The sequence below is a fragment of the Vitis vinifera genome, chromosome 9 (genome assembly GCF_030704535.1).
Source record: "Vitis vinifera cultivar Pinot Noir 40024 chromosome 9, ASM3070453v1".
Lineage (NCBI taxonomy): Eukaryota > Viridiplantae > Streptophyta > Magnoliopsida > Vitales > Vitaceae > Vitis > Vitis vinifera.
In genome coordinates this window covers 14,239,114-14,303,263 of record NC_081813.1, presented here as the reverse complement: position 1 = coordinate 14,303,263, position 64,150 = coordinate 14,239,114, and the positions used below count along the sequence as shown (strand labels likewise).

The window sequence follows — 64,150 nt, the reverse complement described above, 5'->3', positions numbered from 1 at the left end:
GTTTATTTTAACTCCAAAAATTCTCATTTTTTTTACAAATTTTTATAGAAAGTTTGTTTTAATAATTTGAAATAAGATTAAAATTAAATTTTTCAATATATAGTTTTAAGATAATACAGTTTTAGCTTGTTGTCATTGACATTTCAGATAAAAAATTACTTATCTTGGGTTCTAAATGTTGAAATTTACTTAAAGGCAATGAACTTTAGACAAACCATTAAGAAAGAAAATGATGCATCTTAGTAGGATCGTGTCAAAGCTTTAATATTTCTTTGTCATTAAAAGGTGAATATCTCATAGTCAAGACCCATTGTTCTACTGAACACGATATGATTGGATGCACTTGAAATTACAAGATTTTTAATTTATTAGTGCACAACTCAATAGTATTTAAAATTGGTTCACAATTGAAGCTATGAGGAGAAAGAGTCAATAAAGAATATATGCTTGTTATTACATTTACTACTTTTCATATCTTAAGACCATGTTTGGTATATGAGAATGGGAATGAAAATGAATATTTTATTTTCATTCTCATTTCTTTTTAAATAGAAATGCATTTGGTGATTTCAATTCTTATATTTGGATGCACCTAAAAATATAATATTGAAATGATTATTTGTTTTATTTCAATATTAGGTAAGAATGAAAATGGAAAAAAAAAATAATTGACAATAATATTCGTACACATAATTTAAAATAATTTTTTTATATATAAATATCAAATTATATAGTTTAAAATGATTTTTTATTTTCATTAAAAAAAAAAACATTTTTGAGACTTTCTTTAACTAAATAATAAAAGTGTCTTTGGCTGTGAGATTTAAAAACAATGTTCTATTGGTAAAAATAATAAATTATTTTGAAAGATTTATAGCAATGTTTGATTGTTGTTCTCTAGAAATGATTCTTTAAAAATTATTTTTTAAATAATAAGTAAAAATTGTTTTCACAGTTTTAAAAATAAAAGAAAAACATAGAGAAATAAGAAAAAAAATGTTAAAAATAATTAAGTGAGACATAATTAATACTTTAAATTATTTGATAAATCTTCTAATTTTTAAGAATAATTTTGAATTCAAAAAATTGATTAATTGATTACATATTATATTTTTTTTAAAAAAAAAAATCAGAATACTCTCTCCATAATTGAATATAAATGTATGTATTTAAAGAAAAACTCAACTCATTTATACCTTAGAAAACTAAAGTTTATTTATTTTTAAATTCATTTATAATGAAATAGTATCCACAATTATTAATTTTAAATTATTATTATTTATTTTTAATAAAATGAATCAATTATGCTATTTTGAGGATATTAATATGCATATTTTTATAATATTTATATGCAAAAAAATATATATAATTTATGATTTTATTATAATATAACTATTCATATTTTATTAAAAAATTATTTTTTAAATTTATTTGTAATTAAAAAATTATTTTTATTTTTAATAAAACTTGAATTAAATTATATAAATTGAATTTATAAATTTTTTGGACATCAAAATAATGTTTTTTTTATTAAAAAAAAAAAAAAAGAAGGTAACCTATCCAAGTTTTTGGTTTTTTACTTTTTGAAAAGTGACTTTAAAAATAACTTGTGACACGGGAATAAAAATAACTTTTATTAGAGATGAATCAAATCCCATTTATAAATGAGATTTTATTTATGTTAGAATCATTTTTTATTATATTTCTAGAGTTATCTAAATATGGAAATCGATGAGAAAAGGAATGAGATATTCATTCTTACTCCTCATTCTAACATACCAAATATAACCTAAATGTGTTGCAACAAAAACCATATTGAGTGTGTCAATTTACCTAATATCTTGAATTAATATCATGTGAGAAAAATAGTAAACTTTTGCTAAAAAGTCATCAATCATGTCCTATTATGTTTGTGTCTACCTAAAGTAAATGTCACATCCTTACAAACTCATGGATATGGAGATAAATGAAGTTGAGGATTAGATCGCTATTGTGATAGACACAATTCCTTACATTGCAATAGGTATTGTAATAGCCCTAATTTATTAAAGTTTAGCATTGATTTTACTTAAATGATCTTAATATAGAATCAATGTTCTTAAAGAATTTTAAAGGAAATAGAAGAAAAAAATGCGAAAATAGAATAATTAATTAATTAATGATTTAATTAGTGACAAGATTCAATGGTAAAATAACTTTAATTGTGGGCCATGGTATTTAGATTTAATCTAATCCAATATAAGGTAAACACCTAAGAGAGGGAATGAATTGGGTGTCAGTCATTTTTTTTTTAAGATTTGAACAAATTTTAACTTAGATGAATGCAAGTGACAATTCAAGCAAATACCGTAAAAAATTTAGACAACAAAATAAAAGGAGAAAGGAAGAGAAATTGCAAATAATGAAATATATTTGTTTGGCCTAATCCTAACCTATATTCATTTTCCACTTGCTTTGATTCCACCTTGAGGTTTCACTATATCAACACTTTCAAATTAAGCTTTCAAACTTTACACTTGAATTCTTGGTTTTAAGGGACCTTCAATTCCACAAAAGATGTCTCACTTTTGAACAACTACTCAAGTGGCACCACTCTTGAAAATCCCTAAATGATACCTCATACTTAGATTCTTTCCTCACAAGGATATAATAAATTTGTACAAATTCCTATTTTACAATTTGGCTTAAGGAATAAAAATGAAACTATAGGATTGAAGTGCACCAAATGGACATGTAAGTTCATTAATTAAGGTGCACTAAAGGTACTCTCACAATAAATGATTATTAATGTAGGGTTGTTAGAGAGTTAAAAATGAGAGTTAAGGAGTCTTTTTGTAAGAAATGAAAGCCTAACTAACAATTTCTCAAAGTCCCAACCAATTGCCTACTTGATCACTTCACTAGTTATTAGTATTAAATACACTATGGGCGACCATTGGGAAATAAAACTACACATTCGATTAACTCCTGGTTAAAGCATTTTACTATCCATAACTCACTTCTAATTGAAGCCAAATGAAAGACACAAGGGGACACCACCATGACACTCCGGTCAACTGGTTGGTTAAGTCGTTTGCTCAATTGCTTTATAGATGGGCCTTCAAATGCCTTCTATTTTGCAAGTCTTGACACTTTACACAATTTTATAAGTTTTAATATTAAGACACTTGATATTACATATATTTAAAAACCATTTTAAGTTGAAGAACACTTAAATTATATGGTTTTCAAATATTTTTATGATGGATACTTTGAAATGATATTTTCTATGAAAAGTGCAATTATGTCCATCTAAAATAATATCAAGAGTGTTTAAGAGATTTAAATGCATTCATGTCATTCTAATTTAGTGTACCCATAATCTTACATATATATCTTAAATATAAATCTTGAAAGACTTTGAAATGCACTTTGATCTCCTTTAATCTTGATGATATTCTTTTTGATTACTTAAAGAAAATATTCTTTACCTATCACACTTGAGATAAATCTTTAAATTTGAACCTCATTTTGTTATCATCAAAACATGGAATTACTCAATTTTTGTCTAGCACATGATGATAAAAAATGGGGTAACATCTTTAATGTAAGTTGTTGATTCAACAACATGCGAGGCATGTGGCAACCCGCACTTATTGATGCCATCCATGTGAGACAATGTCTCCTCTCTAATTCAAAGATTGAGGTGGAGATACTATCCTATGAAAGAAAAATTAGAGTGTAACAAGATATAATATGTCAAAACAACACAAGGAAGTATATTAACGGAGTTACATATTCATTACCCTTCTAAGGTAAAAAAAAATTTAGTACACAAAAGTAGCCTTAGGGCCCACTTACAAACCTAGTACAAACATAACAATGGCTACATTCCTTATGGTCTGTCCTCCAAAACTTGCTCATTATCTAGTTCAACTAGATCCTCATCTAAACAATTCAAAGAACTATAAAGTGAGTATAACTCTGTGAACAGAAAGAGAGTTTCATCATGCATTTAGTACTGATTATAAATAATATATATGATTAGGCTGATGGTGCCAAGAGTTGGAGAGTTGCTCTCACATGCGATGGTGCCTTTTTTTCGCAAAAGTCTGATGTACATTTGTTAGGCTGGATTGAATTTTATTTGAATGACATTTAGTTTGGGGCTAGGTTGTCTTATTAGGCTTGATGGTTTTGGGTTAGGTAAGTTGTTAGGTTATATTAGGGTTAGGATTGGGCTAGACTTTATTAGATTGTTTAGGCTCTATTGAATTGTCCAATTGATTAAGAGCAATTTTTGAAAAAAATGTTGATGAACACTTCGTCAACTTCCAACTTCCCTATATCACCATTTGATGAGAATGTGAACTCCGGTTATAAATTCTACAAAGAACACCTCTTTGCAAGAAACTCTAGTTTTTAGTTTTACAAAAACACGCCATTGCAAGGTGAGAAACTCTATCTCTTTGTGCCAAAGGAAGGAAAGACAAAAGATTGATCTTATATGTCCACATTTCCAAAAATATAAATATACTATATGATTTATATGATGTGGGATGATTTGATATGATTAAAAGTCCTCATATATTAAATTTAAAAATTTGGTAAAATCCAATCATCGTCATGTAACACTTAACAAAATAGTGAGAATTATAATAAAAGTAATTATATGACTAGCATTTTTCTTCCAAGAACAAAATAACTTGATTTCCTTAATTAATAATTAATAATTATTTAATTAATTATTTTTTTTGAAGAGCTTTAGATGTTAGTATGTTACATGGATCCCTCACTTTCACATATACCATGGTGGCCTTTGCCCATACCCATTGTAATATTAAATATAGTGACAGCAAATTTCTCATAATTTCCATCTAATAAAATGATTAAAAGGAGTTATAAATTGGTGGTTGAGTCACCAATTTTGATTGGAAAGGCTATGGCGTGTGGACCTGGAACTTGTCAACGTCACCGGCTGCAGTCACAAACGACGGAAGTTTCAAGGAATGAGCTTGGCAGGGAAGAGAAAGAAGGTCGGTTCGTTGGTGGAGCCCACAGGGAATTGTTCCACTCTGCCGCCATCTCTATATGACTATGTCAACTAAAACCCTTCTTTTGTCCTTCAATTCTTTTCCTGCAATAGAAAATTACAATCCGCGTTCCCTTAATTGATTGCTGGCTTTGATCGTCGTCTACTCTTTGTTATTGATTATAAGTTCTTCCAGAGTTCATACTGAGGAAAATCTGTATTTCGTTTATTATTTTGAATTTTAGGGTGGTTGTCCCTGACAGTTTCCATCTTGGGTGTGTATGTATTTTCTCTTTTTCTTCGCTTGATATCTGAAGTAAGAAGTCTGAAGAAGAGGAGAAAGCAGAGTTTGTTGTTTATGTTTGAGATATGGATAAGAAGACCAGTTTCCTTAACAAGATCAAGGTGTTTTATTTTTGCAAACGACTGCTCGCTTGTTTCTTTCTAATTTTTATGCCTAGTTTATGTATGAGTTCTATGATTTGGAATTGTTTGAAAAGAATATTTGAATGTTTTTGGATTTTTATCATGATGATTTCTTCTTATTTTTGTGTTTGTTGGTATTACAGAAGGCCACATGCCTAGACTCATCTACTCCAGACTCTGGAAAAGGGAAATGTAAATCATGTAGTAACATTGTTGCTCACGGATTCCACTTGGTAGAAGGGAAATCAGGTCATGATATGGAGGACTACCATGTTGCAGAATACAGAAATAAGAAGAGCCATGTACTTGGATTATTTGCCATCTTTGATGGCCATCTTGGTAACAGTGTGCCAAGTTATTTGAAAGATAACCTTTTCAATAATATACTTGAGGAGGTACCCTTACCCCACCTTATTTTTCTTCCTTTTATTTTTTCTATTATTTATTTATTTATAATGGTTGGTTTTTCCTACTTCGTTGTTGAATATTATTTATCTTTCATTCACATTTTTAGTTACTACATTGTGAAGACAGGCACACACGAGAGGTATAACATCTACTAAGTTGATCAGCGTGTAAAATCAAGTTCATCAATAAGTCTAAGTGATTCTCAGATTTGCTATTCCTCTTGCACATATGAAACACCAATTTGGATGCACCCACTTTTCAGTAAATGGTTTAGCTTTTAAAATCAAGTTCATCAATAAGTCTAAGAGCCCATTTGATAGTGATTCTAGGAAGCATTTCTAACCTTTTTAATACTTAAAATTTTTTATCATTCAAGTGTTAAACAGGTTTGAAACATTTCGTAAAATCACTACCAAACACACTCTAAGTGATTCTCTGATTTGTCATTCCTCTTGCACATATGAAACACCATTTTGGCTGCACCCACTTTTTAGTAAATGGTTTAGCTTTAGGTATTTATCTCTCATTACTGTTCACATTGAGAACATACAGAGATCCATAGAGCCCCACATATTCTTGGAACAATATAGGCAAACAAAATAGGATTTATTTAGAACCTCTCAATTGAATTTTCCACACTTGTGCCATCTAAAAAAAAATCTTTCATTGCTCAATACAATTTATCAAAAAAGAATTTGACTGCTTCCTGATTTTGGAAACTCCTAAAAGCTACAAATCCCATGCTTCTCCTTACATTCAAAATCCTTAAACTATCTAGACCCTTATTAGATAGAATACTAAAAACTTAGGGATATCTGCCTATAGGGGCACTCCAATCCAAGACATCTTTCTTCAAAACCTCACTCCATTTCAAAAACCCGCTATAAATCAACTCCCTTTAGATAACTTAGCTAAACCTTGCATTGAACATCTTAATAGCCTTAAAGATTCTAAAGGCTCTTGGAAGAACTTGTCCTCCCAGTAAACTCATGCACTAATTATTTATATAACTAATCAATAGATTCGTAGACTCAACAAACATCCAAATATTTTTTAAGCTTAACCTCAATTGACCTTTGAGGCTTCTAAAAAAATAGCTAATTTAATATTTTTAACTTATTCAAAAGTACTAAAATTAATAACAAGACTTAAAAGTACCTAACTACTTAATAATGTCTTAATGGATGTAATCTAGACTTCACAACTTGTTGTTTTTAACTTTCAAATTAAACCAAAATTTCCCAAATTCCAATTTCAAGCAGGTACTCTTTGTCAATCTTTTGGAAATCATGTACTTGGGCTTATATCTCCTTCTCAACTCAATGTCAAGTTGCAAAAAATCATCCATGTTCGTTAACTTGGTCTTATAAATCCTTAGGGGAGGTGGCTTGTCTTTTGTTTGGAAGGGGATATAAAGTTAGCTTGGCTTAACAACTGAGAAATAAAGATTTTGATTGCTTGTAGTTGGCCTTGTGTTGTCTTTCCTATCTTGACTTTTGTGCTTTTCTTTTCTTGCTTATTAAGCTTCACCGTGTATGCTTTTCTTGTGCTAGGATTTACTTCTTGTGTGGTGCTTATGCAAGAACCATCATTTGTATATGAAAAAAATCAAGAACAAAAAAAAAAAAAAAAAAAAATGAAAAAGAAAAAGAAAGTTATTAAAAGATCTCTATTTACCTTGTTTCTTATTAATGACAAATTGCTACCTATCATTGCATGAATGTTTTAATTTCTTATTCTATTATTTCTTGTTTCCACATTCATCTTTCATAACATCCTCATTTTGGTAATTTTTTTTTTCAAAAAATTAAATAAATAAAATTGTTGCTTCTTAACTACCTAACATTTTGGTGTTGCCTTACCAAGGGAATATAATTCTCAACATAAAATAAGTGAATCAACTAAGTTGAATTAGAAAATAAAAACAAACTCAAAAATACAACTCCTAGCTAGATTTGTTCTTGGTTTTAGAAATAATAGGAAAATGGTTCTTTTGATTAATTGTCTTCATTACTAGAGATAAGTATGAAAGTAAAATATGATGATGATGATAATAATAATAATAACAATAATAAAATGTAGTAATGGTGGTGGTGTTGGTAGTAGTAGAGTAGTGGTGGTGGTGGTGGTGGTTGTAGTAGTAGTAGTAGTAGAATTTGTGGAAGGAGTATTCCTCTCAAGTTTGAAAATATGTGGTTGAAGGTGAAAGGAAATGAGTATCCCTTTCAAGTTTGAAAATATGTGGTTGAAGGGGGAGGGATTCAAAGATTTGCTTAAGGGATGGTGAACGAGTTATAATTTTAGTGGTTCTTACAACTTCATTTTGGCCTCCAAATTAAAAGTGTAGAAGTCAGACTTGAAAGTTTGGAACAAAGAGGTTTTTGGTAATGTATCAATTAGTAAAGAAGGAGATGACTCTTTTTTAGTTGAGCCTTTGGGATTCCAAGGAAAGAGAAGCTTTCTTTCCAAAGAAGATGCATAAGCTAGAAGGATAGCAAGGAAGAGTATTGCAAGTGGGCCTCCTTGGAAGAAGTCTCTTAGAGATAGAGGTTGAGAGAGATTCGGTTGAGGGACATTAAATTTTTTCATGAAATGGCTAATGCGTATAAGAGAAGGAATTATTTGGCCAAAATCAAAATCAATGGGGCATGACTTGTTGAGGAGTAGGAGATTAAGGATGGGGTAGGCTAGGCTTTTAATTTTTTGTTGGTTGACCCAGGGGAATAGATGCCTAACATTAGTTGGATGTCCTTCAAATCCTTTAACAATCTAGAAGTTGAAGGATTGAATGCACTTTTCTATGAGGAGGAGGTGTTTAGGGCCTTGTCAAACTTGAATAAGGACAAGGCTGTAGGCCTAGATGGTTTTCCCATGGCTTTTTGACAATTTAGTTGGGATTTTTTAAAATATGACGTGTTAGGACCTTTTAGGGAGTTTTATCACCAACAGAAGTTTCAAAAATGTTTGAATGCTATGTTTTTATGTTAATTCCAAGGAAGGGGGCGCTGAATATCAGAAAGACTTTAAGCTTATGAGTTTGGTGGGAGGTTTGTACAAGCTTGTTGTTGAAGTCTTGGTTAATAGGTTGAAGAGGCTGGTGGGAAGGGTGGTGTTCGAGTTCCAAAATTAGTTTGTGGAGGGAAGATAGTTCCTTGATGCGACACTTAATAGCCAATGAAGCTATTGATTCTTTTTTGAAGACTGGATCAAGTGGCATTATTTGTAAGCTTAACATCAAGAATGTGTATTGTTATGTTAATTGGGACTTCTTGATTGCTTTTCTTAGAAAGATGGGGTTTGGTAAGAAATAGTCGGAGTAGATTAAATGATGCCATAGTTTTAAAAGGTGCAAGGCACCTCTAAGCATATAAACTAAGCATCATTTCTATCATCACATGTGTTGCCTTCTCTATCTTCCTTCTCTGTTGATTAAGCCATTTCTTCATCTTCATCTATTAATGAAAGAATAGACATGGTTTTAGAGCTTGAAGCTCTTCCTTTTGGTGTTGATATTGTGCTTGAGCTTGCTCTAGCTCTAATATCAAACCTACCCTCCTTAGTTCTAGTAGCTCTAGCAACATCATCCCATGTCAAATTGTCATCATTAAATACAATATCATCTTGTGTACTGCCATGAGGATCTCCATCTTCCATTCTTCATATTGACCATTCATTGCTATCGTCAATATCTTTCAAGAAAATTGGGTCAATGGTATCATGTTAATTGTATCTTCTCTTCAAGGCTTGGTTATACTTAATGTACATCAAATCATTCAAACGTTGATGAACTAATCTATTTATCCTCTTGCTATGAATATACAAAAATTTATAAGTGCATAAATATATTTTAAAGTTTTAAGTTACATTCAAGGCTTTATTACTTGTTATTATTTTAGTCACTTACATTTTCATAGATACTCCAATTCCGTTCACAAGCTAATGCACTACATGTTAGGTTGAGGACTTTTATCGCAAACCTTTGCAAATTTGGAGTTGAGGTTCCATATGCAGCCCACCATTCAGTTGTAGTGTAGATATTAATAATTTAGTGAAACAGTTTGCCTAGTTTAGAAAAAAAATACAATATAATCATTTAAATAAATAAAACTATCACTCTTCCTTGTCTTAATAGTTAATTCATTACTGAATAGTTCTTGGGCGTTTGTGTGCAAACTAAAGTCTCCTACTATTTTTTTCTTGCTTAAGAGGGTCTTTTGCTAGCCTTAAGATGCATTTATATAAATCACTAATAATATTTGCATCATGCTACATTTTTGGTTTATCACCGAAGAATTTTGGGTTCAAAAAGTTCCTACCACTTGCAAAGGCTGATGAATTTTGAGTAGCTTTGAGTGGTTATTAATATAGTCATTTATTGTTATAGCCCTCTCCAATGTCCTCTTGATGTTTGGTAGTTTTCTAATATCCTCCAACATCAAGTCAAGGTAATGTGAGGCACATGGTTTCTAATACAAATGTGGCTGCTTTAATTCCAACAACTTCCTTATGTGACATTGCACATAACAAATTCATATATGTTCTAAGATAAATAATTTAAAATTTTAAAAATTAAATGAAAGTTTCAAGAAGTAGGATTTCTTACTTACCATCACATAACTTGAGTGATTATCTATTGTAACTTGAATTACATTTTCTTTACCGATTCACTCTACTTATTTGTCAAATAATTCAAACATTTTTTTCTCATCTTAATCATCGAAGAAGCATCAATAGATTCTATAAACATGGTTCCCCATGAACAATTAATCAAAAAGTTCCCCAAAGTTCTTTCTTTCATGTCAGTCCATCCATTTGACATAATTGAACATCTATTTTTTTTCCATCCCACCATATAGATTCATCAAATCCTTTGTAAGAACTAAGTCTTTCTTGAGGTTAGTAACTCTTACCTCATGAAGATTTGGTCCCTTCATTCCTCCATCATATTGGTCAATAGCCTCAATCATTGGTTCAAATCTCGGATAAGTTACTACATTAAATAAAATAACAACCTTGTACATCCACCTTGTGATAAGCATATGAGCTTTTTCTCTTCATTGAATGGTAGTTTGATTCATCCTTCCACTCTTTTGATTTTGAACAACCACCTCTACATTAGAAGTGAAAAAAATGATCCATGGGACCTTTTTGTCTTGGTCTTTTCAATGAAGATTGCATTGTCCTACCACTATTTCCCCCTTGGTTACTACCTCCACTAGAAATATTAGTGACACCCATTATACTATTAATTTTCTTATCAAAATCTTCATCTTGAAAACCAAACAAATCTTCATTCACATTTTGGCACTCCATATTCATACGTTCTTTTTGACTTTTTTTTGCACTTATATAATCTTCAATTTCTTATTTAACATGTTCTAAACATTTTGTACAATTTTTAGCATTTCTAAATCTACCAACAAGATGTTTGTAGATATGCCTCCTTTTGTTACTTTGTCATAGAAAACACACATGAGTGTTTAATTCATTTTCATTTTGATAAACGAGCATATTTTCATCTAGGATCTTTCCTTCCACTTGCATTAAAGTCTACTAGAATTTCACTTTTAGTATTCATCCTTGCAAACAAATTATCTATACTAAAATAAAATAATTATAATTAAGAAAAGAAAAAATTGAAAAGTAAAAAAAAAAAACTAAATAAACAAGCCATATTATATTTGGCAAAAAAATGCATATAAGAGTGTTTTAAAATTTTTTTCCTATTAAACAAAGTCTTCATACCAATATTTATTTGTAAGAAAAATGCAAATGAGAAAACCAGGAGGCTGGATAAGGAAAAAAAGAAAAAAAAAAAAGAAAAATACCAAAGAGCTGTCAAAGAAATTCAGACTCCTCCTCATTTTCTTCTTCTTCAGTTCTTCTTTTTCTCAATTCTCCTCTTCGGCCTCATGATCTAGTTGTAGCTCAAATTAGGGATTTATTTATTTATTTTATTTTAGTCCAAAATGTTGTGTTTTGGACTAGTTTGGTTTTAAAGAAAAAACAAGGCAAAATGATGCCATTTTGACCCTTGTTTTTTCTTATAAACCCAACGAATCCAAGATACAACATTTTGGGGTGAAGCAAAATAAAAAAAAGGCCCTAATCTAGGTTGCAACTCGATTGTGAGGCCAAAGAATAAGAAGGAGTGCACCTTTGCAAAGCTTTGTGCTTAGCCAAAGGCGAGCATTAAGAAAAAGGGAGAGAAAAAATGGTGAGCGTGAAGGAGAAGAAGGGAGAAAAAAATGGAAGAATTCATCTTTGCAGAGTGTTAAGCTTAGTTGAAGGCGAGTGCAAAGAAAAAGGGAGAAAAAAAAAATTGGAATAAGCGCACCTCTGCGAAGCTTTGCACTTGGTCAAAAGCGAGTGCCTATCAAGTCTAAACAATGCTTTCTTCAATAGGTTGTGCCTGGAGTAAGGTGAGGCGCCAAAACTTCGCGGCGTTTGGCACGCCCAAATCACACCTTTTAAAAGTATGAATGATGCATCTTGATAGCAAAGTTTTCTATTCTTGTTAACGAAGCCCCTTCATGGTTTTTTTTTAAGTTCAAGAGGATTAAGGCAAGGAGATCCTTTCTCTCCTTATTTGTTTGTTGGAGAAGGTTAGAGAATGTGTGTTTTTTTGGGTTTTAAGGTATGGACAAGGGGAGGTGAGGTGTAAAGACGCCTAAGCAGTGCCTTTTTCAATGGGCTGTGCCTATAGTAAGGTGAGGCACCGGAGCTTTGTGGCGTGTTGCCTAGCATGCCTAAATCGTGCCTTTTAAAAGTATGGATGTTGCATCTCAATAGCAAAGTTTTCTATTTTTGTTAACAACCTTCCCTAGCTTTTTCAAAGCTCAAGAGGATTGAGGCAAGGAGATCCTTCTCTCCTTATTTGTTTGTTTTGGTGATGGAGGTGTTTAATTGTTTGTTGGAGAAGGCCAGAGAGAAGGAGGAAGGGGTTGGGGGGGGGGGGGGGGGGGAGTGGGTTGTTGTGGTTAGTTGGTTTTTAAGGTAAGGGCAAGAGGAGGTGAGGTGTCCCATCTATTGTTTGTTGATGACAATTTTTTGTGAGGCCTCTCAACGATATGTGGTTCATTTAAGTTGGTTGCTCATGTAGCTTGAAGCTATTTCAAAGATGAAAATTAAATTGGAGAAAAGTGAATTGATCCCAATTAGGAGGGTGGCTAATGTTGAGGAATTGGCTCTTGAGTTGGGATGTAAGGTAGGGAATCTTCCAACTACTTATTTAGGATTGCCAATAGGGGTTCCATTCAAAGACTTGCATGTGGAAAACGAGGGAGGCTAGCCTTAATTCAAAGAACTTTGTCTAGTTTGCTTATATACTTCATGTCCCTGTTTAGCATGCTTAGAAAGGTTAGATTGAGGATTGAGAAACTTCAAAAAGACTTTAGGTGTGGGGGGCGGGCCCATCTGGTAAGAGGAATTTTTATCTAAAGCCCTTCCTACCTAAAGGAAGTGTCTAGGAAAATGGAGTTGGAGATATGTGTAAGACAGAGGCTTTTTGAAAAATGGTCATCCAAGGAAAGTTTGGGTAGGAGGAGAGGGGTTGGTGCTCTTATGAAGTAAGGAGAGGGTAAAAGGTTGGTGTTTGGAAAACCATTAGGAAGGGTTGGGATTTAGTTAGCAGTAGAGTATCCTTTGAAGTGAGAGATGGGAGGAGGGTGAAGTTTTGGAAGGATAAGTAGTGTGGGATGAATCCTTAGCTAGTGCTTTTTCCCTTCATTGTATGCCTTAGGTTCGTCAAAGGAGGCTTGGGTGGTAGATGTTTGGGATGATTGGGGGGGTTAGGGGACAGGGACATTGGAATTCTCGTTTCATTAGACATTTGAATGATTGGGAGCTAGACTTTTAAAATCTTAAGGATTCAGGGAAAGTCTATTGAAAGGATGTGTAGGATACAGTGGTTTGGATGTGACCTAGCAGTAGAGCATCCCTTTTTCTTTATTTTGGGAGCTAGACTTTGTAGATGATTAATTACCCAGGTGGCTGCTTGCCTAGTATGACAAAGTTCCCTAAAGGGAGCTTTGGTCATGTTGGGTTTGCACATACCATGAATTTGGTTGGAGGCCCAGTTTTAACCCACATACATGCACTTGCACTAGCAAACTATGATTACTCTTTCTACTAGGCAAAATATTGTTTTCTTAAAAGAAACAATTGTGCATGCAGACAAACTGTCATTTTTACACCTATATTGTGTGTGTGTGTGTGTGTGTATTTTAAAGTTTGGTAGATAGATAATGATAGGAAAAATGAGTTCAGAAGTGTCGGTTCTATCAGTTTTGGTGGTACCCTTACAATGAAGATTGTATTGCCCCCAAATTCAAAAGAAATTGGAGAAGGGGGAGGAAATTGGAATCTTCATGCAACTATTACTGTGTATGTTTTGCATGAAAATATATTTATTTATCCCTTTGTGTCCTTGCCCATGCAGCAAGGGTTCTTATCTACTCAGAATAAGTTCTAGCTGATTCTGCTGTCGATGACAACTGTTATGGATACTTTGGTTCTTTCTTTGTGTGTATCAGCTCCCTTTCTTTACAATGTATTTTGTATCATTTGTATCATAAACTAATCTTGGATTTTTGTTTTACCCATTTGACTCAGCCGAACTTCTGGAATGACCCCAAGATTGCAATAAAAAATGCATATCGTGCCACTGATAAATATATTCTGGAGAACTCCATGAAATTAGGTCCTGGTGGCTCAACGGCAGTAACTGCAATAGTTATTGATGGCAAAGACTTATGGGTAGCAAACATTGGTGACTCCAGAGCTGTCGTCTGTGAAAGGGGCGCTGCCAATCAGCTAACTGTTGACCATGAGCCAGACAGTGAACGAAGAAGAATTGAGAAACAAGGTGGCTTTGTGACTAATCTTGCTGGTAAATATCTTCCACTCATCAATTCAATTTTAGCTAATGACTTCTTTGTGTAGATCTTAGTGCACAATGTACATGTTCAACTGGGTCATTTCTTTAATTTAAATAATTAGGACCATATTTGATTGATAATAAGGTTATTTATTCAAGGCAATTGTATACCAAATAATTCATATTTCAGGAGATGTGCCTCGAGTTAATGGCCAATTGGCAGTTGCACGTGCTTTTGGGGATCAAAGCCTTAAAGCACATTTAAGTTCGGAGCCTGATGTAAGACATGTGCCTATAGACTCAACTATAGAGTTTGTTATATTAGCAAGTGATGGCTTATGGAAGGTCAGTTGTTATGCTAACTTATTGATGACAGTCTTTTGTTTCCTCTCTGTTCATTCATCTTTTTTCTCAGCTGTCCATGTTATATTCTATGTTCGCATTGGAATAAGCAAGATTATGGATTTACTGTTCTTTTTGAAACAATATGTGAATGAAACCATTCCAGTGTCCAAAGTGCTCAATATTGGTTTATTTTTTCTTAATATCATTTGAACTGAAAGTTTATTTCTGCAAGAGTTGATTGATATTTAATTATGTTTTATAATTGAGATATAAATTTAGCATTTTGTTGCAATAATTATTATTATTATTTTTTTGATTTTTTTTTCTGGACCTTATCCTAGTGATAAATTTATGCACTGATGGTGGGAAGATTTTATAGAAAAAAAAAATCAAATCCAAATTAGATTAAAATAAATCTAAGCAAAATGTACATAAGAAATAGAGGAGAAAAACTAGCACAATGTCCTAATTTTTATGGACAACTGTAATGAAAATTCCAAAGGAATCCTCAGTTAAATGTATGGATAAAAGAAATGTTTTAGGGAAAGCAGATTAAGGAACCATAATGATTGTTAAAGATGTGATGGTAATGTGTCGTTCCACTTTGGAATGATGGAATTGCCATGTGGTTCAGAATATCCTTAGACTCATTAGTTTCTTGACTTCTTTTTGTTGCTGTATCATGAAGATAACAGTTTGTAAGAAGTAAAGTTCATAGCTAGTGCTTCCTTTTCTTTTTCTTTGTTTTGCTTGTTAGTACTATAGCAGCATTGGACTATATATTTTATCATTATGTGATCTGCCAAGAAACAGATAAAAATCATAAATTAAAATTTAGTCTCTGACATTGTATGAATAGGAAACACACAGTTGAGCAATAAAAACTTTTGGGTGTTGTGGATAGTGTTACATTTGTGAAATGAAAGAATGAAGCTTGAGATACAATATTTAGATTTTTCAATGTTTTATGAATGTTTAATGGCAATACATGCTTGGAGAAGGGATGAACATTCATTTCCTTTTAGAAGTAAACCAAGATGTGGTCAAGTAGATTCTTCTCTTAGTAGGAGATTAGGTTGTGTAGTATGTAACTTGTAATGGGAAAATTGTTGTGTGCGCACACACACACACATGTATGGAACTTTGGTTATACTCCTTTCATATGCATCCAAACAAGCACAAAAGAGCCACTGTTCAGACGTGAATGCTCATTCCCTATAAAACTACCATGCGAACCGGACCACAAGTCTTTCATCCAACAAGGAATCACCCAATAAAATGCGAGAAAAAAGAACAACATATATCATGTGAAGAAAGCTTTGGAAAATTTCTTTCTTACTTTTTTGAATGAGTACGATACTTTAAATAATAGAAAATAGTTTGACCGAGTAGAACTAAATAAGGAAAAGCAACTAGCCTATCCTAATTACATTTTGATTTCTAAGGTTACATTACAAAAATAACTACAATTAATTCTCATTTACAGGAAGAACTAACATTATCTTCTCAATAGAATCAAAATAATATCATCGTTAAGTTCATTCAAATATGTATCATTCCCAACCTGCTAATTATAGATTGAAATAATTGTCTTGGAAGGCCTTTAGTGAAATACCAATTGTTCTTTTGTTGAGATAAATGATATACAAATCATTATCTAGCTTTTCCTTGATGAAATGTCAATCTATCTCAACGTGTTTTTTTTTTTATATTCTGCTGAACTGGGTTGTGAGTTATGTTAATAGCTGCTTTCTTATCATAATACAACCGCATGATTCTTAATTGGTTGAGTTGTGACTTGTAGACCGCATTCGTTATTACTTGGAATTTTGTTTCCTTTGCTCCACCCTTGAGGCTTTCCATGTAACCTTCAGTACACGTCTCTTGTATGATGGGACTTGTGGCAATTATTACACCATAGCTTATATTTGTCATTGATGTTTTTTCCACTACTTTGTTGCCCACTTGTTAGGGTGGACACAGGTTTGATGTTAACTAATGCTGAATTTTCAATGTTGGGGCTATCCATCATGACTGATTATCTACTCTCTTCCCTTCCAACCTCATTTTATACTTGTTTGACATATGGTGGTGTTTTTTCCCCAAGAATTCAACTATGGACTCGATCAAGTTTGGATTTAGACCCACCAAAAAATCAAATGCCCTCTCCTTTTCAAGTTTCTGCTTGAACTTCACACTATCTTCTGGACATTTCCAAACATAGTCCTGATAGATATTTGACTCTTATCATAGTCGATGAAGGGCATTATAGTAGGCTGTCATTGTTCTTCCTCCTCCTTTACTCTCATGCACTTTATTTCTCACATCATATGATCCTGAGAGTCATTATACTGATTAAAGTAGGTGAGTGCCACTGCTTCTTATATCTCTTTTGCTGTAGAAAAGAATACATAACCTTGATTGACATCAGGCTCCGTTGTGTTGATCAACCAAGACATGACCATTGAGTTCTCTGCATCCCAAGCCTTGAAACTTAAGTCTTTTGGATTGGGCATCTTCTAAGAGCCATCTAGTAGTCCTATCTTCTCTTTGCCTTTGGCAAAAGAACTTCACAGATTGAGACCATCACAGGAAGTTATGTTCATTGAGTTTATGAAAGGTGATTTGAATTTTATGGCTATCATTAGGGATTGTGAATTGCCTGACTGAAGTTTCAGATAGCTCAAAAGTTATTTTAAACATTTTGAAAAGGAGACAAAAAAAAAAATTGAAGTTACGAAAAAATTCCAAAAACCCTAGATGGGTTCTGATACAAGGAAGAAAGCTTTGGTAAATGTTTTTCTTGCTTTTCTGAATGAGTACAATACTTTAAATGATACAATATAGTTTGACTGAGTGGAGCTAAATAAGGAAAAACAACTGACCTATCCTAATTACATTCTGATTTCTAGGAGTACATTCAAAAATATCTACACTTAATTCTCATTTAGAATTAGCATAATCTTCTCAATAGAATTAGCATAATATCCTCAACACCATAGAATGCAAACCTTCCCACAATGGATTAGGATGTAATTAGCTGATTCCTTCCACATTCAACAAAAGTTATATTGGTTGACAAAAGACTAACCACTCATCAAAATCCTCTGTTGAACAACCTCTTAAACAAAGAAACTAACGATTAAAGGAGTCATCAAACCCAAAACTTCCTTATAGAAACATTGAAAAGCTGCTTGAAGAAAGGGAATACAAAAAGATTTCAAATAGAGTGTTTTTTGGCACATGTTCATGCTGTCATTTCCATTCTAGCTAACCTTATTTGGAAATCTAGCAAGTTGCACCTAAGATGAAGGCCTTTGTATGTCTTGTGGCTGATAAAAAAAGTCATATTTATGGTTGATAGGGCCATATCAAAGCCTCATTTCATGTCTATGCAGTCTGCATTCAGGATGTGGTGAACTGGCTAATGATTTATTTTTGCACTGCTCAGTAGTGTTGGGTTTAAAGCCCATCAGGGTGTTCAGTTGGTTAGGGTGAATGCTGGATGTGTGGTAGAGCCATACAGTCGAGTTCGATTCCTACCATTGGTTGAATGCCCTGAATTACCTGGTGTTGGTTGTGGTGGGTGTGGTCAACACCCTAAGGCTTGGGTCCTCACTGAGAGTTGAAAAGGTTCAGCCATGGGAGGTTCCTTGGTTATTAAAAAAAAAAAAAAAAGTGTTGGGCCTAAGCACAACTTGCTTGCTTACAGGGATTGACAAGGATCCTCCCAAGAACATGATTAATATGATCATCTTCTTTATTAGCTTTGAAGGACTTTCTAGAGGTATGGTTCTTTAGCAGGTGCCTAGTCTCATATTGATTTAAGTTATATAGTCAAAGAGGAATATCAAGATTTTTGAGAATAAAGGGGGAATTATAGAGTTTGCATGGGACATGATATATTTCTTCTGATCTCTTTAAGCTTTTGCTACCAAGGCCTTTGCGTGTATCCTTTGAGCTTATTCAGGCTAGATTGGAACCTTCCCTGTTTTCTCAAGAGGCGAGTTATGGAGAAGCAAGCTGAGTGGAAATAACTTTCAATAGGTTCACTTGAACTCTAAGGGGGTATTATCCATAACCAAGGACAATATAGGGTTAATAAATGGGTCTTGTCTTTGTCATAGAATCATGGTCTTCCCAATAGATGTGACAAGCATCCATGGACACAACATTACATCAAGCCCCCATTGACATTCTCCTGTATTGAACTTCACTAAATAATGGGGGAAGTAATTGGCACCTTGTTCCCCCTTTTGAAACTGTGCAATTTTGCGAGGGGTGCTTCTCAATGGGCAACTACAACTTCTCAATAGGGCCTTTTCTTTTCTTTTTCTTTTTTTTAAACAATGTGTTCACTACTACCACTACAAAAGAAACAAAAAATAAATAAATAATAAATAAAAAATAAATAAATAAGAGAAAATTGCACCTTACCACCACTAAAACCATGAAGTGTGAAAAATATTATGTTGCCTCCAATCTTCAATTTTTGTTGTTGTTGTCGTTAATTGGCCCACCACCAAGGATTCTGCTTGTACTAGAAAACTATCAACATCTTCTTCTTTTTCCTCATATTCTTTGTATATTGGCTCCGGTAGCTCTTCATCATCTTCATAGTGTTAGGTTTACCCTTGGTTGTAAACATGCATATCTCCATTAGTGAAACAATGAGTTTGTGATGTGTTGTTCCATTTGAAGTGCTTGTGGCAAGGCTGTTTGCATTTTAAACCTATGTATTTCTTTCCCTTTTCCACTCCTGTCAACTCAAATAATACTATCACTAGTTCGACTAATTATGGTGGCCCCCACTCCTTTCTAGCTGTTTGTTCACTCAAAACGCCAAAACAGCTATATTCTTATGTGACATAGCACCAAAGCGCCTATATATAGGTTTTATTGTACTACAACACCATAACTTCTTTCTAGCCATTAAGGCATATGTAAAACATCTTCTAAGTTGAGCAAATAAACCACCACCATCTCGTCTCTTATTGATGAATCTTCTAAGTTGAACAAATAAACCACCACCATCTCATCTCTTATTGATGAATTCAAGCCTGCAAGGTAATAACATGACATTTGTTCATTACTTTTATTTGAACCATCCTCTTTAATAGAGAGATTATGAAACTCAAAACATGTATTCTGCAACTGAAATGCCTCTGTTTTTAAGGAGTGGAACTGCTTATACAGCTTCATAGCATAATCAACCAAGAAGAATTATTTTCCAGTCTTTGTTTCCATGTTTTCCCATGTGCTGATTTTCAATTTGACTTGTCGGTCTACACTGCTCTTCAACTCTCTCCCACTATTGACATGTAGTACCCTTTAACTTAATCTTTGCGAATAACAATTTTCTTTCTTGGGTTTCCACTCAAAAGTAGGTCTTCAAAATTGCTTGCCAATCCAAATAATCTTCAGCATGCATCTTCCCAAAAGAAATCAATAACTTCAATTTTAATTCCTCCTTAGTTCAAATCAATTGCACAAACCGATATTTTTTCCAATCTGCTATGCTCTATGCTATCTCTTGTCCAGCATCATGAAAAGGGCTTCTACTTCAAAAGTTTCATTTTAATGACTACCTTCCAGTTTGTCCAAAAGGTTACAATTGTCTTCCAGACTCTGCATATGGCTTCCTTTAGTTCATGTTATTGAAACAGTTGCACAGCCTCTTAAAAATCCTCAATCACTTGCCTTATCTTAGCCATCTTTGTTTGCTGTCTTTTCCACTACAATCTCTACCATGTCCAATCAAGGGAAGAAGGGATAAAAAAAGTAAAAAGAACTCTTAGAATAAGTTGAAAAGAGAAAGTTTCTAATAACTATTTTTATTAATGAATGAATAATTTTCTACAACCTAGGTCTTTATAGATTTAATCCTAATCCTACATATAATAAAACAACAATCCAAATCATAGTTGAATCATTCCTGATGGGGAAAATAAAGTAGAAAACTAGAATAATAAAAGCTTAAACAAAATATAGAACCTAAATATGTGGTAACCTAATCTAGATGAATTTCTAATTGTAACACAATTCTATCTTGTTTACAGAAAGTGGATGGTTGCATAGTTTTTTATTGCTCCTGCGTCAAATTAAAAAATGATAAAAAAAATTTGCAGCAAACTTATGAGAATTGAATGGGATCATATGCAAGTAGTGTTATGACTATGCCAATGTGAGAATTTAGCTAATTGGTTTAAACAACTACTTAAACACAATCTATTTCCTTCATGAATTAAGCAAGGAAGGGGTTAGGTAGTTCAGTACAACTATGATATGAACACTACTTGGTTCAAACTTAATTGTTAAGTAGTCATGTAAAAAATTGATATCCCTAGTTGATATTAAACTCTTGATGTAGTTGATTTGTGTGAATTTCACTAGCCTTTCTGGAGGTTCCTCACATTTAAAGGGATCTTCCTTAGGATTTTTGAAATAACTCTGGCTCGCCGACCACTAATACTGACCTCTTCTTTATGCATGAAATATTAGGTGGAAACTTGCTAACTTCCTGCCCTTGTATTTCAAAAATGCTAAAATTCTTACTTTGGCTTACTTAAGAAATCATCCAAGCAGTGGCAAAACCAGAAAGAAAGTTGAGGGGGGTGGGGGGGCAAAATGATACCAAATTGTTTGCATAATCTAATGATAGCCATTCAATTTTCTCAAAATCTCAGGTCAAGGGATCAAATCTATTTCCTACTCATATTTCTTCCAAAATTTCAGGGGGGCCATTTGCCCATCCTGGGCGCAACGTGGCTCTGCCACTGCATCTATGTACATAAAACATTACTTATTTGAGGAATTTTATGGAAACTTACCCACCCTTCTATTGCTCAAGGTTTAAAGAAGGCAGTGAGTACTTTTCAATGGAACATCCAACAACATACTTGGGCCATTGCTATGGTGAAGAAATAAAACTCATTAGCAGTTTGGTATAATTTGATTTTGAATTTGAATTTCTGATGAGTGAACTCCTCCTTCAAAGGGGTTTGATCTGGTTCAGCTACTTGAAAGAAAAATTGAACTTAAGTACAAACCCAGAAATTTCCACTTTATGAACCCCCCAGATTCTCTTATCATTTTAGTTCTAGTGCATTTGTTAAAATCTCCAGAACCACAATGAAGAATAAGAAATATTCAACTTAGAACTTTCATTCAACAAACTCATTAGGTCCAATCCCCTAAACTCCAACATTGCTCCATGTTATTTGGCTGCATTTTTTCACTTTGGCCTACTTCTCTCTTCTAGAATTCACCAGAAAGAAACCCCATGAAAGTGACAAAACAAGCTCTTCTCATCTGTATCCTGGCCATCTCTTCTCTTCTTCTGCTTTGTGATGGTGTCAATAGTTTATCAAGCCTCTGCGGAAAGGTAAGTCCAACAAGCAGTACTCATATTCAGCTAAACATATCAAAATCATGAGTGTCAAGCATGACGATCATCATCATCGTCTTTTGACATGGTGGAGGGATCCACTCATACATCTTGAATTGAGTGAACAACTGCTTCATGCTTAATCTTATGCAGAAACATTTTTGAGGATTGTGTGTTAGGATCTTTGCTGGAATCAAGAAGTGGATTGTCCCATTATGGGGCTTAGATTTTCTGTGCTCTTACAGAAAGTGCAATTTTGATATTTTCTGGCAGAGGAGACCATAGATTTCCTCACATTCAAATGCTTATACTTTCTACTAGTTGAGTTCTTTGGCTACAATTGACTGTATCTACCATAGATGGTGGTGATTATGATCAGATCCCAAAGCTTGAAATTTTAATAGAGCTAAAGCTGAAAGGGAGAAAGGAAAATAGGAAATAAAACATCAAGGGAAGTCAATATAGTTTACCCTTTCACTCTCAACGGCATCAGATACCTGCAGGAGAGCCTTACTCTCCCTTTACCATGTAGATAAAACTCCAGTGATTCTGGATGTATGGATCTTGTTATTGAACATAGTATGTAGAGTGGTGGGAATTCTTTAGTCAAAGAGTTGTCCATGCAATCAAGACGTCAATTTTTGTTGTGTATTTAGGTTGGTGCCAGGATATTAAAAAAAAATGCTGCTAAAGAATAACTTGTCATATATTTGTTTCTTGTCATATATATAGTCATTGGACAACAAATTGTACTAACAACTAATTGTCTGTTTCACTTTCAGTTACAATAATAGGACTGTTTTTGAAAGTGTGTTCCATTTAATGGTCCTAATAATTTTGAAAATTATATGGTGTGAAATCATCTGATCATGTTCATTTTTTATTGCATAATTTTGTTAACAAGATCCCCCTAATTACACATCTCCATCACTTGAAATGTTTCACGTGTAACCAGAATACTTTAGGACCCTTGTTATTGAAAAAAAAATGTTGTTAAATGCCTGTTCCATAACATGGAAAGTTTTGTAGTTGTCCACCTAATTTACACTAATAATTCATGAGCTGTTGGGGATAGCAGCATCCTAGTGGGTTCCATTGCTAAATACACAGTTAAACAGTGTTATTTCACCACTAAATTTGATAGATGGACATTCACTGATTTCCCCTTATCACAAACTGTGGAAGAATGAAATTAGGGAAGTTATGATTTGTAGAGAGAATTAGGCAATCCTGTGATCAAAGGGATTTGTTGTAATTGAGTTAGGAAAGTTCTTAATTTAGGTGCTAGGACTTTTTGTGTATATATGTGAGTCTTTGTATAGGCAAAAGATTAAGGAAAAAGAATTTAATACCTTTTATTCCTTCCATCTTTCTTCTACATGGTATTAGAGCTTAGGTTCGTAAATTTGGGAAAAGAAAGAATTTTTTTTCTGCCTTCATTGTCGAGTTGAAGGCTAGAGTCAACCTTCATTGTCAACCTTAAAGTTCCCTCTTGTCTGAGTCAAATCGTTGCAGTAAACCCAGATCGTGAACACGACAAAACAACCGAAGTCGTCATGTCATCATGCCACTAGTGCAAGAGAAATCACAGTGTTGCTTTCATCCCCACCCTTACATTGAGATCACATTGCCACTAAGATCATGTCGCCATCATCTTCGGGCCATCTTAGGCATAGCTTGCACAACCTATAAAGGTTGCAAAAAGGACCCCTCGCCGCTGTGCCATTGCTACCATCCTTGCACCTTGTTGTCATCTCCTTGTCCCCGTCATCTCCGATCGTTGTAGGTAGGTTTCCATACTCAATTTGAAGGAATGATAACCACTTACAATGGAAGGCAACAAAAGGATAATGCACAATTACACTTATCTTCTATTCAACCAATTGAAGAAAGATCCCTGGAACAAGGCGGACTCGATCAGGAGGAGATTGAAAAACTGAGAACTTTGTTGAGAACTCTTGAAAAACCTTTAGATACCTCCTCACTAACACTTTCAGGTAAGTTTCCTATTTCCATTGGATTAAAAGTCTCAGATGAAACGTTTGTCAATTCATGGGTTATATATTCAGGTGACACAAATCACACGACTCATTCATCACACTAATTTCACAATTATAACCCTTCTTCAAGCAATGGGAAAATAGCTAATGGTTCATTAACCACCGTTGCAGGTGTAGGAGATATCCAAATTAGTCCTACACTTACACTTAGAAATGTGTTTCATGTCCAAAGTTGTCTACTAATCTTGTCTCTGTACAAAAGCTTATAAAATATTTGGGTTGTAATGTGATTTTTTCCCATACTCACTGTGTATTTTAGGACCAAAATTTGTGGAAGATGATTGGACTTACTAAAGAATGGAATGGACTATACTACTTTGAGACACTAAGCAAATCATCCCTATCTCTTATTTCTGAGCACCACCTTTTTAATGAAGAAAAAATTTGGCTCCATCATCTTATGCTTGAACAACCATCATTTAAAACTTTTAAGTCATTCCTAAGATATTTGAGTGTGTGCCCTTTGTGAACGTTCACAATCCAAATAGGGGAAAATTGGATAGAAGAGTAGTCAAATGTATTTTTTTGGGATATATGACAACTCAAAAGGGATATAAGTGTTACCATCCATCATCTAATTTTTTTTTTGTCTCACCTTTACTTTCAACGAAAATGCAATCAAATGTATTTTTGTGGGATATGTGTCAACTCAAAAGGGATATAAGTGTACCATCCATCATCTAAATTTTTTTTTTGTCCCACCTTTACTTTCAACGAAAATGAGTCTTATTTTCCCACTCCTTATCTTTATGGGAGGTAGAATTTCATTGAGGAAAACAAGGATCAAGACTTCTGTTCCAATGATCCTTTTCTCATTGACCCTATTGACCCTCTTAAAGTGTGTGATCCAGTATTTGTACCTCTCATAAATCCTATTGACCCTCTTAAAAGTGTCTGATTCAGTATCTATACCCTCCTCTAAACCCGAGTCATCCATTAAGCCTGCTCCTGAGAATCGAATGACTAGCAAAGTGTACTTGAGGAAGAAAGCTGTAGTTCCTCAACTTATACAAGTCCAAGAATTTGAACTGGCTTCTAGAAATGAGGTAACAATCTCTTATTCTCCCTTACAAACTAAGTTAAAACTTTAGTCTGAAAAACCTATAGACCAAAACCTCCCTATTGCCATCAAGAAGGGAACGAAGGAATGCACTAAACATTCTTTGTATCTACTTTCCCATGTTGTATCATTTGTAAAGCTGTCTCCATCCCATAAGAGTTTTCTTACAAGTTTGAATAATATTCATATTCCTATCACTCTATCCTAAGTCTTATCTAATGAAAATTGGAGACAAGCCATGAATGCAAAAATGGAGGCCTTGGAGAAAAATAAAACTAGGGAGTTGGTAGATTTGCCTACAGGAAAAAGACTACTGGGATGTAAATGGGTCTATACTGTTAAGTATAGATGAGATGTGACATTAGAGAGGTACAAGGTAGGATTGATGGCTAAAGGATATACTTAGACATATGGCATGGATTATCTTGAGACACTTGCTCTTGTTGCCGAGATGAACACAGTGAGAATTTTGTTATCATTGGTAGCAAAAATTATAATTGGGATTTGCATCAGTTTGATGTCAAAAATGCATTTTTAAATGAAGATTTAGAAGAAGAGATTTATATGAAAGTCCCTCTTGGATTTGGAAGTGACCTAGCTATTAAAAAAGTGTGTGACTTGAAGAAAGCTCTATATGGGTTGAAACAATCTACAAGGGTGTGGTTTATAAGATTTGCTAAAGTGATGAAAAACATGGAATACACAAAGTCGGGGAGATTATATGTTGTTCATTAAGCATTTAGATTCAAGGGGAGTTACAACTCTTCTGGTATATGTAGACGACATCATTGTGACAAGAAATGATGAAAAGGAGAGACAAGCTTTGAGGCAATGCTTGACCAAGGAATTTGATATTAAAGAGTTAGGATGGTTGAAATACTTCCTAGGAATTGAAGTTGCACATTCTAAGCAGGGAATTTATTTCTTAGTAGAAATATGCAACGGACCTCCTCAAGGAAATAGGGAAGTTGGTGTGTAAACAAGCAAGCATACTAATAGATCCTACTCATAAGCTTGGAGAGGTTGACGAAGATATTGCGGTAGATAGGGAGATGTATCAATGTTTAGTAAGAAGACTCATTTATCTCTCACACGAGACCGAATATAGCATATGTTGTGAGTGTGATTAGCTAGTTCATGCACAGTCTAAAAGCGGTTCATCTACAAGCTACTAATTAAGTGTTACAATACCTTAAGGGGTCTCTAGGAAAGAGCATCTTATTTAAACAAAGCTCGAGACTAGTACTTGAAACATATACAAATGCAAATTATGTTGGATCCATGGTTGATAGAAGATCAACTACTGGGTATTGCACCTTTTTTTGTGGGAATCTGGTGACATGGAGAAGCAAGAAACAAAGTTTAGAGATGAGGTCTAGCGCAGAAGTAGAATTTCCCACAATGGCCCAAGAAGTTTGTGAATTCCTATGGTTGAAGATTGGGATGACCTAATGAGACTTTATTGCGACAATTAATTTGCAATCAATATTGCACATAATCTAGTGCAACATGATCGAACGAAGCACATGGGGATAGACATACATTTTATTAAGGAGAAATTAGATAGTGGGTTGATCTGTACTCCTTATGTATTTACTGATTGCCAACTTGCAGATATATTCACCAAAGGTTTAAGCAATTTCACACTAGTGTTATGAAATGTTTATTTCTTAGACTATTGTTAAATAACATAGATCAAATCAATATTCACTAGTTGTATGGAAAGAAATTACAAAATTTTGAGATAAATTATATAACTTTTGAAGATATATTGGAGATATTTCATGAATTTCTAGCTAAAAACATTGTTAGGATAAAAATAATGGGAACATGGGGAATATCGACAACGTCATGGAATTATTGAGAATATGAGAAAATAGTATAACAAAATGATAAAGTCTTCTTATGTCTTTATTAGGGATATTTCAAAATTTTCAGTCCTGGGTTTAAAACCAATTCTCAAGCAAGAAAAGCCAATTGAGTTGTACAGAGACTCACACATATATATATACACAAAAAATCCTAGCATCTAAATTAAGAACTTTCCTAACTCAATTACAACAAATCTCTTTGATCACGAGATTGCCTAATCTATATACAACTTATACATAATGGTTCATGTGCTTAATCCCACCTTTACATTACAAATTTGTCATCTTTATAATATTTTGAAAATGCTTTTACTCGAATGTTGCATTGTTGTACAAATTAACAATCTCGAACGTGTTGTTTTAAATTTTTATGTTTTAATGGTAATTCCTATAATTTCTTTTATAAAATTTCTGTAATAAAATATTTTGTTGATATTTTTATTGATATTTCCATGTTTTTAATGGGCTGATACATTGTAAATATGATATTTTAGTCCTTGGAGCCATTGGGTTTATATTGGGACTTTTAGTAGCCATGGGGCATGTGAGGATGTGTTTAGGAGCTTCTGTTTTGTCATCATATAATACCCGAGGCATATGGTGTTATACTGTTCCCATACAAAATAAAATCTATACTAAATCATATGCACTGATATCCCTAATTAAAATGTTGTCAACACTCACGAAAGCTATTATTATGGATAAATTAAAGAATTGATAAGATAAAGTATCATGGAGGTTTGAATAGGCCACAAACCCATATTCTTCTAAAGATGAAACCATAGTTTTAAAAGGCACAAGATGCACCTAAGGTGTAAAAGTATCATATAACTTAGGCGCAAGGCACAACACAAGGCACACATTTAAGTGAAGTGAAACTTGACCTAGTATACATATCAATTTTATAAAATATGATCCAAAATCCAATCCAATCAATAAAAAAATTACGATTTTAAAAAGAAACATTCAACAAAAAAAATGTAATGAAATTATATTAATTTCAATATACAATTAGAAATTTTAAGAATAAAAGTGTTTAAAAATAAGAAGTAAAATAGACCAGCCGTGCTTCTTTAACAAGACGCATGTCTTGGTAAAAGGTGCTATAGCTAGGGAGTGGTTGTGCCTTGAGCCCAGGCACACTTTAAGCGCGCCTTTTAAAACTAAGGGTGAAACTGAGCATCAGTATACCCTTGATAAAGTGGTATGGGAAATTTATAGGTAGAATCCTATTGTAAGATGATTGGCATTTATGGAAGTTTATAGGTGAAATTGCTTCAAAGCGTCTATTTCATGGACCGGTATTTTCTTTTGTTTTGATTGATTTGTGACATGATTAATGAGTCTCACTTAAACATGTCGGAAGATCTTATATGGTGAAATACTTTGTTTGCTCTGGTGGACAGGTTATGAAAAACCAGGAGGCAGTTGATATGGTGAAATCCATTAAAGATCCTCAAGTAGCAGCCAAACGTCTAACAACAGAAGCATTGGAAAGAAAGAGCAAAGATGATATATCGTGCATCGTGATCCGTTTCGGATGATTGCTGGGACGGGGAGCACCACCACCACCACCATTGAAACCAACACCATTTTTGGCTAGCTTTGCTGCTTGTGGAATTCTGAGCTGATTGGTTGCTTGGGGAAGGTGGAAATTGAAATGTTATTTGGGTTGTGTAAAGATTTATATGTATGTAGTAATAGCTTTTCTTGTAGTGCCGATAAGTGATACTTGGTAGAGATAGCGGTGTGTTGCATAGATAATTTCTTAACTTCAATGGTCTCAACATAGATAATTCATTCTGGATGTGCGTATACAGTTGTGGACATACATAATATATATATGAATGTATTTGTTTGAGAGTGATTCAGAAATTTCAAAACCATGGAGGTGGAGAGTTTTCCCTGAGAATTTTAGGACAATTTTTTTTTTCCCAATTTCGCTTTGCTATGGTCTACACACATCACTCATGTGGTGATTGAATGCTTCTCTATTTTTCATTTTTAGAAATAAAAATCCTGTATAAAATCTAAGAATTTTTATGAATGAAATGGAATCTGTGTTCATAACTTCTTCAAGATTTGTGAAACTTTCTTAAATTTTTAAATTTTTAGAAGGTTTTTATTAGAATTTCTTTATAATTTTTTTTTATTTAAATAGAAAATCTATCCAAACATGTATTTAGCTTATCAATTATTGTATGGGAGTGAAAAGGGGACTAGGGAGAGTTGTTGGCTTGTCAATTAGCAAGTAGCTTACGAGTGAAAAAAATCAGCAGAGTTGCAGCCTTCGTTCAGAGAGCTAGTAGGGTAGGTGGTTAAGTTGTTAGAATTATTCCGACCTCTCTTTAGTTAATAAGGCACATGTGATTGTATTAGTGGTTGTAGTTATGTTTTGTTGAAGCTTGTTAGATTTTTCTATGTTTTGAAGGCATAGTCATGGATTACAGTTCAATTAAAGGACAATCATGCTTAGGTGTAGAAAGGAGCTTCTAATTGACCCAAAGTTCACAGAAGACCCGTGTTTTGAAGGATATTATTAACAAATAAAGTCTAAAATACCCTTAATGTTAAAAATATATATATATAAAAAAAACAAAAGTCAATGTTGGAAATAGTTAGGTGGAGCCTAAATAGGCTTAAATCCCCAAATTTGTTCTTTTTTGAAGGTCTATAATTGGAAATACTCAAATTTGTTTTTTGAAGGCATAAAATTGGATATCCCAAATTGAAGCCCTAGGTTTCACTTTCCAAAATTTTGAAATGTACCAGTAATTGAAATTGATAAAGCTCCCTTAAATTTAATGAATAAAAAAAATTCATCTTTGCTTCATCTTATTGTAGACCTTCCATTTTGTCTTTTAGCACATCAATTCATATTCATTTTTCTCTCGCTTTGTGTTCCCTTGTAGTGCATGCCTAGGATCCTTTTGTTTAGTCATTCATCATGTTCCTTGGTGGTTTGTTATTACTCAAACTTGTTATTGATTGTCGAGCTAGTTTTGGAAACCATTAGGGAGATTTTCATGGATACTAGCATGGCTTTTAGTTGCCCTTTAGGTTTAGCCTAAACTCGTTAATTTGGTTGTGAGCCTTAAATTAGGACCCTTACTCAGTTTTTTTTTTATTTGATTTCAACTAGGGGGTTTCTTTTTAGGGTTTTAGAGAGTTTTTTAGGTTTGGATGGAGTGTCCTCATCTCATTTGTCCTTAGCCTTTTAAAAAGGCCCTTTTAGCCTTTTGTGAAGGACCTTTTTCTCTCTTTTGTGGTTGTAGGAGTGAGACAACGTTCGACATTGTTGTGTGTGGGAGAGAGAGGTAGAGGACAATATTCTGATGTTAGAGTTTGTTGGGTAGAAAGAAAGCATGGAAAGGAAGAAAAAAAAAGAAAAACAAAGAGCCAGAGGAAGAGAAGAGAGGGTCCACCAACAATCTCTTCTCAAGTGAGTCCTCTTAATTATGATTGCTTTCTTTCTCTTTCATCTACTCTTGTTGATGAATGCTTGTTGGTTATGTGTGGATATTAGAGGCCACATGTTGTTTCTATTGATTTTCAAGTTGTCTATAGACTTGCTATTGTTGTTTCATCTTTAGTTTCACTATGTTTCATCCTCATTGTTTGATATCATGCTTCAAAACCACTTTGGTTCTCTCACTTGTTTTTAGCCTGTTGATAAAGCATGAATTGAGGCTTCATTCAAAGGCTTGTTTGTTTATTTATTCCCTTTGATTATGCTCTGTTTTTGTTGTTTTTTTCTCTATTTCTAGTGTCTACTTCTCATTGTGCATTTCCTCTTGAAGATGGTCTTGTTTGCGCACTAGTTGATACGTTTTCAATTTTTCTATGTCTATTACTCCTTTTGTGCATTGGTTAGTGTGCACACTTTTCCATCTTTTCTCTAGTGCACACTCGATCACACAACTTTTATGCATGTAATCCCTTAGCTCCTCAATGCGTTTTTCCCAGCTACACTTTTTCTGTCATGTGCAATGCCTATGCGCATAGTGCACACTTTTTTCTCCTATGCTCTCTTCTCCAAGTACAGTTTGTATTTCTTATGCTTTTTCCATTATTTTCAAATTGATTTCCAACTCTCTTTTATTCTCCACGTCTAATCCTTAAACCCCCCTGGGTTGATAAAAAATTTTCAATCCCAAATGTTGTCATTTTCCTATAGCATGCACTATTCCTAATTTTCTTTGATTTTAAGGAATTTTCGATTTTCTTGATTTTAATTACATGAATGAATTTTACAACTCCAAAATAATGGAATACTCCATGTCCTTTTATGAGCTTCTCTTTATGATCGTCAGAAGGAGAGTTGTGGATTAATTCATGTATATTGATGTGGGTATTGTTGAAACCCTACATCCATGTCTTTCTAAATACATTCATTTACGAGTCAGTTTTAAATACAGAACTTGTTTAGCTCTAATTGTCATTGCTTTGCTTTGTGACTTGAATTATGCATGTGATCTATATTCTTTATTATTGCTTGTTAGCAAACCTTGTTTCTCATGAAAGCACTTTGTTTGCTACCAAGGTATGCTTCCACTCCTCCTCATTCATTTGTTTCTATTGATACACATGTTTTGTTTAAATTAGTTGTTTGCTATGTTTCCATTAGTTATCATCATTGCCTTATTCTATATTTCTTGATCCTTTGTATCCATGATTTACTGATTAATTTTCATAGACCCTCATACCTAAACTTAGTTTCATAGCTAAACATTTCCCTTAAAATAAGTCTCACTTAGAGTTTTCCTTCTTATTTTGTTTTCCCTTTAAAAATAAATAAAAATAAGTGGCAACTTTAACTCTTTTTCAAAAATCAATCTTTCATTAAAAAATGAGTCTTACCATCAAGTGGGGATGCATTGTGAAAAATGTGGGTCCATAAAATGGTAACTTCGCTAGGGATCATTTCTCATTGGCGGGGAAAGATTGTAGAGATTATAGACTTGCCTGTAGAGAGAGATCAAATGCAAATGGTTATGAGGAGTTTGCAGCCTAGGATCACTAGACATTTGATTAGGGGTACCTTTTACAAATTTTGGATCCTTGGTTTTAGCCCTTTTTAGCAGAGAGGAAGGTATTTCTAGAGGCTTATGGTATGATTCTTCCCTTACTAATTCTAAAAGGAAGAAACCATCTAGAGAACAAACGTTGAGAGATGTCAGTAGCATTTCTTCTATAAGTCAGAGACCTCCTAGGCATCACCAGCCAGTGTCAACTCGTAAAGGCCTATCTTCCTTATTCTTAACATTAGTATAGATTACAAGTGCCTCTTCAACCCTTTGCTCAAACTTATTTGCCACCCATGCCAATACAATCATGTTATGTTGCCCAAGTCATAAAGAAACCTCCATCCTTATACCCTAGACCTAGAGCTTCGTAGACATTTGCTTCATTTGCTTTGAAGACACTATGATATCTTTCACAATTGGGTATGCCATTGAGCTAGGCTTTTTGAAAGCTCGCGAATGTTGGTCTATTGACACCTTTAGCTCCTAGGCCATTGCCTCAAATTGTTCCTCCATATTTTAGGATGGATTTGCACTGTTCATATCATTAGGGGCCAGGTCATGACACCGATTGGTGCACTGCCTTGAGACATGCCATTCAAGATTTGATTGATTAAGGTTTGGTTAACTTGGGGTTTGCTGAGTGTAACCACTAACCCTCTACACACTTATTTTATACATATATTTCTTTTTCTAGCAAGTGGCATACATTTTGTGGATTTTGTCAAGCCTAATGATGGTATCCATATGTTGAGTTGGGATGATGGTGAGCCAATACCCACAATGTTTAATGACAATTTTGCTAAGGTAGATGGAGTTACTGTGAGTTCATTGACTTTTGCACTATTCAATTTGATTCTTAAAGTAATGCCATTTCAATTGACTCCAACTTTGCCATTAACCCTTGCATGCCATGATGTTCCAAATTTGTTTATTTTGAGGCCCGATATTAATGAGATGGATGCTCAGGATGTCTAGATTGTGACACGTGGTAGGAGAATGACTCAATCACCACCTATGGTGACTAAAACATTTAAGGGTATTACTTCTTGAGAGGATGATAAGAATTTGAGGCAGCTTTAGAGCACTTAGGCCCACATCTCTATTTGGAGTTTGCTAACATCATCTACATCCTACTAAGAGACGTTGATTATGGCACCAAACCAACTTCAAGTAGAGATTGCCATATCTTTTGATGGACTGATCCATATGTTGATAGCTAACAAGACCACATGTGTTGTTTTCTCTATTGATGATTTTACCCCTAGGGGCCTAAACCACACTCTTTTTCTCTATATCTCAGTTGTTTGCTTCAGGCATTGAGTCTCATTTGTCCTTTTGGACAATGGTTTTATCCTGAATGTTTGCCCATTAGCTATTGCAATTGCTCTTGGATTCAAACCTTCAGACTTTAAGCCATTTACTCAAATAGTTAGAACCTATGACAGTATTTGCAAGGAGGTTTTGGGTATATTAATGCTAAACTTGTAGATAGGCTTGATCGATCTTCTCTATTGTCTAAAATACTAAGCCTTTTATGTAGCAACTCTGTTTAAGAAAAACTGGAGAAAGAGTTACTACGACTTTTGTAGTACTCTGGATATCATCCTAAAGGATTGTCTTATGGAAATTATCAATACTAAGATAAATGAATTGCTTTTGCTTAAACGTAATGTGAAAATCAATATGTGAAGTAACTTTTATGAAGTGAAACTAACTAAAAGAAACTAAATTAATAACAAAATAAATATTGATTTTTAATTCAATTCATTCAAGTCTGGGGTTTTTCACAATCTAACTTAAGGTATAGAAATAGAGAGAACAAGAGTTTCTTAAGTAAAATGATCTTAAGGTTTTAGGGTCTTTGGTCGTTCGCGATCAATCTTGAGTTCTATAACTCAAACTGCATCCAAAACCTAATTTTTCATTTTTAAAATAGATTCCTAAAACCATCAAATGAATGATATTGATTATTGGTTTAAGGTTTGACTTTTTAACCCTTCCTACTCCTTATAGCTTTGTTTTTGGGCAAATAACAATAGAGAAGATCGAGATAACTAATGATCAAGAGTTACCAAGAATCACTAGTATCAAGTAATAACCTACCGTATCATTCCCTAAACTAACTTCTAAGGGTAGGATAAAAAAATTGATAAATTGTAATTCAACCAATAATTAATCTCATTGTTATAATGATTCACCCATTGTCCCTATAGGTTTCCAAACCCTTAGATTTTCATGCTTTAAGCCCCAAGTTGGATTTTTAGCCTCTCATAGGGGTGATGTCACATCCACAATCCATAATAGGGTATGTTAGCCCAAGGGTTCTCCTAATCATGTTTTGACGATAACAAACCATGATTAAGTTACTAATTGGTTTGAATTGTAAAGAATCTTAAGTATTAATTTGAAAATTCATCAAAGGATCTAATGGATACAAGATCAAGACATTGGAAGACCTTTAATCATAGGAAACAAATGTAAGATGAATGCATAGGTGCACTTAGGTTTTACATATCATTTCATGCATCTTTGGAAAACTTGGTTTATTATTTAAAGTTACAATTTAATTAAAACCCGAGTTTTTATCAAACGTACCTTAGGCAAAACGTTTCAAAATTGTCAAATTAATTTACCTAAAGACCTTGCCTAAGTGGTAGAAAAGAAAAGAACAGAAAAAGATAGGTTTTCGGGGCCAAAAGGTTGAATTGGTCGAGGCACTGGCCAATCGGCTCAACCGACCAGGGTACTGGTCGACCGGTTCCCCTTACCCGGTCGAGGTCTGATCGAGGAGTTTTAAAAACACTCTCTCTCATCCAGTAGCCTTCCCTTCCCAGTCGAGGTATCCTCCTTCTCGGTCGAGGTCTGGTTGAAGCAACGGTAACCTGCCGAAGCATTAAATGCTCCAACGGTTAGTGAATCGGTCGACCCCCAACTTGACCGATTAAGGTTGCTTTTTGTTTTTCTTGGCTCTCGAGGTTAGAAACCTATAAATTGAGAGTTCCACTTCATTTATGATATAGAGAACACTTGCATTTATTTGTCTACCCACTTGTTCTTGCCTTAAAAGCTCTCATTTCTTTCTTCGTGCATTAAATCTTCACTTGCATATCCTTTAGTGCACCTTTGTGTTTCATCCTAGCTTTGATTTGTATTTGAGCTATCATTGAGCTAGGTTGAGGGATTCATTCTTGTAAAATTGAGTGTTAAAGTCTTCAAGTGAGTTGAATCTTTAAGAGATTGTGTAAGAGCCCATTGGAGTTGAAATCCAAGTGTAAAGGAGATTAGAGGTTTGGTTGAAGTTTCAAGTTAGTGGAACCTTCACTCGATTAGGAGCTTGAGAAGAGTGGACATAAGTAAAGAAGTGTTGAACCGCTATAAAATCTGAGTTTGATTTCTCTAACTCTATCTCTTTATATTTGCTTCTATTGTGCTTGAATTTGTTGTGTTGAAAAAAATTTTGAAAAACCCAATTCACCCCCCTCTTAGGTGTTTTTTTTTTCTCATTTAAGATTAGCCTTTATTTTCTCAATTGGTATATGAGCTAGGCCTCTTGTTTAAGACTTAATTGGCTAAGAGGAAATGGCTATTCCATCAAGCTCATCTCACACTGAATTTTTTGCAAAAAATAGAGCTCCATATTTTATGGGAACCGACTATCCCTATTAGAAAAATAAAATGACTTAGTATTTATAATCAACCCATTTAGACATATGGGACATTATTGAAGATGGCCCAACTTTTCCTACAAAACTAGTTGATGGAGTCATGGTTCCAAAACCCAATCAAGAATGGAATGAGCTTGATAGAAGAAATTTTCAATTAAATGCTAAGGTTGTTTTCACTTTGCAATGTGCTATGGATAGAAATGAATATAATAGAATATGTCAATGCAAATCAGCTAAAGAAATTTGGAGATTGCTTGAAATAACTCATGAAGGAACAAATCAAGTGAAAGAGTCAAAAATCAATTTACTTGTTCATAGCTATGAATTCTTTTTTATGAAAGAAAATGAACTATTGTTGAGATGATCATTAGGTTCACTGACATTGTCAATGGTCTTGAAGCATTGGGAAAAACCTACAAGGAATCCGAAAAGGTGATGAAGATCTTGAGGTCACTCCCATCAAAGCGGCATACAAAGGTCACTGCAATTCAAGAAGCAAAAGACTTGACCAAGCTACCTATGGAGGAGCTCATATGGTCATTAATGACATATGAGATCAATTTGGCAAAGAAACTACAAAAAGGTGAAGACAAAAAAAAGAAGAGCATAGCTCTCAAAGCTACAATTAAGGAAAAAGAAGATGTTGAAGAAGAAAACAAAGTGAAAAAGATGATGATTTAGCCCTCATCACAAGAAAGCTTAACAAATACATGAGGGGTGAAAGGTTTAAAGGAAGAAGGTTCACCTCTAGAAGAAACCTTTCTAAAAAGGAATCTTCATCTCATGGTGACAAGGAGAAATGGGAAGAGAAAATACATTTGGTGTATTTCAAATGCAAGAAATTGGGACACATTAAATATGATTGTCCTCTCTACAAAAGTGAAGCCAAGAGGAGAATGAAGAAGGCAATGATGGCCACTTAGAGCGAAAGTGAAGAATCCTCCGAAGAAGAAAAGGAGAAAGAAGTGGCAAACATGTGCTTCATGGCAATAGGTGAACTTGATAAGGTAAACTCTAACTTTAGTGATGAAAATATGCATGATGTTTTTGAAGAATTGTATGAGGATTTTGAAAAAGTTAGTTTAAAAAATATTTCTCTTAAGAAGAAAATTCAACAACTTGAAAAAGAACTTGAAGAAGTAAAAGAAAAATTTTCAATTGTTGAAATTTCTAAAACTCATATTGAAAAAGAAAATGAGATTTTGAGAAAGAAAAATGAATAGTTGACCTCCTCTCTTTCATTATTTTCTTGTGGACAAAAATCTTTTGAAATGATTCTAGCTATCCAAAAATGTGATTTTGACAAACAAGGGCTAGGATTCAAATCTTCAAAAAATCAAAAGTATTTTAAAAATTATTTTGTAAAAGAATCCACAAGTGCAAGTCCCTCCACTATTTGCAACTTTTGTGGAAAAGGAGGACACATTAGTAGTACATGTCCTTTAAGAAATGGTTCTCAAAAGAATTCAAATGCAAAAGCTAAAAAGGTTTGGATTGAAAATTCCAAGGTCACTAACCCTCAAGGACCCAAAAGGATATGGGTACCTAAATCAAATTGAGTTTTATATTGTAGGGTTCAAAGAAGGATAAGTGGTTCTTGAATAGTAGATGCTCAAGACACATGACCAGAGATGAGTCCAAGTTTGCTTTCCTTACAAAGAAAAAGGGAGGATATGTTAACTTTGGAGACAATGCAAAATGAAGAATCATTGGTCAAGGCAACATTGGTAATGGCACATCCTCTCTTATTGAAAGTGTTATATTTGTAGATGATTTAAAACATAACCTTTTAAGCATTAGTCAACTTTGTGACAAAGGTTTTAAAGTGATTTTTGAAGCATCTCATTGCATCATCAAAGATATTCAAAATGATAAAACCATCTTCATGGGCCATAGATGTGATAATGTTTATGCTAAAAATATATCAAAATATGATGGCCATGATAGATGCTTTTCAAGCATGCATGACTAAAGTTGGTTGTGGCATAGGAGGTTGGGACATGCTAACATGGACCTCATTTCTCAACTCAACAAAGATGAACTTGTTAGAGGCCTTCCCAAAATAAATTTTCAAAAATACAAAGTTTGTGAAGCTTGTCAAGTGGGAAAGCAAATAAAAAACTATTTCAAAAACAAAAATTTCATTTCCACATCTAGGCCTCTTGAGTTGTTGCATATGGATTTATTTGGTCCCTCTAGGATACCAAGTCTTGGAGGAAAATCTTATGCATATGTTATAGTGGATGACTTCTCTTGATACACATGGGTCTTGTTTTTAAGTCAAAAGAATGAAGCCTTTTATGAGTTTTCAAAGTTTTGTAATAAGGTTCAAAATGAAAAAGGTTTTACAATTACTTGTATAAGGAGTGATCATGGGAGAGAATTTGAAAATATTGATTTTGAAGAATATTGCAATGAGCATGGAATTAACCACAAATTTTCAGCTCCTAGAATTCCTCAACAAAATGGGCAGTTGAAAGGAAAAATAGAATTTTTCAAGAAATGGCTAGAACCATGCTAAATAAAAACAATTTACCAAAATGTTTTTGGGTCGAAGCGGTTAACACTTCTTGTTATGTTTTAAATAGAATATTATTGAGGTCCATTCTTAAGAAAACTCCCTATGAGCTTTGGAAAAACAAGAAACCCAACATTAGCTATTTCAAAGTCTTTGGGTGCAAATGTTTTATATTAAACACCAAAGACAATCTTGGAAAATTTGATGCAAAATCGGATGTTGAAATTTTCCTTGGTTACTCAACTTCAAGTAAATCCTTTAGAGTTTTTAACAAAAGAACCATGGTTGTAGAGGAGTCCATCCATGTTATTTTTTATGAATCTAACAATTCTCTCCAAGAAAGAGAGAGTTTTGATGATGATTTAGGTTTGGAGACCTTCATGGGAAAATTGCAAATTGAAGATAGAGGGCAACAAGAAGAAATTGGAGTGGATCCCAAGAAAGAAGAATCACCATTGGCACTACCCCCTCCTCAAGAAGTGCAAGGTGAATCAAGTCAAGACCTTCCTAAAGATTGAAAGTTTGTCATCAATCACCCACAAGATCAAATTATAGGTAATCCATCTAGTGGGGTAAGAACCAGATCATCTCTTAGAAATATTTGCAATAATCTTGCTTTTATCTCTCAAATTGAGCCTAAAAATATAAATGATGCTTTAGTTGATGAAAATTGGATGATTGCTATGCAAGATGAGTTAAATCAATTTGAAATAAGTGAAGTATGGGAATTAGTACCAAGACCTTCAAATCAAAGTGTTATTGGAACTAGATGGGTCGTTAGAAATAAAATGGATGAAAATGGCATAATTGTTAGAAATAAATCAAGATTGGTAGTCTAAGGTTTTAATCAAGAAGAAGGGATAGATTATGAAGAAACCTTTGCCCCCGTAGCTAGGTTGGAAGCCATTAGGATGCTACTTGTCTTTGCATGTTTTAAAGACTTTGTTTTATATCAAATGGATGCGAAAAGTGCTTTTTTAAATGGATTTATAAATGAAGAAGTATATGTTGAACAACCACCTGGTTTTTAAAGTTTTAACTTTCCTAACCATGTTTTTAAACTTAAAAAGGTACTTTATGGTTTGAAACAAGCACTTAGAGCATGGTATGAAAGATTGAGTAAATTTATTTTGAAAAAGGGTTTTAAAATGGAAAAAATTGACACAACTCTTTTCATAAAGACCAAAGAAAAGGATATGCTCTTAGTTCAAATACATGTTGATGATATTATTTTTGGAGCTACTAGTGTCTCTCTTTGTGAAGAATTTTCTAAGTGTATGCATAGTGAGTTTGAAATGAGCATGATGGGAGAACTCAACTTCTTCCTTGGACTTCAAATCAAGCAACTAAAGGAAGGAACCTTCATCAATCAAGAAAAGTATATAAGAGATCTTCTCAAAAGGTTCAACATGGAAGAAGCCAAAACAATGAAGACTCCAATGATCTCATCCATCAAGCTTGATAAGGATGAGAAAGGTAAATCCATTGACTCAACTATGTATAGAGGCATAATAGGTTTTTTTCTATATTTGACCGCTAGTAGACTCGACATTATGTATAGTGTATGCTTGTGTGTTAGATTTCAATCTCGTCTTAAAGAATCTCATTTAAGTGCAGTAAAACGAATTCTTAGATATTTGAAAGGGATAATAGACATAGGCTTATGGTGTCCTAAGAGTGATAACTTTGAATTAATTGGATTTTCGGATGCCAATTTTGCCGGTTGTAGGGTTGAAAGAAAAAAACACTAGTGGCACTTGTCATTTCCTAGGACACTCACTTGTTTCATGGCATAGTAAAAACAAAAATTCGGTAGCTTTGTCAACGGAAGAAGCTGAATACATAGCAGCTGGTTTATGTTGTGCACAAATTCTTTGGATAAAACAAACACTTAGTGATTTTGATTTATCTTTTGAGCATGTTCTTATTAAATGTGATAATACTAGTGCCATAAATATATCAAAAAAACCCCATGCAACACTCTAGGACTAAGCATATAGAGATTAGACATCATTTTCTTAGAGACCATGCACAAAATGGTAACATAACACTTGAATTTATAAGCATAAAAGATCAACTTGTCAATATCTTTACAAAACCTCTAAGTGAAGAACAATTTATTGATATTAGAAGACAACTAGGGGTGATTTCTTTATGATCTAATGATTGCTTAATGAATTCTTGATGAATATACCTTTTGATTGCATGAATTTCATGTCATATGCATCATATAAACGTATACTTAGATAAATGGTCAAATTTTGACCAAAAGTCGAAGTTCTCTTGGCATTGGGCATAAAAAATTGGGGATTTCAACTAAAAAAGGCAGGGGGATCAGAAAATGAGAAAATGCACAAAAGCTGAAAAGTTAAACCCATTAATCGCGTTGACCAGGCGGTCGATCAGATCAGGACTGGTCAATCGGTTCGTCGGGACTAGGGATTTAAAGAGACTCCCACACGTTGTTTTCTCCACTATTCTTCTCCATTTCTTTAGGGCTTTTCACATTTCGGATTCCAAAGACTAGTTTAAGCAAAGTTTGGACCGATTAAAGGCTTTTGATTGGATTTTTTGGAGGCTAGGGTTTCGGTTTTGGACGATACTTTCTTCCTCCCGCGCGCCACAACCAAGGTTTTCTCATTTCCCGTGCACCTAGGGTTTTGGTTGTGAGTGTTTTTCTCTCTACCAGCCTCGTATCCTTTATTTTTGTTTTTCTCATGGCTCATAGGAGAGAGTTGGCTATCTTAGGGCACAGGGCAAGCGCCCAGCTGTGGTGTCTTAGCTCCCTCAGTTGGAGGCTCGTCGAAAGGCGAGGTTTGGCACTACAATTTTCAGCTCTGTGGAGGACTACCAACGGTACAAGCAAAAGTTTGCTCAGAGAAAAGTAGTTCCAAGGAGAAGTATCAATTTTCCAAACTCCAGCATTTCAGATTTGAGGGGCTGCTCAATAGGATGGGTTGACTGCCCATGGTGACAATTTTGAAGCTGATTTTTTAACATTGGTGCGAGTGTTCTATTCAAGGGTGATATATGGCATTGGTGGCCTAATTATTTCCACCGTTAGAGGAGCCGAGATTCGGCTAGACCCGAAAAGCATCTTTTGCATTTTCGATATTGCTCCAGTTGGACTCAAGGTGTACAAGCCCAAGATTTGGCTCACTGTCTCGGGTTTCGAGCCTATAGAGGTCATTCAGAGGATGTGTGGACTTGTAGAGCCTATAGGATGGGCAAACCATCGACCCACAGCTTGACCGTGATCAGTAGAGTACTACACCACATGATTTGCTCTATCCTGCTACCACGAGGCGAATACCAAGACGAGGTCTCCTATTATGAGGCATTCCTCGTGGACTCTATTCTGACGGGGAGACGAATTCACTTGGGGTATTTGACGACGATGCACATGATCTCATGTTGTGAGAGCACAACCTGCATACTCCCCTATGCCCGCTTCCTCACTAGAGTGTTCAAGGATGTCAAAGTTGATTTGAGTAGAAAGACAGATTTTGAGGCCCCCAGCATTTATGATACATATGATGAGCAATCTTTGGGGCAGATGAAATTTGAAAAGGCCCCCGATGGTTCTTGGATTAGGAGAGTAGAGAGACCACTAGCACAGGCCTGGGGACAGGGATAGGTGCATCCTGGAGTAGAGAAGAAGACCGAGATACGAGAAATGGAGAGTGGAGTAGACCCTTAGAGAGGCTTTAAGCAGAGTGAGCCCAAGCTTGACATTCCTCCACTTCAGTCAGAGGGTGTTCAGTTTGGGGCCACATTTTCTGAGCTGATGATGTTTGAGTTGACTTACATAGTAGGACCATCTTCTTAACCATCATTCACTGAGCCTCCTCACACAGAGATACCACCTCATTAGGCACCTCACGCTCTTGATCATGCGCCTTGGATGGATTTATTTGCTCATAATAGCTTTCTCGGCACTCGCATGGAGGAGCTTGTAATAGTCAATGATACTTGATTCTACTCCATGAAGGATCACATGGATCAATATCAGACTGGTTTCACCTCATGGTTTGAGAGTCTCGAGGCTCGCATGGATCAGTATCAAGTTGCGTTTAAACATCTCCAACAGAGGATTGAGTGCATTGAGGGTTGTCAAGAGAGTCAGTATGAAGAGAGAATGGCTTACCTACTCTTCGTGTTTCCACCTCCACCCCATCAGCCTTGCTTTCATAGAGACCCACTTCGTTTCTTTTTTATGTTGCCAAAAAGGAGAGATATTTAGGATCTAGGAGACTTACAAGCATATCATTGCCATATCATTTGTTTGGATCGTATATATGATAGACTTAAATGTTTCATGTACTTTTTACTTATATATGATATGTTATATGTTTCATGACTTACAGTGTTTCTTATTCAAAATTCATTCTCTCTAACATGTCTTGATTTTCTTAGTTTTAACTTCATAAATTTTGATTGATTGATCCATGATTGGTTTGAAGGGGAGATTTTTCTTTTCCTATATAACCAAGGTTTGTCATCATAAAAAAAGGGAGATTGTTAGCCCAAGGGTTCTCCTAATCAAGTTTTGATGATAACAAACCATGGTTAAGTTACTAATTGGTTTGAATTGTAAAGAATCTTAGGTATAAATTTGGAAATTCATCAAAGGATCTAATAGATACAAGATCAAGACATTTGGAAGACCTTTAATCATAGGAAACAAATGTAAGATGAATGCATGGGTGCACTTAGGTTTTACATATCATTTCATGCATATTTGGAAAACTCGGTTTATTATTTAAAGTTACAATTTCATTAAAACTTGAGTTTGATCAAATGTACCTTAGGAAAAATGTTTCAAAATTGTCAAATTAATTTACCTAAAGGCCAAGCCTAAGTGTTAGAAAAGAAAAGAACAGAAAAAGATAGGTTTTCGGGGCCAAAAGGTTGAACCAGTCGAGGTATTGGCCAACCGACTCAACCAGCCAGGGTACCGGTCGATTGGTTCCCCTTGCTCGGTTGAGATCCAATCGAGGAGTGCTAAAAACACTCTCTTTCATATAGTAGCCTTCCTTTCTTGGTGGAGGTATCTTCCTTCCCGGTCGAGTCCAGTTGAAGCAACTTAATGTTAGTGAACCGGTCGATCCCCAACTCGACCGATTGAGACTGCTCTTTGTTTTTCTTGGCTCTCGAGGTTAGAAACCTATAAATTGAGAGTTCCACTTCATTTATGATATAGAGAATACTTGCATTTATTTGTCTACCCACTTGTTCTTGCCTTAAAAGCTCTCATTTCTTTCTTCGTGCATTAAATCTTCACTTGCATATCCTTTAGTGCACCTTTGTGTTTCATCCTAGCTTTGATTTGTATTTGAGCTATCATTGAGCTAGGTTGAGGGATTCATTATTGTAAAATTGAGTGTTAAAGCCTTCAAGTGAGTTGAATCTTGAAGAGATTGTGTAAGAGCTCATTGGAGTCGGAATCCAAGTATAATGGAGATTAGAAGCTTGGTTGAAGCTTCAAGTTAGTGGAACCCTTACTCGGTTAGGAGCTTGAGGAGAGTGGATGTAGTCAAGGAAGTGCTGAACCACTATAAAATATGAGTTTGTTTTCTTTAACTCTATCTCTTTATATTTGCTTCAATTATGCTTGAATTTGTTGTGTTGAAAAAGATTTTGAAAAACCCAATTCACTCCCTTCTTGGGTGTTTTTTTTTTTTCATTTAAGATTAGCCTTTATTTTCTCAAGGTAAAAATCCATAATTTGAATCAAAAGAAACTAAAAACAATATATTTAATAAAGAAGAAAATAAAACAAACCAAAATTCACGTCTTCTTCCCCATGAAGTTGTCAAACTCCTGGAAGATGATCCAAGATTCCTAAGGCCTAGAAATTAGAGAGTTTATATAATATCATCAATTACCTAATACGTGGCACACTCTTATTGATCACTTATTACAAAATAATTACCTAAAAATGACTAAAATAATAATAAAATGGTGATTTCTAGTCGTGTGGGACCCACTTAGGGTGGATGGAGTGCCCTAGATGCAATTCCCGAGGTAGAGGAGGTGAAACATCAATGTGGAAGTGGGTGAATTCGAAATTGGGGTCATTTCGAATTAGATTTCGAATTCATAAGTTGAATTTCGAAATCATTTCGAAATGGTCCTTCAAATTTGTGCAGTTGTATTCAAATGGCCATAACTTCTTCATTTCAACTCCTATATGTATAGTATTTGAAGAATTGGATTCCTAACTTCTAGAGCTTCGAAACAATATATAGTATGACTAAAATGGACTTCGGAAAGTACTCCAAATTTGTCCTTAAAATCAAAGTATATGTTGCCACCAGATTTTGAGTTCTAAATTTCCATGCAACTGAATCTTGCTTCATGATTCATTTATCATGTTTTCTTGCCTTCTTTCTTATTCAATAATAGTCACTTCTCATCTCCCAAACTTATGATATCCTCGTCTTGCCTTTCCTCATGGTCCATGAGTCTTGACTCGCTTATTTCCTTATTTAACCCTTTCTTGATCTTTCAAAATCGAAAGTGATTCAACTTGCACCCTTTTTTTTTTCCTTGAACTTGAGTAAATATCCAAGATACAAGTTAAACTCATGGCTAGGGCCCTAGCCTCAATTTAGGTCAATTTGGGTGATTTGAGTGTCCTTTGGTGCACAAATCATATCGAATATGTGCTATTAAAGCACATATTTTGGCTCCATTCCCTCTCAACCTGAACTTTGCTAGCCCCTAGCAAATGAAAAGAGTAAAAAAGAATAAAAAATATGTAATGGGATTCATGAATCCATAGTGACTCAACATAAGTAGTCAAATTTCCTAGAATTGAGTAAGAGGACAAAAAATATGCAATCTATTAGTTTTCTCACCTTATCTTTGTATACATAAACATGCATCCATGTTTAGCATTCCCCTTCGTGTCTCTTGAGTTTCCCTTGATCGGTTCTTTCTATCTAAATCTCATGTGCTTAATTTTGGTATCCCCTCATAGTATTCTTCTAAAGACTTTTTCTTAAACTCAAATTTCATCATTCTTTAAGTTAAAGATGGAAGAAAATTTATTTTGATTTTTTTTCTTAGTTTAGGAAATCTCCTTTGATATGGCTCAATAGGGATCCACCTGCAACTCTCGAGTTTTCACCCAAGGTACCAGGCATTAAGGACCTTTATAGGCCACTTACCCCTTAGGTATCACCCTAGTTCAAGGTAGAACAAGGTCGAATTTCCCAAACATTTATCCTTTTTTTTTTTTCAAAACTGAGTTTAGCTTGTGTAACGAGCAAGATACCGATGACTCCTAACCAGTTAGTTTTGGGCACTAGAGCTTGAAGACATAAGGCCATTACCCTCTCAGATAATTGCTAAAGCTTAAATCAATCATTTTTATTTTTTTGTTTCCTCCTCTTGTTTCTTAAGACCAACTTCTTTTAAGCTAAATAAATTATCATAATCAAGATGTCATAAGGGTACACATGCTTTGTGTGTGCTTTGAGTCTTAAATAGAAAATAACCATCAAAGAAAAATAGAAGGTATTCCGAGGATTCAACCTAACTATTTTTGCACTTAAAAGTATAGAAAGATAAGGTAAGTGAAATAATATTCTTGCTCTAACTGCATTTCTTCTCAAATTCTAAAGAAATAATGCTATTTAAAGCATTCTTATGCAAAATAAACCATGAGTCACTGAGGCAAATCAAGAATCTCATTAATTAACCAAAGATAGCATGTAAACTTTTGAAAAAAATTAGGGCTAATATACCTTCCCCCCCAACCTAAATTACACAATGTCCCTAATGTGTGGAACAAGTGAAAAGAATAAGGTGGAAGTGTTACCTCATGATCATAGAATCGGAATGGCAAATCAGAAAACCAAATCCTATATCAACCAACCATCTGGGAAACAATATAAGAAAGCTACCAAGAGATAAAAATTATTAAAATATCCTAAATAAGAAAAGAAAAGACAAGTAAACATAGCATAACTATTCAACTCCTAAAAGTCTTAAGGGAGAAATAAACTAGAAATACCTAAACATGAATAAATGAAAAAGAAATGAAAACAAAAACAAAAACCAAAAAACAACCTAAACCTAATTTTACCTACTAGATAAAGGAAAATGCATCATCCATTTGGAATATCTCCATCAACAAGATGGAAAGTTTTCTCCCATGGCCACACTTGCTCTCTAAGGGACTTGAGGCAATGGTCTTTCTCCTTGAACTTATGGCCAATTTTGGGATTGAGTAGAGTGATGGGGCCAAAAATAGGAACTTAGCTCATATTTGGTTTGAACTTTCTCCTCTTATTCTCTTTACCATGATGAAATTCAACTTATCTCTTGCTTTCATCCACTTTTCATATAGTTCTTCCTCCAAAACACCTAAGTTAATCTTCCTATTCATTCCATGTTTTTTTACATTCCTTGGGAATTTTCAACAACTTTCTTCTCTGCACTCCTTCAATTGATGAAATTAAATCAACCATTGGTTCCATATTTTGCAAGATTTGGTTAGTGGTCCTTTGAATAAGAGTTTCAATTCAACATGCTTCTTCACTCTCTTCTTCCTCATTGTTGATGACTTAAGTTAAATACATTAAGCTCCAATGTCATATTGCCAAAAGAAAGTTGCATTACTCCATTTCGACAATTGATAAGGGCATTTGTTGTTGCTAGAAAAGGTCTTCTAAGAATGATAGGCACAAAATTTACTCACTTATATAATGGCTCAGTGTCTAATACCACGAAATCTATAGGATAGTAGAACTTGTCAACTCATACTAACACATCCTCTACTATTCCTCTAGGTACTTTGATAGATCGATCAACCAAAGACAAAGTCATAGTAGTGGCCTTGAGCTCTCCTAACCCTAGTTGCTTGTAGATAGAGTATGGTAAGAGATTCACATTGGCTCCCAAATCAAGTAAAACTTTCTTCACATATGTATCCCCTATTTGCATTGAAATAGTGGGGCACCCTGGATCTTTGTACTTCACTGGAGCTTTACTTATTTGGTGAGGAATGTCTTCTTACTTAACTTAATCCTTCTTTTTACTATGCATAAGTCCTTAAGGAATTTTCATAAGTGGGAACTTGCTTGATCTTATCTAAGAGAGGGATATATATCTTAACTTGCTTCAATACTTCCAATATTTCTAAGGTCTTGTCTCCTACTCTCTGCTTTTCATGTGTTGTGGGAAATGGCAAAGGATTAACATATTTATCATTTTCCTTACTCACAATGATTTCTTCAAGTGTCTCTGATTCTTTTTCAAGTTCCATCTTTCTTCCCAAATTTGGACCGTTCTCTTTGGTGCCATTGTCTTCAACCATTAGATTCTTAGGTCCTTCATATCCTTTTCCACTTCTAAGTGTGATCAATGTCTTGCATTCTTCATTCCTTACTTCTAAAATTTCGCATACACCTCTCAGATTTTGTTGTGGCTAAGCAAGGAACTTACCTTTCTCTTGAGATATACTTATGGTGATTTGATTGAAAGTGGCTTGAATGTTTGAGATTGCTTGTGATGTTTGAGCATTAGTCCTCACTTGATCCTTATTGATTTTACCTTGGTGTTAGATGATCTACTTCATCATGTTTTCCAAGCTTGATATAGATGATAAAATTTGTCCTTGTTGTTGAAAACCTTGTGATGTTATTACTTGAGGTGCAAATTCTTATTGTTCATTACTCTGATAACCTTGATATTGATTGCCTTGATACTGGAACTTATCATTATTGTTACCTCCCCATGACATATTTGAATGATTTTTCCAACCCAAATTATAAGTGTTAAAGTATGGAGAGTTGTTCATTGGTTGTTTATGGGTTCCAATAGCATTAGCTTGCTCAGAGAACATGTCTTATACTATAGGTAATATAGGGTTGGAATGCACATCATGTTCCATGGACTTACATATCAAGCACAGTTGCATTCTTTCCTCATTGGCTATTTGAACCTTTGAACTTTCTTAGCTTCCAAACCATCTAACCTCCTTATAATAGTGGCAATCTTTTCTTGGATTTCTAAACCCTCTAGTATTGCATACACTCCACTAGATCTTGCCTTGTTCACTATTCTATCTCTAGGTGGTTCCTTGACAATTGGTTCTTCCTAACTTCTAGATACCTCGACAACATAATCAAGGAATTGAAATGCTTCATCGGGGTTTTTATTCATGAAATCCTCCACACATAGTCTCAAGAAGTTGTTTCATTGGCTGTGACATGCCTTCATACAAATACGATACTAGCATCATGTTGTCAAATCTATGATGGGAGCATGTTGCGATCATCTCCCTAAATCTTTCCCAGCATGTAAAAAATTTATCATCCTTCATAGCATTTAAATTTGAGATTTCCTTTTTCAATGCACTAGTCTTATGTGTTGGAAAGAATTTCTACAGAAACACTAATTATAGATCACCCTAATTTATGATATTATAGGGTCTAAGACTGTATAACCAAGTCTTAGCTTTATCCTTCAATGACAAGGGGAATAGTTTCATGTGGAAGATCTCCAAAGGAGTATTAGCTTCTCAAAAAATTGAAACAATTTCCTTGAATTCCTTGATGTGAGAGTATGGGTTTTCATTTCCATCCCCCTAAAAATGGGTAATTGAGATACCACTTAAGGTTGAATGGTAACATGATCCTGACTTGGAGGTAGCATAAAACACGATGGTGTGCTCAACTTGAGAGGATTTAAAAACTCTCTCATAGTTTTTTGGTCCTGGATAGATGGTTGTGGCTTATAATTGTTGTTGTTAGATTCTTTAGTGTCCATATTTGGTTGAGATTCCTCCGTTATTCTTTGAAGTCTACCTAAAAGATCTCTTTCCCAACCAAGCATAAAATAGAAGAAAAACACATATAAAGAAAAATAAAATTCAAAGAACTATAACAAAGCAATGCACCATATCCTAGTTATGGTGATTGCTAATCCCCAACAACGGCGTCAATTTCTTGACTAATCTTATTTATTGTTCAAAATACTAAGCCTTTTATGTAGCAACTCTAGTAAAGGAAAACTAGAGAAAGAGTCACTACGACTTTTGTAGTACTTCGGGTACCATCCTCAAGGAATGGCTTATGGAAATTGTCAATACTAGGATAAATAAATTGCTTTTGTTTGAATCCTAAAGTGAAATACAATATGTGAAGTAACTTTTATGAAGTGAAACTAAGTAAAAGAAACTAAATTAATAACAAATGAATATTGATTTTTAATTTAATTCATTCACGTCTGGGGATTTCCACAATCTAACTTAAGGTATAGAAATAGAGAGAACAAGAGTTTCTTAAGTAAAGTGATCTTAGGGTTTTAGGGTCTTTAGCCATTCGCGATCAATATTGAGTTTTATAACTCAAAATTACATCTGAAACCTAAATTTTTATTTTTAAAATTGATTCTTAAAACCATCAAATGAATGATATCGATTACTAGTTTAAGGTTTGGCTTTTTAACCCTTCTTACTCCTTATAGCTTTGCTTTGGGGCAAATAATGATAGAGAAGACCGAGATAACTAATGATCAAGAGTTACCAAGAATTACTAGTATCGAGTACTAACTTACTGTATCATTCTCTAAACTAACTTCCAAGGATAGGATAAAAAATTGATAAATTGTAATTCAACCAATAATTAATCTCATTGTTATAATGATTTACCTATTGTCCCTATAGGTTTCCAAACCCTTAGGTTTTCATGCTTTAAGCCCCAAGTTGGTGTTTTAGCCTCTCATGGGGGTGATGTCACATTCACAATCCATAATAGGGTACAAATCCATAATTTGAGTCAAAATAAACTAAAAACGATATGTTTAATAAAGAAGAAAAGAAAACAAACCAAAGTTCTCATTTTCTTCCCAAGAAAGTTATCAAACTCCCAAAAAATGATCTAAAATTCCTAAACCCTATAAATAAGAGAGTTTATATAATATCATCAATTACCTAACATGTGGCACACTCTCATTGGCCACTTATTACAAAATAATTACCTAAAAATGGCTAAAAAATAATAAAATGGTGATTTCTAGTCGTGTGTGTAGACCCTCCATTTTGTTCTCCTAGCACATGTCCTATTAGGTAATTGTTCGATACTTTACAACAATTACCTAGTGGCCCATTGCTACTTGTGTAGCCTATCTTTTCTAAGCCACCTTGGAGACTTTGGTTGAGGGATTTACCTAACCCCATTGTGACTCTTGGTAGCCCTATTTAGACTTAGGATCACTTAGGTACCTTAGCCTCACTTAGGCACCTTAGCCTCACTTAGGCACCTTAGGCCCACTTAGGCAACTTAGGCCCATTTAGGCACCCTAAGCCCATTTAGGCACTCTAGGCCCAATTAGGCACCCTAGGCCCATTTAGGTAACCTAGGCCCACTTAGGCACCCTAGGCCCATTTAGGCACCCTAGGCCCACTTAGGCACCATAATGTCACAAGATGCTTCAAATGACCCTCCCCATGGGCTTATATAGGAGGAGGGAAGCTTCTGGAGACTCCTGGAGCCAACTACACTAAGACATTGGTGGGAAGAGTGTGGAAGGTTCTAGAAATGCCTAGAGATGTCAACACATCTCTACACTATGGTGGAAGGCATGAGAGGAGTCCAAGGCTTTCTAGAGAATTCTAGAGATCTCTTGTATATTCTTGTACATAGGGTTGTACATAGATTAGTGTAGGGAGTTCTAGAATATTCTTGATTTGTAAGGAACCCTCCAAGGTTCCAAAGAGTTCGATTGGTGCCTATAAATAGGTGAGGCCCTCATTTGGCCAAGGCACCACCCAAATCACTTCTTAACCAAGCAAGTGAGCTTCCAAGCACTTGTAAAGGTTTCCTTGAGTTAATAAGAGCTTCCATTCTTTAAAGAGTTGCCTACTAAGCTTCTTAAGTTTTCGAGTCGTGAGCGTCTTAGCCTAGCAAGCTAAACATTGGGGAGCAAGGCTGACTTAGCAAGATCAAGCGTTTTGACTTGCCTAAGTGTCGCACGAGCTTAGTGAACAACTAAGTCGGTGATAATAGGCCCACTTAGGCACCCTAGGCCCATTTAGGCACCACTTTAAGCCCATTTAGGCACCCTAGGCCCACTTAGGCACCCTAGGCCCACTTAGGCACCTTAGGTCCACTTAGGCACCCTAGGCTCACTTAGGCACCCTAGGCACCTTAGGCCCACTTAGGCACCCTAGGCCCACTTAGGCACCCTAAGCCCATTTAGGCACCCTAGGCCCATTAGGCACCCTAAGCCCACTTAGGCACCCTAAGCCCATTTAGGCACCCTAGGCCCATTAGGCACCACTCTAGGTCCACTTAGGCACCTTAGGCTCACTTAAGCACCCTAGGCCCATTTAGATCATTATGCCCATTTAGGCACCCTAGGCCCACTCAGGCACCCTAGACCCATTTAAGCACCCTAGTCCCATTAGGCACCACTCTAAGCCCATTTAGGCACCCTAGGCCCATTTAGACACCCTAAGCCCACTTAGGCAGCCTAGGCCCACTTAGGCACCCTAAGCCCATTTAGGCACCCTAGGCCCATTAGGCACCACTCTAGGTCCACTTAGGCACCTTAGGCCCACTTAAGCACCCTAGGCCCATTTAGATCATTTTTTTTGCATGGATGCATGGTTTGCATGGCAAATAGGGTTGCATGGCTTGTATGACTAGCACGTGCTTTATTTATTTATTTATTTTTATTATTTTATTTTTATTTTTATTTTTTTAATCTTTTTATTATTATTGCATGCATTTAATAATTATATTTATTTTGTTTATTTTTTTTATTTGCTTATTTAATAGAAAATTGCTTGAATTGCTTTGACTTTACATATGCATGTGGTTGCATTATTAAATCATAGAATTACGTAATTTAGTATTTTTTTTAGTCTTTTTTTATTTTATTTATCAATCTCACGATTTTTATTAGCTTTTTTTTTTTTTTTTTTTTTTTTACTTTTTTAAGTTTATTTTATTTTGTTTTGCATGAGGAAATGATTACATATTTGGGAATGGGGAATCAAGGTTAGATTTTTTTTTTTTTAAGGAAAAAAAGGTCCATGGGCTATATATTTTTTGGAATGAAAAATCAGGATGGGAAGAAGAGTGTCTTTTAAAGGCATCTACGGATTTAGGAGAGCTGGAGGAAATCTTCAAGGAAGGTCCACATGCAACCACCGTTGGAAAGTGATATGGGGGACTTAAAAATGGACATCACGTATTCACCATGAGGGTAAAAGGTGATTCAGCAACACGCGAAAGAGGGATCCCCAGCGTTCTGGTGAACGAATGAAGTCGATTTTATGGAAAAATACAAGGGACAGTTGAGAGAACATCACGCGCATGGATGAAGGAAATAGTGAGCGTTACATGAAAAGAAGACTTACTATTCCAGGGGGGGAGGGGGGAGGGAGGGAGAGCAAGACAATTTCGGGCACATTAGAGTAGGGATTTTTTTTTTTTTTTTTTTTTTTTTTTTTTAGCGAGAGCTTGAAGAGAGATTCAAGGACGTCTTAGGGAGATTCTGAACACGATTCTGGAGGAATTTTGGTTTATTTTTGAACGAGATTCAAAAGAAAATTATGGACATGGAGAACATGTTTCCGAGGGGAGCTTTTGGAGGACGCACAAGCTAATTCAGGGATTCTTTGTGGGGGAGGAACACACATAAGCCAGATCGGAAGGAAAAGTGACACACCCATTTAATAGGGTAGCCGCAAGCAAGGTTAATGTTCTTTGATTTTGTTTTGTTTGATTTAAAAAAGCAAATGAATGTGAAAGTGGGTGGTTGACTATGAATTTTGTTAGTGGGTTTTGAGTTTAATTTTTCTGAAATCCAAACATGCATGTGAATATATGGCCGGCTATAATGGGATTTAAAGTAGAGTTTCATGTGAGTGTTCGTGGAGATATAAAGATTAGTGGTAGTGTGTTTGAATGGAAAAACAAAAACGGGAAAAATCAATGGAAGTGCAGTCGGCTATGGAGTATGTGTTTAGAAGTTTGGGTGTTTATTGAATAAAGAAAAAATGAAATGAAATTATCATGTGGAAACATGGCAGCCATGAGGGAGTTTGTGTAGTGGATGATTATGAAACAATGTTTTTTTAAGTGTTTGGATGGAAAAACAAAAACGGGAAAAATCAATGGAGGTGCAGTTGGCTATGGAGTATGTGTTTGGAAGTTTGGGTGTTTATTGAATAAAGAAAAAAAAAAGAAATGAAATAAGTGTGGAAACAAGGCAGCCATGAGGAGTTTGAGTAGTGGATGATTGTGAAACCACATTTTTTTTTTTTAACTAAAAAAAATGAAACATCAATTTCTTTTGTAACAAGTGTTTTGAAATGTTTTTTTTTTAGGTTGATTCATTTGTCATATCCTGTAATTAAGCTCATTTCCCAAAAGTTCTCAAGTGATGGCAGAGTGAGTGCATAAATATATATAACTTTTAATATTGATACCATTTATGATAGCTTTGTTCAAATAAAAAAAATAGAAATATTTATATTATTTTAAACTTCTTGTTTCTTTTTTTTTTCTTGGATTAAAATATAAAATAATTGTTTATCTTATTTATAAAATTGATTGTGTTTTAAAAAATAAGAATAATAATTTCTTTGCTTTCTAAATAAAAAGTTGTGGAAATCATCCTTTTGTAAATAAAATAAAGTCTAAAAAAACTTATTAAAGAAAAATTTAAATTATAAAAGATATTTTTACATTTATAAAATATTTTTAAATGGTGGAATAATTTTTTATATGAGGTTTTATTATTGTTATTATTATTATTATTATAAATAAATATTATTATTATTATTATTATTATTATTATTATTTTATTGGTATTTTCTTCCTAGGAAATTATTTCCTTTGTAAATGAAGTAGAATCATTCATGGTATTTATTTATATGAGGTTTTAACACTGAACTATTTCACGTGAGAATCATGGTTTTTTTTTTTTTTTGTAAATAAATTTTTTGAAAGCATTTTCTTTAAATGAAATCAAAGCATTTTTTAGTTAAATTAATCAAAACGTTCTTTTATAAATAAAATTCATTAAAATTATCGAATTGGAAATCAACTATTTTTTTTGTACTCATTAAATATTTCTTTTACAAAAGTAATAACATTTATTTTCTTGTAAATAAATTTTTTAAAGTCATTTTCTTTAAATGAAGTTAAAGCATTTTTTTAAATCAAAACTTTCTTTTGTAAATAAAATTCATTAAAACTATCAAATTGGAAATCAACTATTTTTTTAATACTCATGAAATATTTCTTTTACAAAAGTAATAACATTTATTTTCTTGTAAATAAATTTTTTAAAAGCGTTTTCTTTAAATGAAGTTAAAGCATTTTGTTTAAATCAAAATTTTCTTTTATAAATAAAATTCATTAAAACTATGGAATTGGAAATTAGTTGTTTTCTTTATAAATCAACACTCATGAAATCTTTCGAAAAATGTGTCATATTGTGGAAATCAAACTACTTTTTTTTTTTAGTCAATTTAATAATTCGATCACCTTAGTGCATACTTATGAATTCATTTCTATATTGATCCATGTTGATTTTTATTTTTCCCAGAATCCTTAGTAGTTAATTTTAAAAACCCATGTTAATTTATATTCGTTTCTAAGCAATAAGTTACTGATTTTTTATGATCTATGCCATCATATGTTGTTCTTTAAGTTATTAGATGTTGTTTTGGTGATCCTAATGCCCAATGACGTTTATTATTTCTTTGAAACTAAGTTTATAATTGTGATAATCCCGTATTATTAGTTTCATTTAAAACTCATTTATAAGCGCTTGATTGATTTATCTTAACTTTAGATGCATTTAAAATTCCAACAATTAGTTCTTGATTATCTATGCTAGTTTAAGATTTTCTTGAAGTTTTTAATTGTTTTTTTTTTCTTATTCTTGATTATCTATGCTAGTTCTTGATTATCTATGCTAGTTTAACATTTTTTAGACACTTGTTTTCCATAGTTCCTAGCAATAGAATGAAAGTTAGATTTTTAAAATGTTAGCTTGTAATTCTTGGTGGTAAATTGAAAGTTAGATTTGTTAAAATGTTAGTTTACTTGATCTAAAAATCTCTAGTTGGTTGCTATAATAATTTTATCTTTAATTTTTAGAGGTCATCAGAAAATAGTGAAGATTGACCTCCATTCTCACCACTTTAGTTTGCTCGAATTGTCAAAAATTTCACTTTGTGAATTTGTTTTCCTATGTTTTGCTCGGTATTTAATTTCTTGTGTTTTGTTGTTTTCATATTAATTTCCTTTATTTTTAAATCAAATGCTTTTCTCAAAAGATACCTTTGAAAAATTTGTGTTAAAAATAATTCATTTAGAGTCCTTAGAATCAAAATCTCATTTTTTTTTTTTAAATAATATGCAACCATTTTTTTCAGTTCGCATCCTACTTAGTTTTCAATAAAAACTACAGTTTTGACTAAGACACGAATCCAAGCTTGTGGTCCCAAATAAATGGGATAATTCTAGGCTAGATTTGTGTATATCAATTGGGGGATTGGTGAGACCCCTACATAAAATCATCTTTTCTAAACTCATCTTTGCTGCCACTCTTGCCATTTATTGAAATCGTATCTTTTTTTTTTTTTTAGGAATTATATACAAGATGTGTGCGATAATTGATGATTTCGTATACTTTGATTATTTTTGTTATGCTAATTAGATAACAAGCATGCTATGATTTCTTTATTTTATTATTATCTAACCCCTCATGTCCTATGGAAACACATTATAAGTTATTTATGTTGTCCCGGTACATCCTCTATGACCCACCTTCTAAATTCTGTAAATATTCTTGTCACTATGAACTGCATCTATACTTGATAGTGTTTGAGGGTCTTGATATATATATGTTTCATTGTCCTATTATTTCTAATAAAGCACATGTTGGATGATATATTATTTGAACTAACTCTGATGTCTTGTGACAACGCTTAAGATGTGGTCCAGGTACGCACCCTAAATCTTCTTTATGATTGTGCTTCACTTTCTTGTTAGGCATACTATTTTTGAAATCACCTAGCCTGCTTAGGTATCTATAATTAACCAATTAATTGCCGCATTTCCCTCAATTTAGTTAGTCGAGACCTTTATAGGGCTTAGAGGGGTGCTACCTCCTAGAGATACCTTCCCAATAAGTAACCTAATCCCCAAACCCAGACTCGAGTTTTTCAAAGACATGTTTTTTCCAAAATTATGGAGTCATTTTTTTAGGGTTTTCTTTCTTTTTTTATTTTCCCTTTAAAATAAAATAAAAAAGTAGTGACTCCAACTTTTTCAAAACTAATTTTTCACCAAATAAAAGCGAGTCTTGCCGATTGAGTGGGGGCTCACGTGAAAAATGCGGGTCCACAAATTGGCGACTCTGCTGGGGATTTTGAGAATCAAGCTTGAACACTAGTTGAGGAAAATGTGGCGTTTAATTAGTCGATTAGAGGGTACCTCATCATTTTTAGGCAAGGTAATTTAGTTAGCTGGCTTGATTGCTTTGCTATCTTAACATGTTTGATTACCTTGAATGATCACTTGACTACTTTGTTCACTTTAGCATGATTCACTCTCACATATGTTAGATAGGACTTTGATTGTTTGATATTTATCTGCTTGGTATGACTGTTTGTTGCATGAAAACCCTCGCTCTTTCATGATTGCATGATTACTTGTCTTTGTTCACTATCTCACTTTAGACCTTAGGTTTTTCGAATGCACCCACATCCTTCACTATGCACTTTAGATTATCCCTGAGCATTGAGAGATGAGAGCGCCTTCGCCATTAAGAAACCCCCTGGGAATGCGAGGAAGTGCATGTGTGGAAGTGATGACCACCTTGCATGGAAGCATCCCATCTCCTTAGAGGCATGCAAAGGGTTGCGTACCACCAGAGGGTACGATCGCTTCTGCTAGGGATCTTTTAACCCACCCATTTTATTTTATAGAGCCACTGTAGGTTAGCCTATACCCAATTAAGATTTCATTCCTACATGTGGATGCATATGTGGACCTTCAGAGCTGCCTTGGTTACAGTTGGGTTCGGTTACCCTCTCTATAGTTTCATTTTGGTATGATCAGATACGAGTATCAGTTTGAGTATACATGGGTTGTATGCTTGATTACCTTTTAGTCAGTTCCTACAAAGCTACCCCTGTACAACGTCTCATCCAATGTTTCCGTGTTTATAGGAGTATTTTTGTGCCCAATCTGGATTGGCCTTCGTGGACTAGAGTTAGAGGCAGGTTGACCAGAGCATCAGATCAGCCAGACCAGAGAGTAGATAAGAGAAATATGGACTCTCAGGTAGTCACTGTTGACCAGTTCCACGGCCATGGCTTCGATTCAGGAGGCTATAGCTGGCCTCGGCCAGAGAATAAATGGGTAGCAGGCCCCGCCTCAGGATAGCGCACAATATGACTCTACGACACCACCACCCCCTCCACTCAGTCCGTCATTTCCACACCCTGCACTGTATGTTTTACATAGTCAGACTGAGGCTACCCCACTTCCTATCGTAGCACTCATTCAAGCCTTAGAGGATGCACATGCCCGTATGGATAGACTCGAGCAGAGGATGAGATAGATGAGGGTTTCAGATGGAGCTATCAGTTAGGATGATTTTGACAGAGCATCGGTGGCCAGTTTATCGACCTAGTTCAAGATGCCAAAGATTGAGAGGTATACAGGCATAGGTTGCCCTAAGATTCATTTGAGGCTATACAGTAGTGTGATGAGGGCCCATGGGTTGGATGAAGCCCACTTGATTATGTTTTTTCCCATGTCCTTGAGTGGTGCAACACAACGTTGGTTTGCTTCTTTAGATGCTTCACGCCATAGGACTTGGGATGATTTGGCCCAAGAGTTTTTGAGACAATTCGCGTTTAATATTGTCATTGATGTCTCAAGGAGAGAGTTAGAGGCCTTGAGACAGGGACTAGAGGAGTCAGTGACTTCATTTATCTCCCGATGGAGGGAGAAGATTGCCCATATTATTGATCGTCCTTCAGAGAAAGACCAGATTAGTATGATTTTGAGGATCTTACAGCCTAGATTTGCTAGACATTTGATGGGATTTCCTCATACGGATTTTGGATCCTTGGTACAGTCTCTGTATGGTATAGAGGAGGGCATTGCTAGAGGATTGTGGCCCAATTCTTCCCCTTCTGATCTAAAGGAGAAGAAGCCCTCAGAAGGACAGAAACTAGGAGATGTGGGTACTATCAGTTCAGTAGGATCGAGATCTCCCAGGCGCTATCAGACATTTGGGCAGACTTCAGGAGCCTATTACCCACAACGTTATGTTCAATATAGACTGCCCAAGCTCATGGCTCCTACATACCTACACCAGACCCTAGAGGTTGTTTTTGCTACACAGGTCTCAGAGAGGCCTTTTACCTTATAACCTCGACCCCGAGCCCCACAGACTACTATTCCTCTTGTACAGAAGCCGACGTGACAGTTCTCCCAGCTAGGTATGCCTTTGAGTCGAGCTTTCCAGAAGCTCATGGAGGGTGGTTTGTTGACTCAATTGGCACCTAGGCCTATACCCCAGCCCGTGCCACCGGGCTTCAAGATGGATCTGCATTGTTCCTACCATCAGGGTCCAAGGCATGACACGGATCATTGCGCCGCCTTAAAACATGCTATACAGGACTTGATAGATCAGGATCTGGTTAACTTGGGGCAGCCAAGTGTAACCATGAACCCTCTATCGACTCACTCTACGCATGAAGTGCCACCACCCCCGGGCAGTATCCATCACATAGATTTTGTAAAGGAAGACAACATACACATGATAAGTTGGGATGATGGATTGTCAAAGCTGATTGTTTTGGATGATGGTTATGAGGTTAACACAGTGGGTTCTCAGACTTCTACTCCGTTCAGTTTGATTTCAGATTGGGTACCGTTTGAGTTAACTCCTACTGCATCGTTGGCTACGACACGTTAGGGTCCATCCGTCCCATTTATCCTACGACCAGATGATGATGATTTGGAGGGGAGAGATGTACAGATTGTGACCCGTAGTGGGAGAGTAGCTTAGCCCCCACCTCTAGTAGGTAGGCCATTTGATGGTGTAGACTCTCATGAGGAGGTCAAGAGAGAGGATGATGAGATACTGAGGCAGTTACAGAGTACACAGGCCCGCATATCTATCTGGAGTTTGCTAGCATCTTCTAGTACTCATATAGATGCATTGATTCGGGCTTTGAGCTAAATCCGTGTGGAGACCACCACTACCCCGGAGGGGTTGATTCATATGATGACGGTCGACAGGGCCACATGTTTTGTGTTTTTAGATGATGACTTGCCACCAAAGGGTTCAGATCATACACGCCCTTTATATATTATAGTTGGTTGTTCAGGCCATAGAGTTCCATCCTTCCTGTTGGATAATGGCTCGGCCTTAAATGTCTGTCCATTGGCTACTGATATTGCCCTTGGTTATGCACCTTCAGACTTCGGTCCCTCTACACAAACGATCAGAGCGTATGACAGTACTAAAAGGGAGGTCATGGGTACTTTGATGATAGAGTTGTTGATTGGTCCGACTACATTCCCCATCCTATTCCAGGTTTTGAGGATTCCTACATCCTTTAACCTACTTCTAGGTCGACCTTAGATTCATAGGGCTGGGGCTATTCCATCTTTCCTTCATCAGAAGGTGAAGTTTATACATGACAGGCAGGTCATCACAGTATAGTCTCCTAGAGATATGTTTACCTCCTCCGAGCCGGTGCTTCAGATTAGTCATAGTGAGGATGACCTATTTTTTATTGGGTTTACATTTGATGAGGTGCAGACTCTCAAGGTTGGGGACTTCTACAGAGATCTCATAGCTATGTCATTTGATCAACATAGTAGTAGGGTGGTACTCGACATGATGAGGGGTATGTCTTTTATGCCTGGTTTGGGGTCGGGACGGCGTCAGCATGGACCCATGGAGTTTGTGGCTACTGTCGATCATGATACACCATTTGGGCTTGGGTCTTTTCCTACAGAGGCTGACTATATGTATATGGCGCGTCTGCACCGGGAGAGAGTGAGAGCCCATCTGACTTGCACACCATTCGATTATTCTGTTCGTCCTTATAGGATGAGTTTGGCAGACTACTTTGTCAGAGAATCAGAGGTTCATCCGTATATGGGGGATTTTGGCGTTGTGACTGATATAGAGGGAATGGATGAGCTTCAGCATCAGTTTCACCAGTTACAGTTGGGAGATGAGACTTCTAGCGCACCAGTTTCAGTGATGATTGCTCATTCGTCACCAGATCAAGCCAACTTCTTATCTTTGTGCTTTCTAGAGGAGACTACTGATTGTGGAGTAGCCACCTTGGAGACTTTGGTTAAGGGATTTACCTAACCCCATTGTGACTTTTAGCATCCCTATTTAGACTTAGGATCACTTAGGCACCTCAGGCTCACTTAGGCACCCTAGGCCCATTTAGGCACCCTAGGCCCATTGTGACTTTATTTTTATTATTTTATTTTTATTTTTATTTTTATTCTTTTAATCTTTTTATTATTATTGCATGCATTTAATAATTATACTTATTTTGTTTACTTTTTTTTTATTTATTTGCTTATTTAATAGAAAATTGCTTGAATTGCTTTGACTTTAAATATGCATGTGGTTGCATTATTAAATCATAGAATTACGTAATTTAGTCTTTTTTTTTTTAGTCTTCTTTTATTTTATTTATTAATCTCAAGATTTTCATTAGTTTTTTTTTTTTTACTTTTTTAAGTTTATTTTAGTTTGGTTTGCATGAGGAAACGATTACATATTTGGGAATGGGGAATCAAGGTCAGATTTTTTTTTAAGGAAAAAGAAGGTCAATGAGTTATATATTTTTTGGAATGAAAAATCAGGATGGAAAGAAGAGTGTCTTTTAAAGGCATCTATGGATTTGGGAGAGCTAGAGGAAATCTACAAGGAAGGTCCACACGCAACCACCATTGGAAAGTGATGTGGGGGACTTAAAAATGGACAGCACGTATTCACCATGAGGGTAAAAGGTGATTCAGCAGCATGCGAAAGAGGGATCTCCAGCGTTCTGGTGAATGAATGAAGTCAGTTTTATGGAAAAATACAAGGGACAGTTGGGAGAACATCACACGCATGGATGAAGGAAATAATGAGCATTACATGAAAAGAAGACTTACCATTCCAATGAGGGAAGAGAGCAAGATGATTCTGGGCACGTTAGAGAAAAGTTTTTTTTTTTTTTTTTAGCAAGGGCTTGAAAAGAGATTCAAGGATGTCTTAGGGAGATTCTGAACATGGTTTTGGAGGAATTTTGGTTGATTTTTGAATGAGATTCAAAAGAAAATTATAAACATGGAGAACATGTTTCTAGGGGAAACTTTTGGAGGACGCACAAGCTAATTCAGGGATTCTTTGTGGGGGAGGAACACACACAAGCCAAATCGGAAGGAAAAGTGTCACAGTCGTGAAATAGGGTAGCCGCAAGCAAGGTTATTGTTCTTTGATTTTGTTTTGTTTGATTTAAAAAAACAAATGAATGTGAAAGTGGGTGGTTGTCTATGAATTTCGTCAGTGGGTTTTGAGTTTAATTTTTCTGAAATCCAAACAAGAATGTGAATATATGGTCAGTGATAATGGGATTTAAAGTAGAGTTTCATGTGAGTGTTCATGGAGATATAAAGATTAGTGGCGTGTGTTTGGATGGAAAAACAAAAACCAGAAAAATCAATGGAGGTGCAGCCGGCTATGGAGTATGTGTTTGGAAGTTTGGGTGTTTATTGAATGAAGAAAAAATGAAATGAAATGATCGTGTGGAAACATGGCAGCCATGGGGAGTTTGTGTAGTGGATGATTATGAAACCATGTTTTTTTAAGTGTTTGGATGGAAAAACAAAAACCAGAAAAATCAATGGAGGTGCAGCCGGCTATGGAGTATGTGTTTGGAAGTTTGGGTGTTTATTGAATAAAGAAAAAAAAATGAAATGGAATGAGTGTGTGGAAACATGGCAGCCATGAGGAGTTTGAGTAGTGGATGACTGTGAAACCACGTTTTTTTTTTTAAACTAAAAAAAATGAAACATCAATTTCTTTTGTAACAAGTGTTTTGAAATGTTTTTTTTTTTAGGTTGATTCATTTGTCATATCCTGTAATTAAGCTCCTCTCCCAAAAGTTCTCAAGTGATGGCAAAGTGAGTGCATAAATATATATAACTTTTAATAATGATACCATTTATGATAGCTTTGTTCAAATAAAAAAATCGTAATATTTAAATTATTTTCAACATTTTTTTTCTTTTCTTCAAATAAAAAAATCGTAATATTTAAATTATTTTCAACATTTTTTTTCTTTTCTTTTTATTATTATTATTATTATTATTATTATTATTATTATTATTATTATTATTATTATTATTATTATTTCCTTTGTAAATGAAGTAGAATCATTCATGGTATTTTTTTACATGAGGTTTTAACACTAAACTATTTCACATGGGAGTCATGGGATTTTATTTTATTTTTTGTAAATAAATTTTTTGAAAGCATTTTCTTTAAATGAAATCAAAGCATTTTTTATTTTAATTAATCAAAACATTCTTTTATAAATAAAAATCATTAAAACTATTGAATTGGAAATCAACTACTTTCTTTTTTGTATACTCATGAAATATTTCTTTTACAAAAGTAATAACCTTTATTTTCTTGTAAATAAATTTTTTAAAATCATTTTCTTTAAATGAAGTTAAAGCATTTTTTAAATCAAAACTTTCTTTTGTAAATAAAATTCATTAAAACCATCGAATTGGAAATCAACTATTTTTTTAATATTCATGAAATATTTCTTTTACAAAAGTAATAACATTTATTTTCTTGTAAATAAATTTTTTAAAAGCATTTTGTTTAAATCAAAACTTTCTTTTATAAATAAAATTCATTAAAACTATCAAATTGGAAATTAACTGTTTTCTTTATAAATTAACACTCATGAAATCTTTCGAAAATGTGTCATATTGTGGAAATCAAACTACTGTTTTTTTTTTTAATCAATTTAATAATTCAATCACCTTAGTGCATACTTATGAATTCTTTTCTATATTGATCCATATTGATTTTTATATTTCCCAAAATCCTTAGTAGTTAATTTTAAAAACCCATGTTAATTTATATTCATTTCTAAGCAATAAGTTACTGATTTTTTATGATCTATGCCATTATATGTTGTTCTTTAAATTATTAGATGTTGTTTTGGTGATCCTGATGCTCAATGACGTTTATTATTTCTTTGAAACTAAGTTGATAATTGTGATAATCCCGTATTATTAGTTTCATTTTAAAACTCATTTATAAGCGCTTGATTGATTTATCTTAAGTTTAGATGCATTTAAAATTCCAACAATTAGTTCTTGATTATCTATGCTAGTTTAAGATTTTCTTGAAGTCTTTAATTGTTTTTTTTTTTCTTATTCTTGATGATCATCT

General features: G+C 34.5%; 1 protein-coding gene across 4 annotated transcripts; it reads left to right on the top strand.

The window, feature by feature from the left end:
- The first annotated feature begins 4,794 nt into the window (after window positions 1-4,794).
- LOC100258467 (probable protein phosphatase 2C 44) lies at window positions 4,795-29,329 on the top strand. 4 transcript variants are annotated; one of them, XM_019222309.2, is made up of 5 exons: window positions 4,795-5,416; window positions 5,584-5,832; window positions 14,459-14,735; window positions 14,914-15,068; window positions 28,853-29,329. In XM_019222309.2, exons 1-5 carry the CDS (start codon window positions 5,381-5,383, stop codon window positions 28,988-28,990), a joined length of 855 nt encoding a protein of 284 aa, XP_019077854.1. In that variant the 5' UTR covers window positions 4,795-5,380; the 3' UTR covers window positions 28,991-29,329. The 4 variants fall into 4 exon arrangements, with proteins under 4 accessions (XP_019077854.1, XP_002274944.1, XP_059595659.1 ...); XM_002274908.4 differs by having other exon boundaries at window positions 5,581-5,832; XM_059739676.1 differs by having other exon boundaries at window positions 14,914-28,947.
- The last annotated feature ends 34,821 nt before the right edge of the window (window positions 29,330-64,150 follow it).

Bases quoted from the DNA above. Each gene is read 5' to 3' on its own strand.
- LOC100258467 (XM_059739675.1), top strand. From the start codon at position 5,381: ATGGATAAGAAGACCAGTTTCCTTAACAAGATCAAG. The intron at 5,417-5,580 runs GTGTTTTATTTT...TTGGTATTACAG, and splicing joins GTTTCCTTAACAAGATCAAG to AAGGCCACATGCCTAGACTC. The intron at 14,736-14,913 runs GTAAATATCTTC...TTCATATTTCAG, and splicing joins CTTTGTGACTAATCTTGCTG to GAGATGTGCCTCGAGTTAAT.